This window comes from Erinaceus europaeus, chromosome 19 (assembly GCF_950295315.1).
Source record: "Erinaceus europaeus chromosome 19, mEriEur2.1, whole genome shotgun sequence".
NCBI lineage: Eukaryota > Metazoa > Chordata > Mammalia > Eulipotyphla > Erinaceidae > Erinaceus > Erinaceus europaeus.
This window is the reverse complement of record NC_080180.1, coordinates 40,132,830-40,204,918: the sequence shown is the minus strand read 5'-3', so window position 1 is coordinate 40,204,918 and position 72,089 is coordinate 40,132,830. Positions and strand designations below refer to the sequence as shown.

Genomic DNA, 72,089 nt, shown 5'->3' with positions numbered 1-72,089 from the left:
CCAATTAAACTAAAATTTCCAAGTCATAGATCTAAGCACTAGTAATTTTACAGATAATCTCAATGTTCATTCAGCTTATAAACAACTAATTCAGAGGACCTGGCACTACTCTTAATATCTCTGACATTTTAACTCAAGAAAACTTTTATTTTAATTTTAACATTATATATTGACAGAAACTACAGTGTTAAAACATTAGTAAGATTTTAAGACTCAGAAGCAACTATCTGTGTCACTGTATTAGATAGAGCTATATATAAATAGAATTAAACAACATAAATCATGGTGAAGTCTTGTATGATAAAGAAAATCTAGGGAGCCAGGTGGTGGTGTAGCAGGTTAAGTGCAGGTGGTGCAAGCCCAAGGATCAACATAAGGATCCCAGTTCAAGCCCCCGGCTGGCTCCCCATCAGCAGGGGGCTGTCACTTCACAGGTGGTGAAGCAGGTCTGCACGTGTCTTTCTCTCCCCCTCTCTGTCTTCCCTTCCTCTCTCTTTTTCTCTCTGTCCTATCCAACAACAACAACAGCAATAACAACGACTATGATGATAGGGCAGTAAAAGGGGAGGGGGGAAATCCTAACGATAGAATTTTTAAAGTCAATCAAATTTTCAAATAACTTGGTTATAATAACAACTGTCTATTTTCCTTCTTAAACCCTAAGATATTCTCTATAAAACCCATATTTCTCCCAGTCCTAGAACCTCTAGGGCGTGGCTCATTTTTCAGTAGGCTTCTCTTGACCCATACCAATTGATATTGCGTCTGCTGATCTCAACTTAATCAGTGCAACCAGTACCACCTCTACAGGTTTCACTTCAGACAGCAGGCCTGCGATGCCAACCCTTCAGCTCCAGCACTCTGACACCAAGTTGTGGATGCTATCATGACATCAAACTGACTTCCCCGGGCAGATGACCTCACCAATGTACCTTGGAACCCCAATTCTCCAAAGCTCCATCCCACTAGGGAAAGATAGAAACAGGCTGGAAGTATGGCTTAGCCTGCCAATGCCCATGTTCAGCGGGGAAGCAGTTACAGAAGACAAACCTTCCACCTTCTGCACCCCATAATGATCCTGGGTCCATGCTCCCAGAGAGATAAAGAATAGGAAAGCTTCCAGTGGAACGAATGGGCTATGGAACTCTGATGCTGACAAATGTGTGGAATTTTACCCCTCTTATCCTATGGTTTTGTCAATATTTTCTATTTTTATTTTATAAATAAAATTTAAAAGAAAAGAGTACATCCCCTCCCCCCCCCAAAAAAAAAGATTTTAAGACACACTGAAAAAAATGTCAGAGTTAGAAACTTTTTTCTTTTCCTTCTTTTTTTTGGTCATGGCTGTTGGCAGGTTGATCCATACCTCCAGCTTGTTTCTATCTTTCCCTAGTGGGGCAGGTCTCTGAGGAGGTTGGGTTCCAGGGTACACTGGTGGGATCATCTGCCCAGGGAAGTCAGATTGGCGTGTTGCAACTTGATGGCTGAAAAGCATTAAGATATAAAGCAAAACAAATTGTTTAATAATCAGGAACCTACAGGTAAGAATATAGCAGATGAGATTGGGGTCTTCATGTTGGAAGAAGCTAGAAAGTCTGTTTTAGGAAAAGTTTCTAAAAGGTGCTTTTATATTCATCACTTCCAATGCCCTTTGCAAATTGATGTTTGTTTATCTTCTTTTTCTAGTCAAGTAATGGAAGAGAAAATAAAAAACAGACTAGGACAAAAATTAGAAGATGACAATAAAAAAAAACATCGCATCATAATAGTGAAGTACTACAAGCGGGGAAAAAAAGCAGTTAATGTAAGCATAGATACCTTGCTGCTATTTTGACTGGAGATTTCTAGAAAATCCAAATAATTTCAAGTATGATAGTTTTAAAATGAACTTTGAGACAAAGTTCACATGGAAAGAAAAAGATGACAGTAATAAAAGCTTCTTAGTGTGCTAAGTTTCCAAGATCTAACACTCATTTAAAGGGTTTCATAACTATTTCCCAAAGTATTAAAAAAAATTAACATTAGCAAAGGTCAGCTCTGTTAAGAAAATAATGTGGTCTTTGACATTTAATACCCTAGATAGTAAGCCTCTGTCATTCTGTGAGTCAGTGTGGATTTTTATATGATAGAGAAAGATAAATATTTTTGTCAATTATCTATAAAAATCATTCTAAGAGTTTTTAAAGGACAGATGCATACAAATAATGAAAAGTCTCCTTTAATATATCAATCTTAAAATATGCAGTTGAAAATAATAAGAGCAGTGTAAAGGATGAATACTTTGCTTTTTGTTTTTTGCCTTACTTATTTCTTTTTATTTATTTGTTTGGTTTTTCTTTCTTCTTCTTTCTATTATTCTTGATAAGACAAAGAGAAATTGAGAGACAATGGCAGATAGAGAGGGAGAAAGAAAGATAAACGCCTACAGACCTGCTTCACCACTTGTGAAACAGCCTCCCCCGCCACACACACACACAGGTGAGGAGCGTGGTTAGAACCTGGGTCCTTGCACATGATAATGTGTGTGCTTAGCAGGATACGCAACCACCCTGCCCTGCTTTACTTATTTCTGACAAGAAAGAACGAGAAGACTAGAATTCTGCTCAGCCCTAACATATGATGGTGGTGTTGGAGATTCGATGTGTAACATTGAGAACAGGCATGAAAATCTGGTGTGCTACCTTTGTAATATCTCATGGCCACAGTATACATTTGATGAGGCAAAACTAACCACTGTGAAAGCACCTTAGTCATATACATCAGAAACATAATACTGGTAGTCAGGCTGTAGCACAGCAGGTTAAGCGCAGGTGGTGCAAAGCACAAGGACCGGCATAAGGATCCTGGTTTGAGCCCTGGCTCCCCACTTGCAGGGGAGTCGCTTCACAGGCAGTGAAGCAGGTCTGCAGGTGTCTATTTTTCTCTTCCCCTCTCTGTCTTCCCCCTCTTCTCTCCATTTCTCTCTGTCCTATCCAACAACAACAACAATAATAATAACTACAATATAAAACAAGGGCAACAAAAGGGAATAAATAAATAAAATAAGTATTTAAAAAATTATTTTAAAAAAGAAACATAATATCATATTCTACTTTCTTCATTTAGGAAAAGTTACTACTAACACAACACTGGGGAAAAAAAAAGAAAAATGTAAACAAAAGATGTCAAAAATTCATTTTTCTTGGAGAGAATTCCATTACTCAATTTAGAAGTCATTCTGGAAGACAATAAAAAGTTTTGTGCAAATAAGGAGAAATTAGTTATGTATTAATTTTGGTTTTGTACCTGCCAGGTTAGGGAGGTACCATGTACCATGAGTATATGAATGTCAATTAGAATCTAAAGTGAAGTCAATGATAAGCTGCAGAATATAGCCTTTCTAACCAATTGAAAGTCTAAAATTTGTGAACATTCTGTTGGTGAAAAAAAAAATCAGGCTGTCTATTTTGGCCTTGCTTTAAATCCTATTAAATAAATGTTTTATTTTCCATTTGTTTTAAGTTTTTCACTATAATTTTCCTACCTGGTCTCTATCTATTGTAGTATGTATTTTCAAGTAAAAAATAAATAAATAAATAAATAAATAAATAAATAAATAAATAAATAAATAAAACCTGAGAAGAAAACAAATGAACAATAGTTTAAATGTGAAACTTTATTAGTGGGGCCTCAAAATCTCATGCTGTCTCCCCTCCCAGTAAGTGATATCTCTCTCCTTCCTCCTTTCCTCCCTCCCTTTCCTCTCTCTCTCTCCTTTTCTCCCACCCTCTCCTTTTCTCTCTCTTCCTCTGATGTATCTTATGAGATAAAAATCTTTAAAAATAAATAAATAAGTAGATAAAAGTTCCCTATATCCTGGCCCCTGACACAGATCATGATTTCTATTCTCAAATAAATATTCTTTTGACAATCTTACAACCTTATTATTCCCTGGTCAGTAATACTGTTGCTTATCTCACTTGTTTTTCTTCTTTAGTGATTACAGTCCTCTGCTGAATTTTCCAATCTATGAACAGTGTTGTCCAGTATAATCTGTTTAGTTTTCTAGGTATAGCTAGAGAGTAAATCTAGTTACATAGTCACAGCCTCAGAACAGTATTTTTGAATGTGTTGAATATGGACTCCCTGAGGAGGGGGACATACATTCTCCAGATCCCAACAGCACCAGTCTTTATAATCTACCTTTAAGGAACTCTATTAATAATCAAGGTGACTGAAGCCAAGGTGGGTGGAGGAAGAAAGGAGCCTTTTATTTACTAGTGGGCCAGAAGTTCAGATCATTATGATAACTCTGGCCCCGAACAAAGGGACAGACAGTACATGCTATAGGGGGTACAGGCTTGAGAAAGAAGTGTCATTATAGAAGCAGAGGCTGCAAGGTTAAGGGGTGGGACTTGTACCTGTTGCTCAGGGTCTGGCTTCCTTAGTTACTGTCATCTTTCCTGCACTGCTGTGTCTGGGAAAGTTTAGCCTCAGCATAAGATACACCACTGGAGGTGTGTGTGGGGGGGTGGCTTTTAGGAGGGCAGAAGCTAGCCAAGGTTACAGAAGCTGCCTTCTGAACAGTCAAAGTTCAGTCTGACCTTCATCATCTCAACTTGTTATCACTTGCTCGACTAGTGAAGGCCAGCCTGCACTAACCACCTGTACTATCTCAGACTTTCTACACAGTCATAACCCTTTATTATATCTTCAATCTTTCTGTCCTTTACTGAAGCCTAACTTATAAATGCATCACCATCAGATTTTAAGCACATATTATAAGCATATCCAGAAGCTAAACTTTGGAAATTTCCTGTCACCACCATGTATTTTCTATCTGACCTCAGAAAATCTTGGAGTTTGTGAATCTTAAGTACATCAACTATTGTTAACTTTTTTTTGTATCATTTATAAAATATGTCCCCACAAAGTACAGCCTAATGAAATCTTAATTGAAATGAACTATCAAATAATCCCATTGTTATGGTTAGTTAAGTTTTCCCAGAGAGATTTTGTTCTGCTCTGTTAAACACAAAAACCTTTTGCATTTGAATGATTTCAAATTAAACTCTAAAACATATCAAATAACTTCCATTTCTTTCCTAAAGGGCACAGCAAGCATTAACCTTTTCTTTGATGACTAATGATTATCATTATAAACACTGGCTATTATACTCTATTAAAAGACAATCAAATAAATCAAAAGAACTGGGGAAGGTTATTCTTCTATCACTGTTCAGAATCAATGCTGTGTTTTACCCAGTTTATTACCATACTGGAGTATATTGTTCAGACTGTGTGGCTTTGGTAATAAAATGACCCCAAAATGGAAGCAGATCAAGCAAGATTAAAGTTCATTTCTTTCTCACATGGATGCGGACAGAAGTGGTGGTGGAAGGTTCTGGCTTATTAGGCTGCTCTGCTCCGCAGTGTCCTGCAGGAGACCAGGCTGTGCCTTGGCACCTGTCATTCATTCTCTGGGGTGCTGCCTGAGCTACTTAATTGATGCTGGAAACTATTTGTCTCTTTTCTACCTGTTCAGGTTGGAAGGAAGTATTAACAAAAATAACTGTTATGGAACATCTGAGTTACTCACTCCAGCACAGGAAGAAAGAGTAGTACTTTTCCTAAAGAAATTTTGACTATGACAATGAAAATAACGAAGGTGGGGAGGGGCTCTACCCCTAGGAGTAGCAGAGCTGAATTTCTAAAATTGCCACACCCAGGAAGGCAAGGTATGGTGAGTGTTTAAAGGGAAAAGAAAGAAATATATATTTCCAGACACTAGACAATAAAACAATCTTCACTCTTGCAGAATTGTTCTTTTTTTTTTTCACTGTTTATTAGTTTATTGCTCCGTATTATGCCTGCCTTTTTTTTTCTTTCCCTCCCCCTACACAGACATAAAAAGGGATGAAGAGAGAGAAAAAAAGAGAGAGAGAGGAGAGACACCGTAGCAGTTTCTCCCTGCAGTGCTCCCATATGGTAATGTGTTGTCTGATGGGTGAATCACCTTCTGAATTTCCAGGAAGCAATTGTGTGTGTGATCCAAACATGATTTTTTTTTTCATTTTCTGTAGTAGGTTATAAGATTATTAGATTACAGTGTATAGTCACACATCACGCCCACCACCAGAGTTCTGTATCCCCATCCTCCCACCTCCCTCCCAAAGACAACCACCATAGTTCTCACAAATCTTGCAAGTAGTTTGTCTGCCTTTTTTTTTCTATTTTGTGTGCATCAATTCTCTAGATTCCACATATGAGTGGAAGTATACAGTAGTTGTCACTCATTGTTTATTTCACTTAGCTTAATAACCTCCAGGTCCATCCATTTTGTTCTAAAGGACACAATCATTTTTTTTTTTTTATTGCAGAAAAGTGTTCCATGGAATATCTGTCCCATAACTTCTTTAGCCAGTCATCTGTTGAACATTTAAGTTGCTTCCACTCTGTGGCTACTGTGAATAATGCAGCTATAAACACAGGGGTGCTTTGGAAGCTGACTTTTGCTGGAGAAAATGGGCTCTATATCTGTGGGAGAGTATTAGGAAAAAAAGGGTTTTTTTAAATTCTTTTTTTAAAAATGACCCCAAAATGGAAGCAGATCAAGCAAGATTAAAGTTCATTTCTTTCTCACATGGATGCTGACAGAAGTGGTAGTGGAAGGTTCTGGCTTATTAGGCTGCTTTGCTCCGCAGTGTCCTGCAGGAGACCAGGCTGTGCCTTGGCTCCTGTCATTCATTCTCTGAGGTGCTGCCTGAGCTAATTAATTGATGCTGGAAACTATTTATTTATTCCCTTTTGTTGTGCTTGTTGTTTTATTGTTGTAGTCGTTGTTGGATAGGACAGAGAGAAATGGAGAGAGGAGGGGAAGACAGAGAGAGGGAGAGAAAGATAGACACCTGCAGACCTGTTTCACTGCCTGTGAAGCAACTCCCCTGCCGGTGGAGAGCTGGGGACTTGAACTGGGATCCTTGTATCTGTCCTCAAGCTTTGCATCATGTGCGCTTAACCCACTGTATTACCGCCAGACTCCCCAGGAAAAAAAAGTTTAAGAATTACCAGTGTTACTTATGACTACTCTTCAGGTCTTAGGACATGGTGTTTATTTAAAAACAAGTAATAGCCTTTTTAGATTTGTCCTAATATGCCTCAAGGAGTCTACATAAGGGAGTGGATGGTGATGTTAGAAATGATAGGGAAATAATGGAAGACTATTAAGCTAATAAAAATGGTGAATTCACCTTCTTCACCTCATCATGGATGGAGCTTGAAGGAACCATGTTAAGTGATATGTCAGAAACAGAAAGATGAATATGGGATGATCTTACCCAAAGACAAAAGTTGAAAAACAAGATCAGAAAGGAATACACTAAGCAGAACTTGGATTGGAGTTGGTGTATTGCACCAAAGTAAAAGATTCTGGAGTGGCAGGGGAGGGTTAAGGACTTGGAACATGATGGCAGAGAAGGGCCTAATGAGGGTTATATTTCTGTGGAAAACTGGGAAATGTTATGCGTGTACAAAGTATTGTATTTACTGTTGATTTTTTTATATTTATTTTCCTTTTTGTTGCCCTTTTTTATTGTTGTTGTAGTTATTGTTGTTATTGATGTTGTCCTTGTTAGATAGGACAGAGAGAAATGGAGAGAGGAAGGGAAGACAGAGAGGGGGAGAGAAAGGTAGACACCTGCAGACCTGCTTAACCGCCTGTGAAGCGACCCACCTGAAGGTAGGGAGCCAGGGTCTCCAACAGGTATCTTTCTGCCTGTCCTTGTGCTTTGCGCCACATGCACTTAACCCGCTGCACTACCATTCGACTTCCTACTGTCGACTGTAAACCATTAATACCCCAATAAAGAAATTTAAAAAAAAAGTAATAAAGGGGGAAAATGGAATTTCCTCTTGGCTTAATTTTCCCATCAACAGAATCACAGCTATAGGGAGAAAAGAGCCTTTCTTCCTTCCTTCTTTCCTTCCTGCCTTCCTTCCTCCCTCCCTTCCTTCCCTCCTTCCTTTTTTTTATATTTGATAGGACAAAGAGGTAGAAAAGAAGAAAGGAAGATAGACACCAGCAGACCTGCTTCACCACTCATGAAGGAGTGCCCTGCAGGGACTCAAACCCAGATCCTTGCACTTGGTAATGTGCAAAGTAATGCTTAACTGGGTGTACCAACGCCCAGCCCCAGAACTTTCTTTTTCTTTTCTCTCTTTTTTTTTAAGTTTCTCTTTTGGAGAATTAATGTTTTACATATGTTGACAATAAATACAATAATAGTTTGTACATGCATAACAATTGCCAGTTTTCCACATAACAATACAACCCCCACTAAGTCCTCTGACATTATGTTCCAGGACCTGAACCCTCCCCCCACCCTCCCCAAGAACTTTATTTTGCAACTGAAGCTGAGAGCTTCTGAAAGAAGATGCCAACACAAGTACTTGTGGGGAGCCACATGTGCCCTCAAGGTTGCTATTGGCATGGCCACATAGCTATTGTTCACAGAAGGCCTTGTTTACAAGATAAGTTTCTGTTTCCTAACTAGAGTCTTGACAAAGAAAAGTTTCTGTTTGTCACCACTGTATGGTTTCTCGTAAGTCAGGTAACTTGCCCACCTCCCTATGAATCCCCCAGGACCTTCCAGATAATGGCTGATCACCATGACAACATGCCATGTCAACCAACTGCCCCCAGCTGCTAACCTCCCCCTTACCCTGGCCTTAAAATCAGCACCTTTGGTGCTAATAAACAGACTTGATCAGAATCCTGTCTTGTCTCATTTCTCTCTTGCGTCTCTTGTCCCCATTCCCTCTCCCTTGTCCTCACTCCCTCTCCTAGGTTTAACCATGTTGAAGGTCCCGTGGGACGGGACAGATACTGACTACCCACTTTCTTGTTTTTCCTCCAACCCTCACCCCCATCCCACCTAGGATATGTTCCAATTTACTTGGCTATTCTCAAGAAAGGAAAATTTTAAATTAATTATTTAAGGTAATTAAATATCTGTCTTTGATGGGCATCAAGTAATTTCTAACTCCTGACTGAGCAAGAAAGAGCATTATTTTGAAATCAAATAGATCACTATCTCTGGGACAGAAACTATTTCAGGGATGAAGAAGTGCAAATGAAGAATACAGATTTCTGCTGTTTAGTGTGATCCAGGAGGTGGTACAGTGGATAAGGCACTGGGCTTTCAGACATGAGATTCCCACGTTCAATCCCTGGCATCATATATCCCAGTAATAACCACACCCTCTCATCTCATAAATAAATATGTTGCGAGAGAGAGAGAGACAGATATTTCTCTTCACAGTCTAAGGACCACATGGGAGGAACTATGACAACTGAGGGAACTTCAGTGCTGTTCTCTCTCGCTTTTTCTCTCTCCAGATTATATATATATATATCCCAGAGCAGTGAAATCATGCACGTGCAGGCACTATGCCCCAGTTTTACCAAAGGGGATATATATATATATATATATATATATATATATATTATATAATCATATCCACCAAATTGTGAACTTCCCTCCAAAAAAGTAGTCATAGATTTCTTTTTCAGGAAATAACCCAGAAGTTGTCAACTGGATTTTCATATTCACTACTGAGGACTGGCTTCAGGGAGACTAAAAAATTTACCAATCTAGTGAGCGCTCTCTCATAAATTAGAGCAGGGGTTGTGATACTGGGACAAAGGAAGAACCAAAGCTAAACTAGAAGACAAGTCACAGCCAATCCACTCCATGTTATTTTAATATTAAACTACTGATTATGCCGCATAGGCAAATAAGTATATAACTGTGTCTATTTATAGTGCTTTCCAGTTTAAAAACAATTCATCGCAAAGCAGTGTTTTGCATGCTTAAGAACCGAAGCAGATGTTTGCATCTAGCGTTAGTAATTTATTAGTAATTTATCCATTTATTTATTGCCTACTTGATAGGATACTGTCATACTCTAGATGAATCGTAGATGATTCTTTCATCCTTATACTGGACTTAAATATGTAATGCTGACAGTAGGAAGTGATTACAAGAATGCCCACAGGCACCCGATCTAACACCACAGGGGCAGATTAAATGCTTGGTTTCCCAGGAAAACAACACTGACAAGGTAATCTTTCACCTACATTTTGCAGAAAGGGCAGAATTTTGGTTAGTGTAAATATAAAAGGAAGTCAGTGATGAGAAAGTAGGAAGAATTTGTAATCCAGACTGGAAGGAAATATTCATGCTGAGAAACAGTGAGAGGAAAAAAGCAAGAAGCCAGATTCTGCAAAGTTCTTGAAACAAAGCCAAGTGGAATTTGAGTTTCCTTTTCTTCTCTTGTCTTAGGGTTGGAGATGAAGTACTATGGAAAGATTTCCATCAGGGAATGACTTGGTCATGGGAGTATTTTCTAAAAACGATTTTAGACAAGATGGGCAGAGTTGGGGGAAAAAAAACAAAGTGAAGGAAAATGTAAGGCATTAGCAATAGTGCAGAAGTCAGAATAAAGAACTTAACTGGGCAGGGACCTGGCGATGGTGCGCCTAGCTAAGAGCGTACACTAACTACACTGTGCAAGGACCAGGGTTCAAACTCCTGGTCCCTACCTGCAGGGGTAAAGTTTCACGAGAGTGGTGAAATAGAGCTGTAAGTGTCTCTGTCTCTCTTTCACCCTCTATCTTCCCCTCCCATCTCAATTTCTCTCTGCCTCTATCCAGTAATAAATAAACACAATTTTTTTAAAAGAACTTAATTGGGGAGCTCTTTGTCTCATTAGACTCATAAGAACCCAGACAATGGCACAAATAGTTGAACACACACATTAACATGTTCAAGGATCCAGGTTCAAGTACCCAGTCCCCATCCGTAGGAGAAGCTTCACGAGCTGTGAAACAGTGCTGCAGGTGTCTCTCTTTCTCCCCTTCTATCTTTCCCTCCCTTCTCAGTTTCTCTGTAAACTGTCAAGTAAAACACACACAAACAGAACTGTGGATTTCTCATGCAAGCTCCAAACCCCAATGATAACCCTGTCAGCAATATATATATATATATATATATATATATATATATATATATATATATATATAGTACTGAACAAAGCAAGAAAGAAGAATTACTTAGTCTGACTAAGCAAGAAGTGGGGGAAAAAAACATAATGACTGTTTTGGGGAGTATTTTCTAGAACTATTGTAATAGTCACTAACTAGGTGACTTAAGCAACAGGCATTTATTGTTTCACAGCTCTGGAAACCTTGAAGTCCACAAGCAATTATGTGAACAGAGGGCTGTGAAGATTACTGTCTTCTCCATGTGTTATTTCACGTTCTCTATATATGTATCCCTGTGTCCAATTTTTTTCTTTTCATTAGGACCCCAGCTATATTGGACTAGGGTCCACCTTTATAACCTCATATTAACTTGATTACTTGTGGAAGGATTTCATGTCCAAATAAAGTCATACTATGAATAAATTCTAGGATTCTAAGATATCTTCTTGTATGATTCATTTCAATCCTTAATGTCTAGTTCACAGCAGTAAACCTCAGTATTCACGTGGAATTCTTTCTTCATATGTGTGTATTCACACATACATATAGTTATTTATCACACATAAATATATATTATAAAGTTCAAATCCCATAGAAGAATGAACAGTTGTTTTCAGAGTTCTCATCTAATCTTTTAATTAGTGATTTGATAATGATTAACAAGATTTAAGATAACAGAGGTACACTTCTACATAGTTCCCACTACCAAAATTCCATGTCCCATTCCCTCCATTGGAAACTTCCCTATTTTTTATCCTTTTCTGGGAGTATGGACCAAAATTCTTTATGGTTTGCAGAGGGTGGAAGGCTTGGCTTCTGTAATTGCTTCTTCACTGTATATACTCCCAGCCTATTTCTATCTTTCCCTACTGGGATAGGGATCTGGAGAGGTGAGGTTCCAGGTTATCTGCCCGGAGAAGTCAGGATGGTGTCACAGTAGTGTTTGCAACTTGGTGGATGAAAGGTGATAAGATGCAAAGAAAATTGTTTAATAAACAGGAACCCAAAGGTAGGAATAGACCAAATGAAACTAAGGGTCTTCTTATGGGAAGAAGCTAGGAATTCTGTTTTAGCTATGTTCAATGTGGCCCATGACTACAGTAATTCTTTCCTGAGTCTGATAGCTAATATGCAGGTAGACTAAAAGTATTATCTGAGAAGATAGTGTCAGAGGTAAGAATAGGACTACAAAACTATAAAAGCAGAGAGTATCTCTCAAATATGAGGAAAGTATATAAATACCACAAGCTGTCAACCCTATCGATGTGCTCAAGGGCCCATGTCTAAAAATTCATATTTAGCAAAGGATCTTGTATAACCTTTGAGTCCCTGTCAGTCTAGCTCATAGTCCCTAGCCATAGCTAGGAACATTCTAGGCTGCACTCATTTCGAGACCAGTCTTCCTGGAGTGGCAGAGTAGGCTGACGTAGCCTCCCTTCAGAGAGTGAGGCAACCCCTACCATGGCTGCTCTACATTGAGCACAAGGCCCTGAAGAGGCCCACAAGAGGGTTTGTTCCTGATGGAAGTGACTAGTGATAGTGGAGAGAGGTATCTATTTGAGATCTAGGCCCACCTTATCTTTGTGTGAGTCCAAGGATTCCCTGTCATCTAAATTTTTAAAAATATTTTTTATATTTATTTATTCCCTTTTGTTGCCCTTATTATTTTATTGTTGTACTTATTATTGTTATTGATGTTGTCATTGTTGGATAGGACAGAGAGAAATGGAGAGAGGAAGGGAAGACAGAGAGGGGGAGAGAAAGATACACAACTGCAGACCTGCTTCACCACCTGTGAAGCGACTCCCCTGCAGTTGAGGAGCCAGGGGCTCGAACCAGGATCCTTATGTGGGTCTTTGCGCTTTGTGCCACCTGCACTTAACCTACTGTGCTACCGCCCTACTACCTCACTCCCTCATCTAAATTTTTTAACCAGGCCTCTGCTCAGGTCTGGTTTTTGGCACTGCTTGGAACTGAACTTGTAAGTTCGATCTTAATGTCCCAACTAACAGGTTATTGGGTATTTTCTAGATGTTTTCTCATTTTAATATTTATTTGTTTCATATGAAATAGAGTTGAGAGAGAGAGAGAGCGAGGGAGAGAAAGAGACAGAGAGAGACAGAGAGACAGAGAGAGATGCCAGAGCATCACTCTGGCACAAACACATCAATGATAGAACCTTGGGCATGTGTATCCTATCTTCTGCTTCTGTACCAGCTGGAGTGACTTCCCTAGCTACCTGTTCAACTGTTTCCTGTGTTTCAATGAAGTATCTGTAGAACCAGGGAAGCAGCTTAGTGGTACAGCACATGCCTTGTATGCATGAAGTTCTGGGTTTGATGCCAGGCACCACATAAAGGCAAGGAAGAAAAAGCACAATTATCATAAATGCCTGAGTCATGCCCTATGCTGTCTCTCTCTGACACTTTCTCTCATAATAACAAGAAATAAGAATATGTATATGTCTTACTCCCATGACATGTTATCCCAAGTGGAATTCATAATGCATAGTTTTAGAACTGCCTTTTTCTTTTATTTTAATATTTTTATTTATGAGAGGTATGTACAGATAGCAAGACCAGAGCACTGCTCAGCTGTGGCTTATCGTGGTTACAGGGACTGACCCTGGGAACTTAGAGCATCAACATGAAAGTTTTGTTTTTGTTTTGCATAACCATTATGCTGTGTCCCCAGCCCTAATTGCCTTATACAATTTAACATGTTCCACATAAGCAGATATTGATTTAGATAATTTTTTAACAGCATCAAGTATTTCTTTATTTATAACATATCTGTAGAGAGAACCATAGCACTTTGACACATGGAATACTAGGGACTGGCCTTTCCAAAGCTCTCTGGGACAAAAAAAAAAAAAAATTAACATATTTAACTAGTGTTAGTATAGAAGATGCAAGAAAGCACTAAACAGGAATGAGTTTTATTGAAGAGGGACACTAACAGATTTGCATGACTAAGGTGAAGGGATTCCTTAAGAATACCCCAGAACCCCACCCCACTAAGAAAAGAGAGAGGCAGGCTGGGAGTATGGGTTGACCTGTCAATGCCCATGTACAGCTACAGCTACAGTGGGGAAGCAATTACAGAAGCCGGACCTTCCACCTTCTGCATCCCACAATGACCTTGCGCCCATACTCCCAGAGGGTTAAAGAATAGGAAAGCTGATTGCTCAACAATTTGTTTGGCTCTGTATGTTAACTCTCTTTTCAGTCACCAGGTTCCAGATGTCATCAGGATGCCGGCCAGGCTTCCCTGGACTGAAGACCCCACCAATGTGTCCTGGAGCTCTGCTTCCCCAGAGACCCACCCTACTAGGGAAAGAGAGAGGCAGACTGGGAGTATGGACTAACCAGTCAACGCCCATGTTCAGCGGGGAAGCAATTACAGAAGCCAGACCTTCCACCTTCTGCAACCCACAATGACCCTGGGTCCATGCTCCCAGAGGGATAGAGAATGGGAAAGCTATCAGGGGAGGGGGTGGAATATGGAGATTGGGTGGTGGGAATTGTGTGGAGTTGTACCCCTCCTACCCTATGGTTTTGTTAATTTATCCTTTCTTAAATAAAAAAAAAAGAAAAGAAAAAAAAGAATAGGAAAGCTATCAAGGGAGGGGAGGGGATACAGAGTTCTGGTGGTGGGAACTGTGTGGAGCTGTACCCCCCTTATCCTATGGTTTTGTCAGTGTTTCCTTTTTATAAAAATAAGATAAAATAAAACCTTTCTAAGGCAGAAGGTGAAAGGTCAATACCCAGAGGCAGAGGAGTTTGGAGAAATAGCTGACTCAAGGTCACTCTTTGGAGAGAGAGCTGAGTCAAGGTTACTTAGCAGTAGGTGTGGTGACACCGTGACTCCAGCACTTACAGTCTCTGAATCTTTCTTCCCTATGGGTCTTTTCACAGAGACTGCCAAGCACTCAGGCTCTCAATGGCTGAAAAATCTGCTTTCAGAAGCTATATTGTAAACAACTGCAGGTATGAAAATTTGTATTTGGCCTCTGTGATGTGCTTTACCATGTCCCCCTCTATTATGAAGGAGAAAACAGCATGGATGCATATACAGGGACCTCTCAAAATATTTACACGGCAACTAGCTCGTCAGTGAAAGATTGCTTCATAAAGTCTTCCCAAGAAAAATTGGTCAAGGAGAGGTCAAAAGGGAGACCACCAACTGAGACACCTCATATGTGATAGCTAAATTTATTAATAATAATAATCAGGACTTCTGAAAATTAGATCGGATGAAATGACAAAGCAGCAGTCTCAAAAGAACAAAACAAACAAGCAAGCACAACTGAAACAAGAGGGAGTTGGCTGTGGGAAGTGAAATTACAATGATGAGAACCCTCCCGGGAAGATGAGGACTAGTGAGTGAGGTGGGAGGCTGGCAAGAAGCATAGCAGCAGCCTGAGGGGGAGGATGTCTGAGGCAGCTAGAAGGATCTAGAGAGGTTGTGATTGTAAACACTGGCTTCTCCTACTTCACCTTAGGAAAGGGGAACTTCAGGTCTCCTGTTCTGAGGCAGAGGAGATAAGCCCAGCCAAAGAAAGAGCTGATAAACACAGACTGATGATGATCTCAGCTCTCTTATTGCAGAAGGCTCTCCAGGCTCCGAAGGTACCTCCTCACAGACTTGACCTCCTTTCTTAAATTTTCCCTGGAGGACTCAGCAGAGGATGTGACTTTCAGCACTTCAGCAAACACATCACAAGGCCACATGCCTTAACCTGCTGTGCTACCACCAGGCCCCCTCACCACAGCTTTTCTATTCTTTTGTTTATAAACATTTTTTTTCTCAAGCTTGGGCTGTTATGAACAGTGCTTCTATGAATATTTTTGTGTCTATATCCAAATACGTATGTCCTGAACTCACTAGCCTTGCCTTAAAAAAAATCAATTAATTTTTGTGTGAGGGACTGGACACCGGACTTATTTCACACAAAGTTTGCACTTTGTCACCCAGATAAATCCCCAGCTCCAAAAGCTTGCTCTCTTTGAGGTAAGAAATGGGGCACTGATGCCCACAATTTACTGTTCCTAGTTCTCATCTTCATCATAAGTAAGTACTGCTCTATTCCTATTTATATGGGCTTATAATACCTTAAACTACCTGCACCTGTAATGTAGTTTGTACTGTAGGAGGATAATTGAATACCCATTTTTAAAAAAGATTATGAGACTACTTGGGTTTTCCACCTCCTACGCTTAACCCGTTGTGCTAACTGCCCTACTCCCACTACTTGGGTTTTCCATTCCTTGGTGTGACTTATGATTATATTTTTCTAGGAACTGGTTCATTTTATCTAATTAAAAGAGTCACACATACATTTGGTCACAATATCTGATTATTTTTTACATAGTCTGAAGTGATACCACCTGTTTCTAGACTGCTACTGGTTAATTGGCTCTTCTCTCCTTTCACTGTGTGAGTTGTAGACAAGTGTAATCACTAATTGCCGTTAAGCTTCAGGTCTGTCATCATAACTCTGCCTCTGTGGTTGGATTAAAGCCTGTCTGCACAGCACTTCTTGTTTCACGTCTCCCTGAAAGATGTGATTTTCCAGAATCAGAGCTAACAGTCTCTTAGCAATTATTCCCTCTGATGATGTAAGCCTTGAATCCAGATCATGTGCAAAAGAACCCAAAGTTGACCAATAACTCGATACTTTCTTGCCAGGAAAGAGTTAATATATCATTTTCCAAGTGTATTTTAGCATGTTCTGACCCTCATGAAGGTAGGGAACAAACACAATCATAAGGAAACTACACAACCACTTTTCTTCCCAAGCATTTGAAATCCCTGAACCCTATTAATTCTCCCTAAACAGCTACTGCAGGCAGATAGTACTTTGAAACACTAGTTTCTGGGACCAGGTGGTGATGCACATAGTAGAGGGTACTTGTTACAATGTGCACAGATGCAGGTTCAAGCCCCTGGTCTCCTTCTGCAGAGGGAAAGCTTCACTAGTCGTGAAGCAGTGCTGTAGATATTTCTTCATCTTTCTCCTTCTCTATTTCCCCCTTCTCTCTCAGTTTCTATTTCTATTTAAAAAATTATTAGATAAGATATTTTTGAAAAAGAAAGGAGAGAAGAAAGAAAGGAAGGAAGGAAGGAGGAAGAAAAGAAAGAAAGACTTATTTCCCCATTTCTGTTGCTAGAAAAAGTAATGAAACTCTTTTGTACTTATTCCTGTTTTTGGTTGTGTCTCTATGCTCGGTAAATTTATAATGAAGTGTTCTGAGAGCTGGAGTGATAGCATAATGGTTATGCAAAGAGCTTTCATGCTTTTGACTTGCAGGTACAAGGTTCAATCCCAGGCACCACTGCAGGCCAGAGGTGAGTTGTGCTGTGCTCTGGTTAAAAATAAGTAAGATCCCATAAGTTCTTTAGAAATTCTACAAATATATACATAATTTTTTTAAAGGAAGAAAAATTTGACCTTCTTGATCTGAACAATTATGTACACTTTTTTCTAGTTCAATAATTTCTGCTTTGTATTCTCCTTACTGATTTGAGTTTGTTTTGTTATTTTTTTTCTCTAGCCTTTCAATATACTTAGTCCATCCATTTTCAGTCTTTCTGTTTTTCTAATATATGCTGAGGCTCTAATAGTTATACTAAAGGAATGATTTTTTTGTTTGTTAATTTCAGATGCACCCAATAGATATGAGTATATAATTTTTTTACATTTTTTTCAGTGTAAGTTCTAATTTTCATTATGATTTATTCTGTAATTCATGTCTTATGTAGATATATAATTTTTAGTGTCTAAATGTGTAGGAATTATATAAAACAGTATAGAGTGTGGCCCAGGAGGTGGTGCAGTGTTAAGAGACTGGACTCTGAAGCATGAGGTGCCATGTTTGATCCCTGGCATTGTATGTGCCAGAGGGTAATGTTCTGTTCTTCCCCAAAAGTAAATAAATATCTGTAAAAGAGAGAAAGAGAGAGAGAGAGACAACACATCTATTGTTCTGGTATCAACTTCTGATGTTTTTCCCCCACTTATATATATATTTTTTTCTTAATTGGGGGATTGGTGTTTTACAGTCAATAGTAAAATACATAACACATGTATGACATTTCTCAGTTTTCCATATAAAAATCTACCCCCCCCACCTGCCCTCCTCCACCATCATATTCCAGGACCTGAACACTCCCCTCCACCCAAGTCCTTTACTTTGGTGCAATACACCAAATCCAGTCCACATTCTCCTTCATGTTTTCCCTTCTGGTCTTATTTTTCAACTTCTGTGAATGGTATCATTCCATATTCATCCTTCTGTTTCTTGATTCTCTCACATAGATATTTTTGGATGGGTGTGTTGGGTTCTTTAGGATATATCCCCAGGAGAAAATTGCAGAGTCATAGGGTAGGTCCACTTCCACACTTCTGAGAGTTCTCCAGACTGCTCTCCATAGTTGTTGGACCAATTTACAATTCCCAACAACAGTGCAGGTGGGTTTCTTTATCCCCACCTCTTCAGCATTTGTTGTTGCTACCTTTCTTATGAATGACATTCTCATAGGAGTGAAGTGGTACCTCCCTGTTGTCTTTATTTACCTTTCTCTGACAATCAGTAACTTAGACCATTTTTTTCATATATCTGTTGGCCTTTTGGATCTCTTCTTTGGTGAATATTCTGTTCATATCTTCTCCCCATTTTTGGATAGTGTCATTTGTTTGTTTTTTGTTGGTGTGTTATTTAGTTTGGTGAACTCTTTATATATCGTGGTTATTAGCCTCTTGTCTCATGTATGGCATGTAAAAATCTGCCATTTTGTAAGGGGTCTCTTTGTTTGGGTAGTAATTTCTTTTGCTATTCAGATGCTTTTTAATTTGATGTAGTCCCATTGGTTTATTTTTTGTTTTAGTCTTCCTTGCAATGATCAACTTCTAACATTAATCAATACTTGACTCCCATACATACACACAACACATCTCAGTATATTTGTTTAAGCACTGGAAAAAAATTCTGATGGTGTCCCTAAGCTATTTTCAGTGTTTATGCACAAGAGAGACGGATTGAAGAAGACTTCGTACTACAGTGTTCAAGTGCACATTAAACTATTGTATAAGTAGACAACCCCACAAATGTGTCCTGGAGCCCCACTTCCCCAGAACCCCACCCCACTAGGGAACAAGAGAGACAGGCTGGGAGTATGGATCAACCAGCCAATGCTCATGTTCAGTGGAGAAGTAATTACAGAAGCCAGACCTTCCATCTTCTGCACCCCATAACGACCCTGGGTCCATACTGCCAGAGGGATAAAGAAGAGGAAAGTTATCAGGGGAGGGGATTGGATACAGAGTTCTGGTGAGAATTGTTTGGAGTTGTACCCGTCTTATCCTATGGTTTTTGTCAGTGTTTTTTGTTGTTAAAATTTCGGAGGCTCTGGCCGGGCTGGCTTGTTTCATGGTGGGTAAGAGAGACGCGGAGACAACGGCTGGGCAGGGAAGCTGTATTTCTTTATTCAAGAACAACGATTCATAAACTAAGACAAACTAATCACCAAACAGAACTCTGCTGTCTCTTTGCGGCGGCGCAAGCACTCTCTCTCTTACTCTGGAACTCAGGAACTCTCCAACTCTCGTACTCGGGAACCCTCTGAAACTCTCGCACTGTGGAACTCTCTCTTACTCTGTAACTCTGCAACTCTCGAACTCAGGAACTCTGTCACTCTGGAACTCTCGGACTCAGGAACCCTCTCTCTGGCACTCTCTCTTACTCTGAAACCCTGAAACTCTCGAACTCAGGAACTCAGGAACTCTCCAGCTCTGGAACTCTAGAACTCTCGTACTGGGGAACCCTCTGAAACTCTGACACACTGGAACTATCTCTTACTCTGTAACCCAGGAACCCTCGAACTCAGGAACATCTGCTTGGAGTACTCTAAAAGGTTATTGGCCTTATATAAAAATGCTGGACGCAGCCAAAGTTTCTGGAGACGTCCAGAAACATTCCAAAATTTTTTTTTCTTTCTCCCTCTTTTGAATTTTATATATAGTTTTGGTATATATGTGTTTAGTCTTAAACTGTGTGACTAATGACAGATTTAAAATTGTTTTTAAATAATGTGTTTTTATAACAAAAGTTCTTTTTCCTCCAGTTTGTTATAACTAAATGTTTATGGGTATGTCTCAAGTTTGGTAACACTAACTTAACGGTCAGAAGTGTAACCCTACAGCTACATTTTTACCAGACAAGGTAAAAATTAATTGTTAAGGTAACTTACTATTTAGGTAAAAGTCTAAATGTTCAACGTGACTATTCATTCCCAAAACTAAACTATATAAATTTTATATACAGGACACCTTTGAAGGGCCCCCAAAGGTGCCCTGTAAACTATCTTGTGGAAATTAATCCACAACAGATCTGGCATCAATCTGGCACTGTAAACGTTAAAATCATTGTCACGAATATGCGTTAACTCTCTAAGCAATTTGAGTCTGTTTAAAATACATATTTTAGCTAAAATTGGTCTCAAGATCCTGCGGTAGAGGCTGCTACAGGAGGTAACATTAGATGACCTTTTAATAAATCATAAAGAGATTCTAAACCAATTATAATCATCGAGGTATCAACTATAACAAACCTATAACTTGTTACCAGTTCAAATTAACCACGAGAAGCAGATTGTTTGTGTTTCTTTCACAGGAATCCCGGAAAAACCATCTGAACCCCTGCACACCCTGACGTCACTCACTAGATGGCACGACTACCGTGGCACACCCCCCGAAACCCTAGATGTCACTCAACGTGATCTGAAGAACCTCATACACGAATTCCAAGGACAGAACTTTCTTCATGCCTGGTTACCGTTCCTGCTTCTGACCTGCTTGTTACGTGTTGGCAGTTCCAGCTAGCTATCTACAAAAGAGCAACATTCCAGCGGCTGACCTCCCTCATGCAGCGTTGCATCCCCTGCCAATTCCTCCCCTAGCCATCTACTTCGGACTGAGACTTGTATCGGACTTTCTGACATACCCTATATACATTTTACACAATTTTGAAGCAGCTTATTTCCCTTCACACTGCTGGTTTTTCATAGACTAATCCTGAGTAATTCATAGACTTTACAGACTGTTGCCTTGAGGACTATACAATGCCAAATAGCCCCTCTGTTTGGTGGGTCATGCCTCCCGCCTCCCCCTCATTATGTACCCTTGCCCTTTTCCCCACTCAAGCAGGGAATGTTCCTTTACACACCAATCCTTCCCTTCACACCACACTGACTTTTACTTCTCCCCTTCGTGTCCCTTCCTATTTTGTTATGTCATTTAGGCTTATGTCCAAAAGGTTTCTGCCCCATGATAGTCTTTTATAGACTTTGTACATCTTATGCAATTACTAGATAGAAAGATAGAAAAGATGTAGAGATACTGTGAAGAGATGGTTGAGCAGGCTGCGCTTAAACCTATGAGATGAGTCTCTCCAGGTAAGTCTCTCTCTCTGAAGAGGGGTTGAGCACAGGAGGACGTTTAAATCTCACAAGGTTGGCAGCCATTTAAGCCTTCCCTCCTCCACAGAAAGTCCTACATCTTCCCACCTGAGTATGGCATTCCTCTAAAACATTTAAGCATGCTCCATTTTTCTTTACTGTGTCCATTTAGATATAAAGGGATAGGAGGAGATGTTGCTGAGGACTTATTCTGATGCAGTCTCCGCCCCCAGGTTTTTCTATGCCCCGCTAAATCCTAGAGTGCCCCCTTTCAACCAATCCTGGCTCTGCCACCAGGTTTTTCTATGCCTCGCTAAATCCTAGAGTGCCCCCTTTCAACCAATCCTGGCCCTACACGTCACCCCTGGTTGTCGCCCAATAAAAAGCCCCCTCACCCCTCCCCTCGCTCTCTCTGGGCTCTCGGCTCTCCCTCTCTGAGGTCTCGCTCCCTGCTCTCCCCCCGTGGTCGGCCATTGCTGGCTGGCTCCACGTGGTCTGAATCAAACCTCCCCCCCCCATCCTATAATAAAGATCTGTGTACCCCTTTGCTCTGGACGTCCGCTCTCTTCTCCGCGGTGCAGCCCGACACCAGACCACCTCAACAACAGTTTTTTATTTTTTACTTTTTTTATTTTTTATTTTATTTTTTATTTAAGGAAGGATTAATTAACAAAACCATAGGGTAGGAGGGGTACAACTCCACACAATTCCCACCACCCAATCTCCATTTCCCACCCCCTCCCCTGATAGCTTTCCCATTCTCTATCCCTCTGGGAGCATGGACCCAGGGTCATTGTGGGTTGCAGAAGGTAGAAGGTCTGGCTTCTGTAATTGCTTCCCCGCTGAACATGGGCTTTGACTGGTCGATCCATACTCCCAGTCTGCCTCTCTCTTTCCCTAGTAGGGTGGGTCTCTGGGGAAAGTGTTTTCTTTTTATAAATAAAAATTAAAAAATAAATTATTAAATATTTTTAAATTTTCTTTATTGGGGGATTAATGTTTTACAGTCTACAGTAAATACAATAGTTTGTACATAACATTTCTCAGTTTTCCACATAACAATACAACCTCCACTAGGTCCTCTGTCATCCTTTTCCAGGACCTGTACTCTCCCTCCAATCCACCCCAGAGTCTTTTACTTTGGTGCAACACATCAATTCCGTTCAGGTTCTACTTGTGTTTTCTCTTTTGATCTTGTTTTTCAACTTCTGCCTAAGAGTGAGATAATCCCATATTCATGCTTCTGTTTCTGACTTATTCCACTTAATATGATCTCTTCAAGCTCCATCTAAGATGGGATAAAAAACCGGTGAAGTCACCATTTTTAATAGCTGAGTAGTATTCCATTGTGTATATAGGCCATGACTTGCTCAGCCACTCATCTGTTGTTGGACACCTGGGTTGCTTCCAGGTTTTGGCACTACTAAGAACATAGGTATACACAAATGTTTTTGGGTGTGTTGGGTTCCTTAGGATATATCCCCAGGAGAGGAATTGTAGGATCATAGGCTAGGTCCATTTCTACCATTTCTAGCCTTCTGAGAGTTCTCTAGACTGTTTTCCACAAAGGATGGACCAGTTTACATTGCCACCAACAGTGCAGGAGGGTTCCCTTGACCACACAACTTCTCCAGCATTTATTGCTGCTACCTTTTCTGATGTATGACATTCTCACAGGAGTGAAGTGGTATCTTAGTGTTGCCTTTATTTGCATTTCTCTGACAATCAATGACTTGGACATTTGATAGCTGTTTCAATTTCATTAGCTGTGACTGGCCTGTTCATATTACCTAGTTCCTCTTTATTTAATTTTGGAAGTTCATAGGTATCTAGGAAATCATCCATTTCTTCCAGGTTCTCTAGCTTGGTGGCATACAGTTGTTGATAGAAGCCTTGCATGATATGTTGAATTTCTGCAGTGTCTATTGTGATATTTTCTCTTTAATTTACAGTCTGACTTATTTGGATCTGTTCCCTTTTTTGTTTTGTGAGTATAGCTAAAGGTTTGTCGACTTTGCTTACTCTTTCAAAGAACAAACATTTACTTTCATTGATCTTTTGTATGATTTTCTTATTTTCAATGTTATTGATTTCTGCCCTAACTTTAGTGATTTCTGTCCTTCTGGTTGCTTTAGGGTTCCTTTGTTCTTCTTCTTCTTCTAGATCTTTAAGGTGTGCAAACAAGTTGTTCATTTGTGCTTTTATCTTGTTTTCTAATGTGTGCTTGTATGGCTATGAACTTTCCTCTAAGTACTGCCTTAGGTATGTTCTAAATATTTTGATAGCTTATGTCTTCATTTTCATTGAACTCTGGAAACATTTTGATTTCTTCCTTTATTTCCTCTTTGGCCCAGTAGTTGTTAAGTTGTGTACTGTTGAGCTTCCGCATTTTGGGACTCTTACTAATCTTTTGTTGATTGTTAAGTGTTAGTTTAATTCCACTGTGGTCTGAGAGGATGCTTCGGATGATTTAAATGCTCTTGAATTTGCTGATGCTGACTTTGTGGCCTAACATATGGTCCATCCTTGAGAATGACCATGTGGACCTCAGTAGAATATGTATTCCAGTTTCTTGGGAAGAATGATTCTGGAAATGCCCAATAGTTCTAGTTTATCTATCTCCTCATTTAGCTCCCTCATGTCATTATTGATTTTCTGCCTGGATGATCTGTCAAGTTGAGAGAGTGGGGTGTTGAAGTCCCCTACTATGACTGTGTTGCTGTTAATATATTGCTGTAGCTCTTTTATTAGATGTTTGATGTATTTAGATGGCTTCTCATTGGGTGCATAGATGTTAATAATTGTTAAATCCTCTTGATTGACTGATCCTCTGAGCATTAATTAGCATCTATCCTTATCTTTTTAAATTTTGTTTATTTTAAAGTTTATCATGTCAGATATGAGAATAGCTGTTCCTGCCCTTTTTTGTGGGCGATTGGCTTGTATGAAAGTTTTCCATCCTTTCACTTTGAGTCTGTGTTTGTCTTGTTAAGTTAGATGGGTTTCCTGTAGACAGCATATTGTTGGGTTGTGTTTTCTGATCCATCTTCCTACGCTGTGCCTTTTGATAGGTGAATTCAGGCTATTGATATTTATTGATATCAACAACTGAAGATATTTTAACACCATTCTTGTAGATTTTTAGAGTGCTCTGATATATGGCATATTTATGGTTATCTGACTATTGATAGGAGACCTTTCGGAACTTCTTTCAGGACAGGCTTGGTGATAGTTGATTCTTTCAACTGTTGCTTATCTGAGAAGGTTTTTATGCCTCCATCTAGTCTGAATGACAGTCTAGCAGGATACAGTAGTTTTGGTTGAACGCCTTTCTTATTGAGCACTGGATTGATATCTTTCCATTCTCTTCTGGCCTGTAGTGTTTGTTTGGAGAAATCTGCTGCTAATCTTCTGGGTTTTCTTCTGTAGGTCACTCTTTCAGCCTTCAGGATCCTTTCTTTATCCTTATTCCTTTCCATTCTAAATATGACATGTCTTGGTGGCTTTAAATCTGGGTTATTTCTGTTTAGGACCCTCTGGGCTTCTTGAATCGTTATGTCTTTTATGCTGTCTAGACTAGAGAAGTTCTCAGCTATTATGTCCTGAAGAATGTTTTCTTCCCCTCCCTCTCTTTCTTCCTCTGGTAAGCCAATAATGCATATATTATTTCTTTTGAAATCATACCATAGGTCTCTGGTGTTGTTTATAGTATCTCTTAATCTCTTTCTGAGATCTTTTAGTTGTCTCTAATTCATCCTCAACCTTGCTAATTCTCTCTTTAGCCTAATTTCTCTATTCTCTCTCCCATGTACGTTTTTTTTTTTTTTTTGTAGTTTATCTATTTTGTTACCCTGTTCTGATACTGTTTTAGCTTGTTCAGCTACCTGTGTTTTTAGCTTAGCTATTTCAGCAAATATTTTGCTATGTGAGTTTAGTGGAAAAATTCTTTTGCCCTTGAAGTTTTCTGAGTGGTTTTCCATTTGTTAATCACCACCCCAGACAGTACCTAGTAGATCAGTTCCCACTTGGGCACAATAGATTTGGAACTATGCCCCATCCCTGTCTCCTGAGCAAGATCATATGTGGTTATCCCTATACCCATGGCAGAAGTTTCATATGGTCTTTATTTATTTATTTTTTACTCACTTTATTGGGCAGGGGTAATGGTTACAGTGCAGTTGTTAACACATAGGTGCAATTTCTCATTTTCCTGTGATGTGCATCTGCAAAACATGCTCCCTTCCAACTTAGGTATTTCCCACCATTATGCACCAGGATCTAAAAGCACCCTGCCTCCATATAGTCTTAATAAAGTCTGCCTTAGCATTCATTACCAAGTTTTTTAAAATAACTTTTTATTTTCCTTAAAAGCAGGAGGAGGAGGAGGAGGAGGAGGAGAAGAAAAAGGAAGAAAGAAAGAAAGAAAGAAAGAGTGGAGGAGGATGAGGACGAGAAGTCATTATATGACTCTCTTCACTTATCACGTCCAAAAGAGGGTTTCAGAAAACACTATGTGTAAAAACAACTTTTCTGTCGACCCCGTCAGAGTTCTTACGTAACTTGAAATAATATGTATTTTCTTTTTCAGAGACATTTCACCAAGAATATGAGCTTAGCAAGGGCAAGGTATTGTCAACACATCCTTAGTGCCTGACACACAGCAGACAATCAGTATTTGTGGAATAAACAAGTGGAATTCTGGATGGATTTCTGGCAAACAGAGGTAAAACAGAAACAGGCTTATAGTGAGAACAGAAATTGGATCGGTCTAGGTCTTTACAGATGAACAAATATTAATGATCGCTCAACAATTTGTTTGGCTTCGCATGTTAACTCTCTTTTCAATCACCAGGTTCCAGATGCCACCAGGATGCTGGCCAGGCTTCCCTGGATTGAAGACCCCACCAATGTAATCCTGGAGCTCAGCTTCCCCAGAGACACACCCTACTAGGGAAAGAGAGAGGCAGACTGGGAGTATGGACCAACCAGTCAACACCCATGTTCAGTGGGGAAGCAATTACAGAAGCCAGACCTTCTACCTTCTGCAACCCACAATGACCCTGGGTCCATGCTCCCAGAGGGATAGAGAATGGGAAAGCTATCAGGGGAGGGGGTGGGTTATGGAGATTGGGTGGTGGGAATTGTGTGGAGTTGTACCCCTTTTACCTTATGGTTTTGTTCATTAATCCTTTCTTAAATAAAAAATTAAAAACAAAAACAAAAAACAAAAAAAAACAAATATTAAGTAGAGGGAGAGTCTTGTTGGCATATGGAAGAGAACACAAGAGATTTGTTTCTTTGTTGCATCATGGAGCAGGTCTCCCTAAAGGAGGTTGCCTCTAGCAGGCAGGGGTATCAGAAGGAAAGCCCAGTTTGGTTCAGGAACTCTAGTTCAAGCTGCAAGCCTAGTACCTGACTGACTGGTGGCCAGATTTCCTTTCAGGAAACCAACTTCCCTCTCACAGCGCCCTCTCTTGGAAGGACGATAATCTTACGCGGGCAGAAAAAGACCGGATCTATGTTTCCGGGGACTGTTTAGGGAAACGCACTGGCCCCTCCCCTTCCGGTCTTTGCTCCAGCTTCTGCCTTCCCACGTGTGTTAGTCTGGATCTGCTTTGGGAGTTGCTGCGGCTCCTGTGGGTGAAATCGCCGGACTTGGAAGCGCGTCGGTTCCCCCAGGACCGCGAGGACGTCGCTATGGTGGGCCCTTTCTCGCTCTCGTGTCCTCGCTGGGTCTCCTGGGTGCCCAGGAGAGAGGAAGGACTTGGGGAAGCGGGGAGGAGGGAGGGTGCGGGCTGCGTGCTTTGGCGTCCAGTTCCCCCCTTCAAAGTTTTTACCTTCCTGGGACGCGCCGCCCCCTTGGAAGGGAAAATCCACACTTGGCCACCGGTCAGTGTTTGTGAGGCCCGAGGCGGGGCGGGTCTGGGCGAAACTCACCAGGAGCTGCCAACCCCATCCTGCCCGGGACCAGTCCTGGGACGCAGCCGCTTCTGGTGACACCCCCTCCCCTCCGGCTGTGGCACGAGGACTTTTTATTAAACATCGACCAGAGCCAAAAGTGTTTAAATGATACACTTTAAAGTACAGGTTGGTGGCAAAGTATAAGCCACACTTGCTTGTCCACTGCCCACGTTAAGGAGATGCCTTAGCTGAAGAAATGATCATGACACTAAACACGGCCATCCCTTCACACAGTTTCTTATCCCTTCACACAGTTTCTTCTTTTTTGTTCTGCTTGTGGTCGCTGTGCTTGACCGCTCAAGGCTGACTTTTCCATCTGTCCATTGAAAGGCCACAGCACCAGATCATCCCCCAGTGTGTTAGTGCTCCCTTGTGATGTACTGGGTGCTTGAACTGGGGTCCAGCACCGGGCGAAGCGGGCGCCTTCCAGATGAGCAGTCTGGGGAGCCTAGTTTCCTCCCTACACCCTGCAGCAATTTTATAATGAGCTCTTCTGCAAACTTTAAATTTTGTAATGCAGTTTTGTTAACTGTAGTCTTCAGGCTGGGCTTAGATCTTCAGAACCCACTTTGACTCGAAATTTGTGCTGTTGTTGAGCCCCTTCACTTGTCGCCCCTACTGTCTGCCCCCCCCCCCACCAACCCCCGCCCAGCTGCTCTGTTTTTGTGAGTTTGGCTTTTCAGACTATATATATGAAATCATCCAGCATTTTCCTTTCTCTGTGGTTTCACTTAAATTCTTTTCACAAATGACAGGATTTCCGTCGTATTATTGACTGAATAATATCCCATTGTGTATATATGTGTGTTGTTGTTGTTTTAGTCTATTCATTTGGTTGATGGACTCTTGAGTCGTTTCTTTGTGTTGGCTATTGAAAATAATGCTCCAAGGAAGGTAGTGGTGCAGATATATTTTCCTGACAGTGATTTTGTTTCTTTTGTATATGTATCAGCAGTAGACTTGCTGGGCTATATGATAGTTCTTTAAAAAAAATTTTATAGAGAAACTTCCATACTGTTTGTATACAGTGATCATATTAATACCAAGAGCTCACAAGGGTTCACTTTTCTCCAGAAGTCTCCCCACTACCTATTATTTCTTGCCCCCCCCCCTTTTTAAAATAGCTATTTCTTTATTTCCACTACTTTTTAGCCAGAGCATTGCTTAACTCTGGTTTATAGTTGTATGGGGTATTGAACTTGGGACTTTAGCATGAAAGTCTTGCATAACCATTATGCTATTTCCCTTGCCCTAAATTTTGCTTGCTTGTTACAGTGTTGTTGTTTTTCCCTCCAGGGTTATTGTTGGGGCTCCGTGCACCACCTCCGTGCTCCTGGAGGCCATCTTTTTTCCATTGTTATTGTTGTTGCTGTTATTGTTGTATAGGACAACAATTGAAATAAATTGAAAGAGGTGGGGGAGACAGGCTGGGAGAGGAAGATAAAACCCTGCAAATCTGCTTCTTTGCTTGTGAAGCGACCCTTGCAGGTGGGGAACCGGGATTGGAACCTGGATTCTTAAGCTGGTCCTTGCGCTTTGCCTACCCTGGTGTGGCCCCCTATTTGCAGCTATTCTAACAGGTGATAATGTCATGGTTTTTGTTTTTCCACAGTTTTTGTCCTTTTGAGTGCCTTTTTATGTGCATGTGTGTCGTTTGTATCCCTTTGGGGGAAAAAACTATATTCAGGTGCATTACCCACTTTAAAATTAGGGGCTAGCTTCTTGCAACATGTTATATCAGTGACAAAAACCAACTGTTGATTTCAAGCGGAAAAAAAGGTTGACCACTTTTGAGTGAATAAGGAAATAATTTTTGAGTTTCAAAATTTTCTTAAGTGGGGCAAGAAGTTTGAGATTTTCTTTCTCTCTTTCTTTTTCTTTTTTTTTTTTTTAAGCTATGCGCCCCCATACCTGCAAGGTTCTGCTGCTACTGGTGGGCTATTTATTTATTTATTTATTTATTTTAGAGAGGTGGGGGGTGGGAGGACAGACATTCCTTTGCATGGTGCTCCCATGTGGTTCTGGGAACCTGGGTTCTTTTATGTGATAAAAGTGTACACTTTGGGGGCCTGGAGGTAGCACAGCAGGATAAGCTCACATGGTGCAAAGTACAAGGGCCACCATAAGAATCCCAGTTCGAGCCCCAGCTCCCCACCTGCAGTGGGATTGCTTCACAAGTGGTGAAGTAGGTCTGCAGGTGTCTATCTTTCTTCCCCCCATCTTCCCCTCTCTGGATTTCTCTAACAACAATAGCAATAACAACAATGATAAACAAGGGCAACAAAAAGGAAAAAATAGCCTCCAGGAGCAGTGGATTCTAGTGCAGGCACTGAACCCCAGCAATAACCCTGGACGCAAAAAAAGTGTACACTTTACCAGCTGAGCTATTTACTTGCCCTGGGATGTTAGGTTAAAAGAAGATTTGTGTGTGTGTGTGATGGTGGTGTGCATGGCCAGTGCGCCGCTATGTTCCATCGCTGGGGAGCCAGAGACGACCCGAACTGCCCCTGCGGCTACAGACAGACTATGATCCACATAGTCAACGACTGCCACCTCTCCAGATTCAAAGGAGGTCTCGAAACTTTACATCAGGCTCAACCTGACGCTGTTGACTGGCTACGGAAGAAGGGCAAACGCTAGAAGAAGAAGGTGGTGTGCCCTGCTGTGCAACTTCACTGGCTTCCTGCTACCCACGCCCCTTTCCCCTCCAGGACACACTCTGCAGGCCTGTTGCTTTGCACACCTATCCAGTCACTTCCTGCCTCTGTAATTTTGTACCTGCTTTGTACCCCCCCCCCCCCTCTTGAAACATTAATCCTTTCCAAGGCCTTTTTCTGAAAGTACAGATGGTGATGCTGTGAACAGGGTGGCCTGGTTCAATCCTCTAAACCACCATAAGCCAGAGCTGAACAGTACTCTGGATATATATAAAACAAGGTGGCCTGTAAAGGCTTTTCTTCTCAAAAATACCTAGACAAGCTGGATCAGTGATGGCAAACTTTCTTTTTTTTTTTTTTTCCCTTTATTGGGGGATTAATGTTTTATAGTCTACAGTAAATATGATAGTTTGTACAATTGTAACATTTCTCAGTTTTCCACATAACAATACAACCCCCACTAGGTCCTCTGTCATCCTTTTCCAGGACCTGTACTCTCCCTCCGACCCACCCCAGACTCTTTTACTTTGGTGCAATACACCAACTCCAGTCCAGGTTCTACTTGTGTTTTCTCTTCTGATCTTGTTTTTCAACTTCTGCCTGAGAGTGAGATCTCAGAGAAAAAAAAAAAAAAAAGAATTGTATTGTGTAATCTTACTGCTGAAATTGATTGGGAGAATGAATCACTTCTACATTGCCTTTAACTAGCTTTGGAAGATTCCACTTACTCTCTGAAGAGAAGTGTTCCTATTAAAGTATATCTTTGTTTTAATATCTCCACAAATAACACAACTCACTATAATCCTAAATATGATGTCCCCTTCAAGTCACTTTCCTTAGAGGCCAAGTTAAGTTCACCTGTATATGTGCTGTCTAGCTATGTTTTTTTAGCGTGCATTAATTACATTGATGTTTATTGTGACGTGATTTAGATTATACTCGCTTTAAAGGCAAGCCCATGCATATGTTTGATTACAGAGCTTCGATGCTAATGATGATGGTAGTGAGTACTAAGTATTTTCTTTTTGAAATTAGTGAGCACCAGTGTGAGGCAGAGGTATAAAGAGTCATAGCATCAAACTTTAGCAAGTTAAGTAAGTCCAGAATAACACAAAATATTAAGCCAGCTATTAAAAAATTATTGTATAAAAGATGTGAATAAAATCTCCACTAAATTTTACCAATATAATTGCCTTAATGTTAAAGAGATCATTGTTTATGTACTTTGTTAAATTTTTATTCTTAATAAATTTCAGACTTTTAAACATTTTTAATATTTTTTCTTTGATACTAGCTTAATGTTAAGTAAAGGCTTCACTCTGAGAAGTACCCTGTTTTCTTTTTATTTCTCTCAAATTATCATTTCCAGCCTCTTGGACATGTTTGCAGACTTTAGAGAGTCACTGTTGAGACAAAATACCAGTGTGTAATTAAACGATCAGTGTTGTATATTATCAAATGGTAAATGTCCCCAAGAGAGAAAGGATTATCAAGGTCAAATGGTTTTTCTTTGATAGCTTTAAGGAGGAAGTGAATTTTGAACTAGAGGTAAGTTCTTGAAAATTGGGTGAGGTGTAGAAAGCCTTGTGTACAGACTGAGGGGGGTGGCACAGTGGATAAAGTGTTGAACTCATTCTCAAGTATGAGGTCCTGAGTGCAGTCCCTGGAATCAGATGTGCCAGAGTGATGCTTTGGTTCTCACGGTCTCCATTTTCTCATATAAATAAATGAATATTAGAAAGGCTTATATGTGAAATCCTTTGTTATTTGTCATTGGTTTATATTTATATATTATATCAAGGGAAATACACTGGAGCTCTTATAATGTGCCGATTCTCTGTAAATTAGTTCATTCCATTTCCATCCTGTTATTGGTATTAAGTGACTCAGAATCTTATTTTCTTAATTTTTTTTGTTGTTTAATATGGTACTGTAAGCTTTCTTTTCTAGGCATGGTTTTAGTCATACACACATGTGCACACGCACATACACATACATTTGATGAAGTGACAATCCTCCTGGGTTTCTGGTTGCATTGCTTTAATGATGGTCTTTTAGGAAAAGTTCCTTAGTAACTCTAATTATTATTATTTTTAACAAGGATATACGAATTGTATTCCCTGTGAAATAATCTTTCTGTTGCCATTAAATTTGAATAGCCTTTTTTTTTTCTTGTTACTGAAGTTTGTATGGAAGGCATACTTTTTTTTTTTTTTTTTAAAGATTGTATTTATTTATTAATGAGAAAGATAGCAGGAGAGAAAGAACCAGACATTACTCTGGTACATGTGATGCCAGGGATTGAACTCAGGACCTCATGCTTAAGGATCCAGCACTTTATCCACCACCTCCCGGACCATGGAAGGCATACTTTTAATGGTAGTTTCCTGACTAGAATATTTCTGTAGAGGAAGAAGTTTTTCAAACCAAGTACAGTTGAATAAAACAGTCTGTTCCTCACACTTGTGGAAATGAATACTTTTCCCCTCTGTATCTTTGAAAGTTAAATTGAGGAGCTGTTAATAACATGAATATTAATTGTGACTTATTAATTCTATCTAGAAGTCACACCTTAAATCATCGCTTACAGTTTTATTATGTGTTAGTATTTTCTGTACTGTTCTATGAATCATCAGGCGGTACAGAATAAATTTGGAAAACCTCTGATGGGCATTAGTTAAAGATATTTAGCTTGAATAGACTGCTTAGTAGATTAACATTTTATTGATAGGATTTTGCATCAATTTTTTTTCATATCAAAGCATTTTAGAAAAGCTTTAATTTATTGAGAATGTTTTGAAATGTTGTAGGTTTTATTGTATATATTTCTGTACCTTATTTTATATTAATATCTTCCCCTGAGGCAAGTCTTTCATGAATAAATTATTATAAGGAATCATAAGCTATAGTTGAGTTCGGGTGTGAGTTCAGTTTTTGTGTACTGGGTCTTAGAGGCTTATTTTTTCTGCGATCTTCTAAAGTCCTGAGGACATTGTCATACTTCGAGGGTATCAAACTACTTTTTCTGAAAAAAAAAAATTCAAAAGAGAAGTTTTTGTAGACTTGAACATAACCGCTCAGACAGTGGTAGGTACACAGTTCTATAACTTTAGTTGCTAAATTCTGCCAGTTTCAGAGCTTTTATTTTTTTTCTTTAGAAGTTTGTAACTTCTCTCTCGTTAATGCATTTTACTTCTTACAAATGTAGTCAAATATACTCTTTTTAATCAGCACATTTTTAAATTTATTTTTGGTTTTCAAGTTTGTTTAAATTTATGCCACTCCAAAATTTACTGGTTTAAACCAAAACAAAACTGGATTATCTCTGTAGTGCAGTAAATAGACTTGACCTACCTACCTGGATTGTCTGTGTCAGTGTTTCTCAGGTTGCTGTGAAGGTGTAATCTTAGACTTTGGTTTCACCTCATGGCACAGCTGAAGAGGGGCCACTTCCTAGCTCTTCCACACCACTCCGGGTGGGCTTCTGGCTCCTCATTCATTGATTAATCCTATGGAAGGAAGGTCTCAGTTCTCCACGGACTCTTGCCTGGAGGCATTCTTCGATTGATTTGACCTTGGGCTTGTCTGCAGGGCTGTTGATGGCACAGGCAACTGGTTTCCATTAGTGAGCCAGCTGAAAGAACAAAAAAGCCAGAGTCCTCCACGACCTATTAGAATTGACATCTCTTCAGTCACTTTTGTCAAATGCTATTCATCAAAAGTGAGACACAAACTGCACTAAAGTGGAGGGTACATAGCACATGAATATGAGTGTCTGTAGGGGCGTGGGGTGACAGGTAAGTCTCATAAAATTAGGCAACAGAAAAGGTCAGTAAGAATGTGATGAAGGATCTTATGTTAAAGGCCTGTGACTATGAGCTAATAGAGCTATTAGAGCAGGGGAGAAGGATTTCATTAGATTCATGTTTTAGAAGATAATTTCTGGGCTGGGTAGATAACATAGTGGTTAAGAAAAAGACTTCCGCCTGAGGCTTGGAGATTCCAGCTAGAGCTGAGCAGTGAGTGCTCAGGTTAAACTAATAAAATGTAGAAAGACCAACTGTGATTTCCTTGGTAAAGGACTTAAACAGAAGATTCTAAAAGCACCTGACAGTTCTGAGGATTAAATATGTCAAAGACTTCCACCTAATAGACTCTTCTATATAAGTAATGCATATTTTTACACGATAAAGATTATCTTCTATTCTGCCTTAAATATCCCTGTGGTTAAATTTTACCAAAGACTGCAGTTCTTGAGGCATTGTTCTTAAAGGAATGTTTTCTTTTCATTTCATTTTAATTAATTAATTAAAAAATCTGTTTTTGTTTGCTACCAGAGTTTTCGCTAGAGCTTAGCACCTGCATTATTCCACTGTTGGCAGAGTCCTTTTGGTTATTTATTTGCTTGTAGTTTTATATAAAATATTTACTCCCTTCTGTTGCCCTTGTTGTTTTGTTGTAGTTATTGTTGTTATTGATGTCATCGTTGTTGAATAGGACAGAGAGAAATGGAGAGAGGAGGGGAAGACAGAGAGAAGGAGAGAAAGACACCTGCACTGCGCTTCACCGCTTGTGAAGCGACTCCCCTGCAGATGGGAAGTCCGGGAGCTGGAAGCGGGATCCTTGCGCTTTGCGCCACCTGCCTTAACCCGCTGAACTACGACTCCGGATTGATTTGTTTTTCTAGGTAGAAGGGAAGAAGTAGAGGCAGAGACAAGGAGAGGCACTGTAGCACTGTCCACCTCTTGTGAAACTTCTTGTGAGCAAAGCATTCCTTGTGCATGATAAAGTGTACACTGTATCCAGGAGCTATCTACTGCCTGGCCTTGTCTATTTCTTAGCAGCTGGAGTTCTGGCATAGTTTTAAGTCATCTTAGGCTATTTAGAAAGATCAAAGGTCATGGCCGTTAGAACACGATGGAAAGAACCTACATCTTTGAGAATTTTGTGGAGCAGACCCTCCAGTGCCTATTTTTTTGTATGAGAACTAAATTTTGTGTGTTGAGCCATTACTTGGGCTTCTGTCCAACCTAATTCCCAAGTAATGTAGGTGGGATGAGATACATGATTGTGTAGGAGTGGAAAAAAAAAAAACAACTGAAATGTCTGGAGAACTGAATAAATAAACTGTGACCTAATTTTCTGGCATAGGGCTTGAACAGGGAAAATGATTTGTTCCCATTCAGAGGTAGTGATTTTGAGGTGACTTCTATTATTCCTTCTTACTAATTCCTTTGAATCCAACTTCGATTGTGGTTGCTTCACTGTCCATTCACTGTTTTATGTGCAATTCCTACAAATCAGTTGCCCATTAATATCTTAGGCTCTTTTCTTCTTTTTTTCTTGCTACCAGGACTTACTGCCTGCCCAATAAATTCACTATTCCCAGTTGTGTTTTTTTTTTTTTTTAATAGAGACAGAAATTGAGGGGGTTGGAGAGAGAGACCTGCAGCACCGCTTCACTGCTGGTGAAACTTCCTTCCCTGTTGGTGGGAACTTGGGACTTGAAGCCCAGGTCCTTGCACTTGGTGTCATGTGTGCTCAACTGGGTTTGCCACCACCCAGTCCCTTTTATTTCTTCCATATCTCCTTAGCAGTATATATATACTATGGCCTCAAGTTTGCACAATTCCTTTTTAAAAAATTTTATAACGATTAATTTTTTTATTGGTTAATTAATGAGAGAGAACCAGTTTCACTCACGTACACGGTGATGCCAAGGCTTGAACTTGGACCTCATGCTTGAGAGTTCAACACTATAGTCCACAACACCACCTGTGAGGATCCTTTTTAAAATTTGAAATTGAATTTTAGACAGTAAGAAAGAGAGGCATCAAGTACTACTCTGCAACCCATAGAGCTTCTCCTGATTCTTTGGTGCTTCCATGTGGTGTCAGGACTCAAACCCAGAACCTCATGTTTGTTAATAACCTGTGTTCCCCTGGGTGAACCTGTCACCCAACTTCAACTCCATAGCTTTCTTATCTCTTTTCATTCTCTGTTCCCACCATGAAGAGTTGAATAGCTAAGATTCTGGACCCCTTCCTTGCCTTTTCAGTATAGAGGAAATCTGAATATATTGCTTTGATTATGGTCATTGGAAACAAATCCTGTCAGAATTATTTAACATGTCTGACTTAACTCCTAACTCCTGTTGTAATGCTGTGTGAGTCACAATGTTTCATTAGATCACTGCTTTAAAGTTTTTATTTCTAAAGAAAAAATTTTGACAGAAATTACTTTTGTACCTGACAATATTTTCTGTGTTTTCCTACATTCTAGCCTAAAGCACTAAGAGGAAAAAGTGGACAGGAGAAAAAGGTCATCCACCCTTATAGTAGAAAAGCAGCTCAGATTACAAGAGAGGCCCACAAGCAAGATAAAAAGGAAAAGTAAGTATTATCATGTGTATTGATGTGTTGGTTAGAAACCCATATATATATTACCGTTCAGTGTTCCTTCCTCTCTTCCTTCAGTGTTCAAGTGTGTTCTATGCACTCACTGATGGTTGAGACAGTAAATACAGATTGAACTCTTACAGAACTCAAAAACACTTTACATAAATTTAAATAGGTTGTGGTGAGAATAGTGAAGAAGATTTTTAGATCATTGAATGGAGGGGGTTCTATTTTACTTAATTTAAGGTAAATTTCTTTGTAGAAGTTCTATTTGAACAAGAGAGCTGAATGATGTCAGTGTATGAATTATGCAGATACGGATTGGCATATAGGTTGCAGAACCTATTCTGTTTGTAAAAGGAGAAGTAGAACAAACATATTTTGGTCCTGCTGTCCAGAAGGAAGGTTAGAAATACAGTTGGGAGGGATATTATGTAGGAAGGATTGTTAGCCTTGAGGCTGGAATAGGTCACCTAGTTGATAAATGTGGCCAAGGTTGGAAACCAAGAGCTAAGTCCAGAGTTACAGCACTACTTAGAGAGTAATCCCAATAAATGACATTGAAGAGGAAGAAAGCAAAACCGTGGTATTTCACAGTTCTCTAGTGATCAAAACATGCCATTTTTTTTTTAATTAATACCAACTTAGGTAATTGATTAATTTGATTTAGTAATGCGACAATCATAGGGATATTTTTTTTTCCCTTTTTGGGGGGATTAATATTTTACAGTCAACAGTAAATTCAATAGTTTGTACATACGTGACATTTCACAGTTTTTTATAGGGAGATTCCACTAGAGTATATAAAGATTATGTAGCCTCAAGTCTGCATACTTAAACTTTTTTCTGGTTGCTGTCTCTGAAGCATCACTGTTCTGGGCTTACTTTTTCAGATAGATAGATAGGTAGAAACATCACTGTTCTTGGCTTACTTTTTCAGATAGACAGACAGACAAAATCAGATGAATGGCTAGATAAGGAATGGACATTGGGGTCCAGGCTTGAACTTGGGTCAGGTGTATGACAGTAGCAGGAACTATTTTGCTTGCTCTTAACTTTTTTTTTTTTTATTCTTTTAATTGGAAGGACACAGAAGAGCATGCAGGTGCTATAAAAGCAGCACTCTACCTTTATATAGCGATTCACATGTGCAAGGCTTGTAAGGCATGTGCTCTATTGCTGTGCCATCTTCCCAGCACATAGACCACATACTTGTCTCTCGTTTATTTACATGCACACACACACACACACACACACACACACACACACACACACACACACTTGAGTAAATGTCTTAGTTCTCACAGTTAAAGCTCGCATTTTAATTTAAAGTTCTGTGGCCCAGGAGATGGCACAATGGGTAGAGCCCACAAAACAACCCCCTTCCCCCCCACTCAAAGGAAAAAAAAATCGTTTGATGATTTCAAGTAACTTGACTATTTTTAGTTTTGAAAGAATTTTATTTATGTCACGGATTTGAGAGTGGCCGGAGCAGCACTCTGGCATGTGCAAGTGTTGGGGTGTAAACTTAGGTGTTCATGCTTGCAGGCTCTGCTGCTGTGCCACCTCCTGGTTTCTTAACTTTACTGCTTTGATGAGAACCAGCTCCATTTGCGTCTCTGGGTTCGACTGACAGACTTCTGATATGGGTTGAATGAGAATCACTTAAATCTGTTAGTGTGGGACATTCAAGAAACCATTCCATTCAGAGCCTTGCCCAGATGCCAGCTGTGGATATATTGTAAGCATATAGATTGATCATTTGGATCAGAGTCTGTTTTCGACTACTATGGTATTTCCACACTGCTTGTCTTTATGAAAAAGATTCTCTTGGGGAGCAGATATACCTATTCTTATGAATTATCCATGGTTGCTTTCACCTTACGGAAGCAGAGGGAAGTAGTTGTGACACAGGCTAACGAAGTTACATCTGACTGTTTAAAAACAAATTTGCCAACCCATGCTATTATTCAAGGCTGCCGTGAACGTTCATGTATGTTGTGTAAGCAGGTTCTCAAGCACAGAGCTATCTCCTGGCCCCTCATACAATATATAAATAATGAGTCTGTCGGTGCGTTTGTGTTTTAGAAAATTTGCCAAACCATTAGGTGTACTTAGAACTGTCTCAATACTACTATGATTTTGTTTTGCATGTTTGATGATTACACTGTGAAGTTCATCTGTGTGCTATTGATCATTTTTATGTCTGATTTGATGAAGCATCTATTAGAATCTTTTTCTTGGTATTCAGTTAGTTGTGTTTTCTCCCCACTTTTTTTTATTGAGCTAGTTGTCTTTTTTTATTAAGTTGTAAGACCAGTTTTAATATTCATAACGTGAGTCCGTTGTTAGCTATTATATTGCAAAACTTTTTCATATTATATGACTAAAGAAAGGTTTGGTTTTAATTTTTCAGTTTTCTACTTGTTTAAAGTTGGGGGTTGGGAGGACCAGATGGTGGTGCACCGGTTAAACACACATAGTAAAGTTGGACAGGAAGGGAGATTTTATTCATTTTTGTAGCCTTAATGTCTAGGAAGAAGTGTGGCAGAAATTAGCTAGTCAAATGCTCTCTTCTGAATTAATGCATAAAATAGTAACAGCTGGAGTTACATATTTCCTGAACCATTTTCTGAGGACTAATGAGTTTTTTTCTTTTTCTGTCAATAATTCTTATTGAGAGGGAGAAAGAACCGGAACATGACTCTGGCACATGTAATGCTGGAGTTTGAACTCAGGACCTCATGCTTGCAAGTCTTAACACTTTACTCACTGCATCGCATCACCTCCCTGATTGGATGAGTTCTTTTTCTTTGTGGTTATTCTTTTAAGTTTTATGAAAAGTAGACAGTTTATTTTGCTCTTGTTGAAAAGATAACTGTAATGCATTCTGGTCTTTATTAGGACTGTTAAACAGGTATGGGGAATTTTTTTTTCCCTGTCAAGGGCTATTTGGATATTTATAGTATCATTCACTGGCTGTATAAAATCAACTTAAAAATGAGCACTTACTGGCATAAGGATCCTGGTTCGAGCTCCCGGCTCCCCACCTGCAGGGGGGGTGGGGTTGCTTCACAAGCGTTGGGGCAGGTCTGCAGGTGTCTATCTTTTTCTCCCCCCTCTGTCTTCCCCTCCTTTCTCAGTTTCTCTCTGTCCTGTCCAACAACAACGATAGCAGTAACAATAAACAACAAGGGCAACAAAAGGGAAGAAGTGACCTCAAGGAGCAGTGGATTTGTAGTGCAGGCACCGAGCTCCTGTGATAACCCTCAAGACAAAAAAAAAAAAAAAGGTTAAGATGAAATACTGAATATTAAGTAATAATATATCTAAAAACAGTATCTAAGACGTTTTGTGAGAGTCATAATGTTTATTGGTTCTGTACTCACAAAATTTCCTATTTATATAAGAATAATTTTAAGGCAGTTCTTGTTATAACAGATTTTTTAAAATTTGGCTTTGGAAATTTTCTAATATGTATGGACTTTTTTTTCTAAGGTTGAAAAATGAAAAGGCATTGCGTCTCAACCTTATTGGTAAGTAGATTTACTTATTTAAGGTTCCAACCAAAACATAGTGAAGTTCTGTCAGATACAACTTTTTCTTTTGGCTTTTTTAAGCTTTTTTTTTTTTTAATTAGATAAGAGACAGCCAAAAATCAAGAGGAAAGGGGGGTGGGGAGTAGAGAGAAAGTCAGACAGAGACAGAAACACCTGTAACACTGTTTCACCACTTGCAAAGTTTTCCCCCTTCAGGTAGGGACCAGGAGCTCAAACCTGGGTGCTTGTACATTGTAACATGTGCATTCAACTGGGTGTGCCACCACCCAGCCCCTCCTTTGGCTTATCGCTAGTGAAATATTTTTTATCTATGTGACTTTTTTTTACTGGACAACTAAAAATAAAATCAATTACTAAACTACCAAAAACTCCTCAGTATCACAATATTTTTGTCATATATTCTAGTAACGATTTGCTGACACAGATTTCAGAGTGACTATTAGACTTTTATTAAAATGAAAGGGTTTTGAGCTCTTCTACTTAATGTTTCATGGTGTGAATAGAACCATTGTGGGACCTGTAATATTGAGAAAGCTAACTGAAAGTGACTCTTGGGGTCAAATTTATTCTTGAGTATGACGTCTGGTAGCTCTTTGGTAATAATCCTCATCACTCTGCACAGTATCTTGTATGTTTAAATGTAGACCCTGATTACATAACCTATTTTATCTGTAAATGAGAAATAATTATAATACTTATCCTCATAGGATTCTAAAGTTCCTGACATACTGCCTAGTACCTTTTAGCTATTCAGAAAATAACATTTTTATCATCAGTTTAATAAAATTTTGCTTTAGTACTTTAAGATAACTCTTGCCCTTTTAAAAGATTTTGAATGCCATGTTCTACTAAAACATTCTTTTTTTTTTTTGCCTCCAGGGTTATCACTGGGGTTCAGTGCCTGCACCATGAATCCACTGCTCCTGGAGGCCATCCCTTTCTCCTTTTGTTGCCCTTGTTGTTTTAGCCTTGCTGTGGTTCTTATTGTTGCTGATGTCATTCCTTGTTGGATAGGACAGAGAGAAATGGAGAGAGGAGGGTAAGACAGAGAGGGGGAAAGAAAGATAGACACCTGCAGACCTGCTTCACCACCTGTGAAGTGACTCCCCTGCAGGTGAGGAGCCGGGGGCTCGAACGGGGTCCTTATGCCGGTCCCTGCGCTTTGCGCTACGTGCGCCCAACCCTCTGTGCTACCGCCCGACCCCTTACTAAAACATTCTTAAAATTTTTTTTTTTGTCCTTATTAGTTAAGATATATACCTGTGTTTCTTCTCCAGATTAAAAATGTGACAGTCTCTGACAGACCTCTGAGCCCACACAGGCTTTATGTTTATCAGTGAAATAAATTGTGATGCTGTCTTAAAACGCCTTGATGTTGAAAATGGTTACTTCTTAAATGATGTCTTTTTTTATCTTGTTGTTTCTTGTTGTAGGTGAAAAACTACAGTGGTTTCATAATCACCTTGATCCCCAAAAAGCAAGCTATTCAAAGAAAAATGCTTGTGAACTAATTGAAAGGTAAATTTGGATGTATTATAAGGAAAGGGTCAGGAAAAACCCTTCAGCTTGGTCTTTTGAAAGAGTCCTGTTTTTGCCTTATATAAAAACAAATGAATTTTCTTATGTAAGAGGTTTTAGATTTTTATCTTAGCTACTCTAGTAGGTTTTTAACCTTTCTGGAACTCTAGATGGTAATTAATCTAGTTTCTTGGTACCAAAAAAAGAATTCCTGGAGAAATCTCATTGAAACTGACACCCAGGGGGGTAGGAGTAGCAGATTGAAGAGTCTTTAAACACATGGCAGTGCGTGAAAGGCTCTGAGGTGAAAGCAACACATTATTGTGATATGACCAAGACAGCAAGGTGAAGAAGGGGATTGTGATGGTGTAAGTTACAACCAACTCTTGAAAGAACTTACCTTTCAAACCCAGAGTGGGTTTTATCCAAGGTACATTAGGGACCATAAGAGACTAACAGCAAGCAGCCCAAAACGATTGTTTACTGCTGGGCTAGCCTGAGGGTGTTTCTTCCCGGGCACATGCTCTCCGGGTTGGAGAGAATTCCACTGGAGCCAACCTAGGCTGCTTGCTTACTCAGCGAAGCTGGAGAGGAACCAGGAACTCTCGTGCCGAGCAGAACGCAACAATGCTTTATTGATTAGAAAAACCTGCCCTTTATATCTTCTGAGATGGAAGTGGCAGTTGGGGGGGGCGGGGGTGGAAGGAAATGGGTAGGAGAGTGGGTGGAGAGAAGGAAAAGAGCTCAAAGATAGCAAGCTTCCATCTAACCAGTGGGGATTAAACCAATGCCCTGCAGGCAGGGGCAGGTCTCAGACAAAACAGTGATTATGTAAATAGACCACAGCATTAAGCAGTGGAGCAGGGGGCCTGGCATGATGACCAACAGTTTACACTTTGGAAAGGTTGCAATAGTGAGAATGAGTGAAATGATCTCTTGGCATGATTTTAACCGGGAAGACTTTTGAAAGACTGACTGAGGGGACAGTTCAGGCAAGAGATGGTGATGGGTGATGCATCTGCTTGTTTAGTTACCAGTATGGTGAAAGGGGGGAGTGCAAAAAGTTCAGAGATATTAAGAATGCAGAGGTGTCTGTCTTTCATGAAAATGTGCATGTGGTATAAAGAGAGGAATCAAGGAAGCTGTTGTGTTCCTTGTTTGAACAACTATATGAATGGTCAAACTATTTCCTGAAATGGTGGCCCCAAAAGTGATGGGGTAGGCTTGGTAGGAGACGGATAGGTGGGGGTAGAGGTGAGGGCAAGTGCTTTTATAACTGTGATTGTCATTGGCTGTTGAAATTTTGGAGTTATTCAGGAAAGATTTGAGGTCTGGGGACTCAAAGAGCTGGGAGAAATACACACATTTAACAGGCAGGCAAAGACTTGGGAGGATTGCGTTTTCAATGAAGTAGTAAAAGCTCCGTTTACAAACTTTGTGACGCAGATTATTTCTCTATCTTTCAGGTATTTAAATCGGTTCAGCAGTGAGCTGGAGCAGATTGACTTGCACAACAGCATCAAAGATAGGCAGGGAAGGCGGCATTTTTCTCGGGAGATAGTCATCAAGCAGACGATGGAGCGTGAGCGCCAGCAGTATGAAGGATATGGCCTTGGTTTGTTCACTGTGATTTCCTTTTTTCAGTCACCTTGCAGTTGCAGATTGCAATTCATTGAGAAGGTTTATTTTTATTTATTTATTTATTTATTTAGCTTAGTTTGGTTATCTCCTACTGATTTTCTTTTTCTCATGAGTATATGGAATAATGTTTTGAGTTTTATTCTTTATTTCCCTCACTCCATTCCCAAAACTCGGTTGTAATAGTGTCATCCTATCTCTCTATTCAGGACAGTAAAGTGTTTGGTTGTCTTGGCACAGGCCTAATTTGCTTTGTTAGGGAGTTACTGCTTGCCCACCTCCAACTGCATTTGTGTTTCTTTGAGAGTAAGTACCACACCCCCCCCTCTTGCTAATTCTTGCAGAGACTAGAAATAACAAATTGTTTTCGAACATTTTTGACAACTCTAAAGAAGAGTTAGCAACTCTTAAGAAAAACACTTAGAAGGAGAGAGTGCTTAAGGTGTGAAAAGCTAGTGTAAAACAAATCTGGTGGTTTCACATGTAAAAACAAAAACAAAAACGCAGCTGTCTTCTCATAAAAATTAGTTGGTCTTGCAACAGTGGGGATGGGTTCTGAGTTCAAGCCCCAGCATTGCATGTGCCAGAGTGATATATCTTTTTTCTTTCACTTTCCTTCCCCTCTCATAAATGAATTAATTAATATTTAAAGTAATTGAGAGGGTCTGGCAACATTATCTATAAGAGTGAAATAGTAGAAAAGTCCAACTTCTAAAACTTGCTTATTTTAGCAAGTGGCGTCACCACTCATCCAGTTGCCCAGTGACCCTGAAGTAACTTTTTCTTGATAACTTGTCAATGAAAGGGGGCCAAGTAGTGGCACACCTGGTTGAGCGCACGTTACAGGCGGCAGAGGACACGGATTCAAGCCCCCAGTCCCCACCTACCTGCAGGAGAAAGCTTCATGCGTAGCAAAGCAGTGCTGCAAGTGTCTCTGTCTCTCTCCTCTATCACTCTTCCTCTCGATCTCTGTCAAATAAATGAAGATTAAAATAGTAATAATAACTTGTCAGTGAAGTACATTTAAAATATGATGGCATCTATTGCTATTATTAGTTCTTATCATCTCATCTCAGTGGTATAGTTCTAAGAACCTCCTTGTTAGTCTCTGCTTTTGTTCTCAGCATGTATTAAATAGCTACCACACTAATTGGCAGTAGAAGATTATCCAAGGTTAGAATTTAATTGATAATACAGCCAGTACCCAGACCTAATTTTTTTTTTCCAACTATGCCACAGTATTTCTTCCAGGTATAGTGAGTATATCTGGTAGAAGGAAGTTTATAAACTCTAACTTCATGAATGTTCAGAGTCATGTTGTCATCGACTTGTTTTGATAAGGTTCAGAGAAGACTAGATAGTAACATCTCCCTCTTCTCCCCAGATTGTATCAGTGCTCTGGACTCCTTAAATTTTGTGCTTAATTTACATGCTTTTGGACACCTGGTTCCCCATAATGCTATTTTCTGACACTTTTATAAAAGCACACAGTTCTGTTAAACATTTTAATATTTTTCAATAATTCATACTGATATTAATATTATATTACATTAGAATTTTTACAAATGTCCCAGACTTTGTTATAAATGCGTACAATAAGTGTTTATATATGTTGGTTCATAATTAAGGAACTGTCATAAACTAATTTTTATTAAAAATGGGTTTAATAACTTTATTGAATTTTTGGGTACCTGTTCATTATAATTGGTTTAAAACTTTCTGAATTTTGACCAATATGATTATTCATTTATTTTATTTATTTATTTATTTATTTTTTTGCCTCCAGGATTATCGCTGGGGCTGGGTGCCTGCACTACCAATCCGCTACCATTTTTCCTATTTTGTTGCCCTTGTTGTTGCTGTTTGTTGCCATTGCTGTTATTGTTGTTAGATAGGCCAGAATCAAGAGAGGAGGTGAAGACAGAGAAGGGGAGAGAAAGACACGTGCAGACCTGCTTCATCGCCTGTGAAGCGACCTTTCTGTAGGTGGGGGGCCAGACATTCAAACCTGGATCCTTAAGATGACGATCCCTGCACTTCGTGCCATGTGCGCTTAACCTGCTGCACTACTATCCGACCGCCTAATATTATTTAATGTCAAGCATTCCTCAGATAAGCTCTAACTCATCAAGGTCAAGTATATGTTTGAGAAAATTTGCATTTTTCACCAGGGAATATATAATGTAATCTAGCCTGTTGTTTCAAGAGATTGTTGGAATTTGCAGATACCTTTTATGGTTTGGAAAAAAGACAGGGCTGGGGAGGGTGCTTAACAACAGGGTGCAGAACTTGTATGCATGAGGCCCAGGCTTCCATCACTGCAGGTATGGGATCAGAGCAGTGCTCTGTGTCTCATAAAATAAATGGTGTGTTTGTGTGCGCGCATGTGTGCGTGCCTGCATCCCCAGAGCAGTCCTCTGGTCTCTCATAAAATAAATGTATGTGTGTATGTGTGTTTCTAGTAATTAGCCTTAACTTCTTAATGGCTTTTACTTTATAGACTCTATGCTAGATTTGATCCAATAACTTTGTAGAATCACCTTCATGAAGTGAGCCTTTGATATTTGAAAAGGATACTTCTCATATAGCATTGTAGCAGTGCTTGAATTTTGTTTTGCTTTATATATTCTTGGTGTGTGCACTTACTATTTGTTGTATCTGAAAGAAAGCTATAAAGTGTAGCTTAATTTTTTTTTTGTCTGATCAAATTATTTTGTTTCTTAGAGATTCCAGACATTATAAATGCAGTTAATCTGAAAACTTTCAGGTGAGTCTGGACTTTTTTTTTGTTCCATTAAAGTGCTTATAGATGTATGAGACATAAACTTTTTCTTTTTAGATTCTTGATATTAGAGCATAATGGAAATGTTTTTTAAGCTTAGTAAAGTAAGAATTTTCCTAAATTATGCTGTTTGAAACAACTGGTAGTGTCCTGAAGTGATAATGACATTGTGCTTTTGTTTTCAAAATACTTTAAATTTTTATTTACTTAAATAGAATATTTAAGAGTTTAATCTGGAAGTCGGGCAGTGGGTTAAGTGCAGGTGACACAAAGTGCAAGGACTCAGCGTAAGGATCCCAGTTCAAGCCCCAGCTCCCTACCTGCAGGCTGTGAATGAAGCAGGTCTGTAGGTGTCTGTCTTTCTCTCTCCCTCTCTGTCTTCCCCTCCTCTCTCCATTTCTCTCTGTCCTATGCAACAACGACAACAGTAATAACTACAACAATTAAAAAAAGATTAACAAAAGGGAATAAATAAATATTTTTTTAAAAGGAGTTTAATCTAGGACTGGAGGATGGATAGTTTAGTGGTTATAGAAACAGACTCTCATGCCCGAGGTTCTAAAGTCCCAGCTTCAGTTTCCCACATCATCAGAGCTGAGCAGTGCTGTGGTTTAAAAATAAAACAAAACTGGCGGCGGGGGGGGTGGGGGTGGTGGTGGTACAGGTCCAAAAAGGATGACAGGGTACCTAGTGGGGTTGTATTGCTATGTGGAAAATTGAGAAATTTTATGCATGTACAAACTACTGTATGTACTGTTGAATGTAAAACATTAATCCCCCAATAAAGACATTTAAAAAAAAAAAAGACCCAGAAAAAAAAGTAATAAAACAGCAACAACAACAAAATGGAGTTCAATCTCACTACCTCTCCAGTTCTTATTTATTTTTTAAAATGACTTCATGGTTAAGAGTGTACACAGCTTCTTTTAAAAAATAAGGTTAATGCCTGGGGAGATAGCATAAAGGTTATGCAAAAAAAGACTTTCATGCTTGAGGTACCAAAACTCCCAGGTTCAATCTCCATCACTACAATAAGCCAGGGTTGCAGTGCTCTGGTGGAAAAAATAAAAGAAGCAATCAAAGAAAATAAGGTTAATATACATAATACCAGGGGAAGGGCTAAATAATCAACTGCTGGCCTATTGGTCTCTAATAGTGCTTTTGTGAGTGCAGAGGACATTGTTTTCCCTACTTTGTTTCTAGAAAATGATGGTTTTTATTAGTCATTTAAAGTCATAACTAGATTGTCGATAGATCTGATGTTTTATTTTAATTAAAATTCAGTAGATTTAAATTACTAATTTTCTAAAACTTTTATGCATTATATTTATATCTGCATAGATTTCCAGAAATTTTAATATACATGAGAAGTTAGTTTAAAGGTGGGGTTAGGTAGCATAATGATTATGCAAAGAGACTCTCCTGCCTGAGGCTCCAAAATCCCAGGTACAGTCCTTCACACCATCATAAACCAGAGCTGAGCTTCACCACTCTGACAAAAAAAAAAAAAAGTTTAGTAGAATTCATTGTGATTATATTTAAGAATTAATTCAGAAATTATTAATAAGAGAGAGCCAGCTCGTCACTGGCACCTGTGATGCCAAAGATCAAACTTGAAACTTTACGCTTTTTGCCCAGCACTTGAGTCACACCTCCTGGGCTGTAGAGTCTAGGATCTTTTATACCTTAATTATTTTTTTGCCTATAATATAAATCAGTCAGATAAATGTGCTTTTTACTTCTTGAAACATAGGTTCTATCCCAAAGAAAGTCAGAGTGAGAGAGTAAGTTAGTATAATCTGTTGGTATTACAGGTCCGGGTTCCAGTCTCAAAGTAGTTTTCTAGATTATTTCAATTTTTTCTATTATTTCTATTATTTCTTTAATCTATTTCTAGATTAATTGAACATAGGATTGCCACAGAAAATGCTGCAGTTGGAAAAGTATGAATTTCTTATTTTAACCATAAAAATTGCTTGATTTCTTGTGACTTAATCTCTGAATGAAAAGCAGGACCTTCCCTGACTATGCTTTTGAGGATTTGTGAGATCTAATATAGTGGTTTTTATTTTTGAAGTTATTGTACCAAACATATGAAGGCGGGAGATGCTTAGGTTAGTGGCACTAAGAATGCAGTAGAGCTTCTTTTGATTTTCTGCCTAATATTTTGTGTATTTGAGAAATTTTGTATATGTGGGAATCTGTGTTACTACTATTGGGGCTTACTGAGAAATTCAGCAGTTAAGGGTAGAAAAAGTTTTAATTCTTGGAACATTATTGTTTTTCCCTAGTATCTTTTATTTTATTTATTTATTATTGGATAGAGACAGAGAAATTGAGAGGGTACAGGTAGAGAGGGAGAGAGACACCTGCAGCCCTGCTTCACCGCCCATGAAGCTTTCCCTCCTGCAGGTGGGGACCAGGGACTTAAACCTGGGTCCTTGCATACTGTAATGTGTGCGCTCACCCAAGTCTACCAACACCTGACCCCGTGTCTTTATATTGTGTCCAGTGCATTTGGATTGACTATTAATAAAGGTTTTGCATTTTTCATAGTTTTGAATATTGACTTTTCTCCAACCCCTTCATTTCACTCTTCCTTCACCAACCTGCTGTTTTCTTTTGTCTAGAGAATGGGACTTTGACCTGAAGAAATTGCCAAACATTAAGATGAGGAAAATGTGTGCTAGTGATGCATTTCCCAAGAAGTGCAAGAAGAAAGCTGTTACTACAGCTGTAGACACAGACATAGGAGGACTGGACCTAAAAGATGAATCAAGTGACACAGATGAAGAGATGACTCCTGTGGACCAGTAGACTTTACTTGAGGTGACAAATAATTGGAGAGCTACAAGTTAGACTTGGATTATAGTAAATAATTGTCTACATACAAGACTTTTACATTTAACTTATTTTCATATGTGATAAGAATCCCGTTTGCATTTTCAAAAACAATGTCATGGTTTTTTATTTAAAATGAATGTTTCTTGTATCATTTATATTAAATTACTGAAAGAGTGATGACCCACAAACTCATTTTAATCTGAATTTCTGGGGTTGGGAAAGCAGTATGTCTGAAGACAAACATATTGAAATTTTTCCCACCATGTTTACCTCCTCTCATGTCTTAAGCTGTAGACAGCAGCCAGTTTGGATGCTCTTTAAAATGTCACCAATAGGGAGTCAGACAGTAGCACAGCGGGTTAAGCACACGTGGTGCAAAGCGCAAGGATCAGTGTAAGGATCCCAGTTCGAGCCCCCGGCTCCCCACCTGCAGGGGAGTCGCTTTCCTTCTCTCTGTTCTCCCGTCCTCTGTCCATTTCTCTCTGTCCCATCCAACAACAGTGACATCAGTAACAACAACAATAACTACAACAAGGGCAACAAAAGGAAATAAATAAATATATTATTTTTATTTTTTTTTTAATTTTTTATTTAAGAAAGGATAAATTAACAAAACCATGGGATAGGAGGGGTACAACTCCACACAATTCCCACCACCCAATCTCCATATCCCATCCCCTCCCCTGATAGCTTTCCCATTCTCTATCCCTCTGGGAGCATGGACACAGGGTTTTTTGTGGGTTGCAGAAGATGGAAGGTCTGGCGGCTTCTGTAATTGCTTCCCCGCTGAACATGGGCGTTGACTGGTCAGTCCATACTCCCAGTCTGCCTCTCTCTTTCCCTAGTAGGGTGGGTCTCTGGGGAAGCAGAGCTCCAGGACACATTGGTGGGGTCTTCAGTCCAGGGAAGCCTGGCTGGCATCCTGGTGGCATCTGGAACCTGGTGATTGAAAAGAGAGTTAACATTCAAAGCCAAACAAATTGTTGAGCAATCATGGACCCAAAGCTTGGAATAGTGGAGAGGAAGTGTTAGGGAGGTACTCACTGCAAACTCTAGTGTACTTCTGCTTTCAGGTATATATTTTGCAGTAGTTTATGGATACATGTGAACATATGCTCTCTCTCACAGAACCTGGTATATATCTAGGTTTGGGGACTTTGTTAGAAAGTGAACCATCTGGGATAGAATTAGAGAATACTATGAAAGGAAAGGTCTCACCCGAGTAATGAAGCTGAAGGGTTGTCATTCCACACATGAAGTCTCTGGACACAGTCTGAGCTGAAGCATGTTGAGGTGGCAATCGTTGTGTTGATTAGGTTGCGATCGGCAGATGCAGTATTTTTTGATATGGATTGGGAGAGGCATGCAGAAAAGTGGGCCCTATCCAAGGGTTCCAGGACTGGGGAAAATATAGGCTTTATAGTGGAAATGTGAGGTTCCTGCTGTCTTAGGGTTCAAAAAGACAATGGATAGCTATTGTTATCATCACATTATTTGGTAATTGGGTTAACTTTGAAGAGGCCTTTTGTTAGGGTTTGCTGTATTGTACCCAGTATCTTGTATATAGCTGTGCCACCGGTTGCTTCTGATCTGCTTGGTCTAGGCTTTTGAGAGAGTCCGCATGTCAAATACACAGCCTATATATGAAAAAGACTCAGTCTGTGTTTTAAAAACTTCGAGACATACAATCAATTTTTTAAATCTTTAAAAAAATGTCACCAATAATGTGTTGGTAAACTTTTTAAACATTAAGCCATTTTCTTTATAAAATTAAGCCATTTTCTTTATGAAGTAGAGAAACTGTGATATGAAAATCATATACATTGACAAAATGTGTATCCCTTTTATTTATTACCTTAAAAATCAGTTAAGGGATCTGAAAGGTCAGTGATTTTGCTGTTTACTACCCACATTTAGTCTTATCTTTGGATAAAGGTGATAAGTTATTTGGTTTTTCTCTTTGTGTGCATTTTTCTACTTTTTCATTGTAAAAAGTGACAGAGAACCAGTCACTACAGCTTTGTTATTTTATTACTCTCAGAAAGTGGTTAAATTGTCATTTTGCTAGTTTTTAAGCACCATGGAAAATCACAGGTGTGGCAGGATGTTGCTCTCCACAACACTTGTTAAGTGCAAAAATCTGTTAAGTCTATTTTCAAAAGGAGTACAGTGCAGGTATATCTGAATATTTTAAAGAATAATAATAATAATAATAATAATTTTTAAAAAGCATTAGTACTGTGACCGAGGTATTTTGTGCTTTTACTGTCTGGGAGAGAGGTGACCTGGTAGAGCACACAGTTTACCATGTGTCAGGACCCAGATTCTATACCGAGCAAATGGAGGCACCAAGCCAATGAAGAAGCATCATGAGCGATGGTATGTCGTACGGTGCCTCCTCTCTCTGACTCGTTGTACTCCTCTGTCTCTACAAAAAAATTAAGGAAGAGGAGAAAAGAGCCCACTGCCAACAAAAAAGCAAAGTGTTACAGCTTTTGTACTTCTGAAAGTTACAAATAAATTATATATTCACAATATCATTTCTTAAGATTCTAATTATTTAATTTTTAGTAATATAACTGATGTTGATTTGCTTTTGCTTTGCTTAACTCTTGTAGTAGAAGTATTATATATATTATGTAAGTTTCCACACCATTAATGGCTGGAAAATAGACATTTTGAGGGGTGGGGGACAGTTGGGTCATTTAATCTTAAAATGATTATAAAAACTGACTTACAAATACAGTAAAGAGAGTAAAAACTTTCATCTGGTCTTGGTATTTAAAAAGTCATACAGTTGGTTGAAAGTGGCAGACCTGTGGTGTTCAAAGTAAATGAAGTTCCCAAATAACTTGGTCATAATAATAATTATCTATTGTGGTCCAGGAGGTGGCACAGTGGATAAAGCATTGGAGTCTCAAGCATGAGGTCTTGAGTTCGATCCCCAGCAGCACATGTACCAGAGTGAGGTCTGGTTCTCTCGCTCCCTCTCTCTCTCTCTATCCCTCTCTCTCCCTACCCCTCCCATTGATAAATAAATAAAATATATTTTAAAAATAACTATTGCCTTCTTAAACTCTAAAGGCAGCAGGAAACTTCCTCATTCTCTAGAAAACCCATATTTCTCCCAGTCCTGGAACCTCTGGGGCTTTGGTAATTTTTTTTCATACTTCTCTTGATCCATAACCATTTGAGACTGCATCTGCTGGTCTCAACCAAACCATTTGAGACTGCATCTGCTGATCTCAACCAAACATTTGAGACTACATCTGCTGATCTCAACCAAAGCAATACAACCAATACCACCTCAACATATTTCATTTGGACTGTGTCCAGAAACGCTAGGCATGGGATGTCAACCCTTCTGCTCCATTCATTACTCTGGTGACACCTTCAACTAGCTCACAGGATTCCTTACTTCCGTTTCGGGTGGCCCACATTCTAACAAAGTTAGGGAACCTAGATAGATAGAACCAGGGCTCGTGAGATAAGATAGTACACATATGCGCATGCATCCATAAGTTAAGGGAAAATACATACCTTAAGGTAAAAGTGCAGTTCTTCTTCTAGCGTTTGCCCTTCTTCCGTAGCCAGTCAACAGTGTCAGGTTGAGCCTGATGTAAAGTTTCAAGACCTCCTTTGCATCTGGAGAGGTGGCAGTCGTTGACTATGTGGGTCATAGTCTGTCTGTAGCCGCAGGGGCAGTTCGGGTCGTCTCTGGCTCCCCAGCGATGGAACATAGCGGCGCACCGGCCATGGCCTGTTCGATAGCGATTGAGGAGGGCCCAATCATAACGTGCTAGGTCAAAGCCGGGTTGACGCTTGCAGGGGTCTGTGATGAGGTGTTTGTTCTTTACCTCAGCTGACTGCCAACTCTGTTTCCAAGAGTCTGGAACAGAGAAGTTCAGTGTAGGCGTAGGGGACCAGATTGGGTGACGAGACGTCAAGCATTGGACAGGGTGGGCGAAGATATCCGCGTATATTGGCAGGTCCGGTCGAGCGTAGACGTGGGAAATGAACTTAGATGATGCCGCATCCCGACGAATATCTGGCGGGGCGATGTTGCTAAGAACTGGCAGCCGTGGAACGGATGGTTCCAGAAATTATCCTCATTGATCTCACAGCAGCCTATGACACGGTTTGGCACCATGGTCTCCTAGTCAAGATCTCAAGATGCCTGCCTCCATGGGTGGCCAACACTATATCGTTTCTTCTCCAAAACAGAAGATTCCGGGTGCATCTGGGTGACAAGTCTAGCAGATGGAGACTTGTCTCAAGTGGCCTCCCCCAAGGCTCTGTTCTGGCCTCTACGCTATTTAATATTTACATCAATGACCTCCCAGAAACTTCTTCAAGGAAGTTCATCTACGCCGATGACATCTGCTGTGCAACTCAGGCATCCAAGTTCGACATCCTCGAGGAAACACTCACGAAAGACATGTCTCTGATATCTGATTACTGTAAAAAATGGCGACTCATCCCTAGCACTGCGAAAAACGGTATCATCTGTTTTCCATCTACACCATGCCTTGGCCTCGAGTGAGCTTAATGTGCAGCTTGGCGATACGAGAATCCGGCGTGAAGCCCAGCCAGTCTATCTTGGCGTTACTCTCGATCGCACCCTGTCATTTCACAAACATCTCATAAAAACTGCAGCAAAGGTGGGCGCGAGGAATAACATCATTGCAAGACTGGCCAGCTCCTCATGGGGCGCGAGCACTTCCACACTACGATCATCATCTCTGGCATTATGCTATAAAAGTGCAGTGATCTGTAGTGACTCAGTACAGCAAGCAAGTAGAAAGACCTAAAAAAGACACCATAAAGTATTTAATGGAAAATTTTCTATTTACTGTCCTTACCTACTTCCTATTTCACTTTTCTCAATCATTCTAAGTCTAAAGCTGTTAGATAAACTAAGGACTACAAAAGATGGATAAAGGCAAGAGACTGGCATACTTTAATGATAGCCTTTTTGGTCACTAGCAGGCCACCCCATCATCTGGGGTCTTTGTCAGGGAATTCTTGGATTCCCACACAGATATGATGGGCCTAGATCTCTAACAGATCCCTCTCTCCACCATCACTGGTCATCTCCATCAGAAACATCATAAACCTTCTTGTGGGCCTCTACAGGACCTTGCCTTCAATGTAGAACAACAATGGTAGAAACCTCCCCACTTTCTGAAGGGAGACTGGGTCAACATACCCACCACTCTAGGAAGACTGGTCCTGAAATGAGTACTGCCTAGAATTTTTCTATCTGTGGCCATGGAATGCAAGCTCAGAGCAATAGGGATACAATGTTACACAGGCTTCTGTGCTGTGAATAGACAGGGGCAGGGGCCCTTAGATCTATGGGGTATACAGTTAATGAGATTTATATACTTTTCCCATATTTGCAAGCTGTTCTTTGCCCTGTTCCAGCTTTCTAGTTCTATTCTGAACTCTGACACCGTCTTCCCAGACAATACTTTCAGCCCACTTTCAAGTTAGCTGTCAGGCTCAGCTCAGGCAAAAATGAGTAAAAGGGGTTGGGGGGAGCATGAGACACAGACATTTGGTGGTGGGAATGGTGTTAATATACACTCCTATTAACTTACAGTCTCACAAACCACTATTCAATTTATATGAGGGGGAAAATGGATTGAATGTTTCAAGCTTTTTGATGTGTCAACCATAGCTCTGACTATATGTACCTTCAATCTAAACACTTAAGGCAATCAGATTGAATTTTAACAGTGGGTTCAATTTGTTAATATATTTCTAATAATTACTGGTTCTTCGAAATAATTAAATTTCCTAAAAGCTTAGACCAGGAAGAACAGAAGCAATTGGTGTTCCTTTATAAGATACAAATATATGTAATAAAAGGACATAAATTCTGGTGAGGTCTTGTATGCCACAGCAAATCCTAACAATGGGATTTGCAAAATGAACCCAATTGCCAAATAATTTTGCGTATAGCTATAACTAACCATTGCCTTCTTAAACACAAAGACAGCAGGAACCTTCCCCTTTTTCTATAAAGCCCATATTTCTCCTAGTTCTGAAACCTCTAGGGTGGGTCTCACTTTCCTGAATGCTTCTCCGAATACATACCAACTGATACGGCCCCTGGTGATCCCAACCCAATCAACGCAACCAGTACCGCCTTGGCATGTTTCACTTCGGACTGCGTCCGGAGACATCACACATGGAATGTCAATTCTTCAGTTTCATTACTCTGGTGAGACACTTCTTAACAAATCTCAAAACCTAGATATAGACCAGGGCCCATCAGATGGAACATGTACATGTATCTATCCATAAGTTAGGGGGAAATATAGACCTTACAGCAAAAGTGCACAGTAGTTTGCAGTGAGTCAGTGAATGTAGCAAGCAAGCAGAAAGACCTAAAAAGACACCATAGAGCACCTAATGAAATAGTTTCTACTTAGACCTAGATATCCTCCTCACCTACCTCTTCTTGCACGTCCCTCAATCACTCCAAAGCTAACCTTGTCATACAAAATAAGGACTACAAAGGCTGAATAAGGGCAAGAGACTGGTATACTTTAATGACTCTAGTCACTATCAGGCCATCTTATCACCTGGGGCCCTGGTCAGGAAGTCCTGGGATTCCCACACAGACATGGTGGGCCTAGACCTCTAGTGGATCTGTCTCACCATTGTCACTGGCCATCTCCATCAGGAACAACATAATAGACCCCTTTGTGGGCCCCTAAAGGACCTTGCCCTCAATGTGGATCAACAAGGATAGGGACTGTTCCTCTGTCTGAAGGGAGGCTGGATAACATACTCTACCTATCACCCAAGGATGATGGGTTCTGAAATTAGCCTGGAATGTTCCTAGCCATGACCACAGAATGTGAGCTCAGACCTACAGGGATGCAGAGCTCACATAGGCTCCTGTGCTGGATATGGACCCCAGATCAAATTGATGGGATTTACAGTTAACAGTATTCATATACATTCCCCATATTTGGGAGCTACTCTTTTCCCTGGTCCAGCTTTCTAGTCCTTTATTCCAACTATGACAACATCTCCCCAGACAGTAACTTAGGTTACCTGCATGGTAGATGTCAAGCTCAGACAAAAACTAGTAAGGTCATGGGCCCTTTGGAATATACCTAAAATAGACCTATCTTTTCCCAAAATGGAGACCCTAAATCTTCATCTGCAATATTCTTGTCTTTAGGTTCATGATTATTCAACAATTTGTTCTGCCTTATGTCTTCTTTTTCAGCTATCAAGTTCCAGATGTTATCATGATGCCAATATGACTTTCCTGGATAGACAGCCACCAGTGAGTCCTGATGCCCCACTTCCCCAGAGCCCTACCACACTAGGGACAGAGATAGTCTAGGAGTATGGATTGACCTGTGAACGCCCATGTTCAGCAGGGAAGAAATTACAGAAGCCAGACCTCCTTTCCACCTTCTGCACCCCATAAATATCTTTGGTCCATATTCCCAGAGGGATAAAGAATTGGGAAACTTCCAATAGAGAGGATAGGATACAGAACTCTGGTGGTGGGAATTTGTATGGAATTGTACCCATCTTATCTCACAATCTTGTAGATCATTATTTAAAAAAAAAAAAGTGGCAGACTATTTTCCCCCCTCAAGCATTTGTTTTTGGTTTGCTTTACTGCCAAAGTGAAAAAAAAAAAGTATAACAAGCTACCTTGCTTGAAACTAGAACGGGTGTGTGGGAGTAGATGGCATAATGGTTATGCAAAGAGACTCTTGCTTGGGGCTCTAAAGTCCCAGATTCAATCACCCAACCACTACCATAAACCAGAGCTTAGTAGTGCTCTGGTTAAAAAAGAAGAAGAAAGAAAGAAAAACTAGAACATTTGTTGAATGAATGAGTATACTTTATACCATTTAGACCCATAATTGCCATGCCATCCCTAGCTGAAGCAGACTAGCCCGAGGGAGTTTCTGTTTAGAGCAGTGCTTTTAAATCTTTTTGATCATTGTCTCTAGTACAGGTTTTTTTTTTGTTTTTTTTTTCTGCACTGTCTATAGAAACAAATTCATTTCTCCTTTACCTAAGTTCCTTTTTGACCAGTAGTATGTCTTTGCAACATGGCCTTTACAGGCATTGGCTGTGAAACAAGAGTAAATGAAACTCTTTTGTTGGCATTTCTGTGTAAATGAGGGACAAGCAACCATTTAAAAGATATTTTGAGCTCATTATTTGCTTTTCACCACAGTTAATATTGGGGCTAGTGCCTACATGTCTCCACAGGGCCCGGGACCTTTTTGAAAGAGGGAGAAACAGATGAGCAGAGACGCCTGCAGCTGCTTATGAAGCATGTAGCCTCCCCCTTGCAGGTGGGGACTGAGCACTTAAACTTGGTGTTCATACAGACTAACTGCAATCTACTGGGTGAGCCACAACCTGACCCCAGAAACCATTATTATTTTATTGCCACCAGGGTTATTGCTGGGGCATGGTGCTGGCAGTACAAAATACTTGTCCTTTTTTTTCCCCCCTCCCCTATTTTATTTGATAGGACAGAGAGAAATTGTGAGGGGAGGGGAAATAGACGACACCTACAGACCTGCTTCACCATTCCTGGGGGCTCTAACCTGGATCCTCCTGCTTAGTACTAGGTATGATTAATCGGGTGCACCCCGTTGTCCCCTTCCCTCTGCTTTTAGAGCCACTAACAACTATTGTGTTGTCAGAAAAGCCATGACATAGTTTTCTATGCAAAAATGTTCGGGCGGTAGCGCAGTCCACGTGGCGCAAAGTGTAAGGACTGGTAGAAGGATCCCGGTTCGAGCCTCTGGCTCCCCACCTGCAGGGGAGTTGCTTCACAAGCAGTGAAGCAGGTCTGCAGGTGTCTATCTCTCCCCTTCTCTCTCTTCCCCCTCTCTCCATTTCTTTCTGTCCTATCCAACAATGACAACAATAATAACTACAACAATAAAACAACAAGGGCAACAAAAGAAAATAAATATTAAAAATAAAGAAAGAAAAATACTTAAAAAAATGTGTTATGACTTGTGACAACCCAATATATCAGGAATTACAAGTCAAATGCAATTTCTGTTGTATATGCTGGTATATATGTGTTTGTGTGTCCAGCTACCTTTTAGAAGTGTGAAAACCATTTTTAGTTCATGACTTTTCCACAGATACGGGCTAATTAATGATATGTATATTTTTCATTATGTCTTTTTGGTCAGGACGTTTTCTCAAAATTAACTCTCCAAAATGAGTTGCACTTTGTAGCACGAACCCACTTATGTAGCAGATTCCTTCTGTGGTGGGTTTTTTTCTCTGCCGGCTTCTTATCAGCTGCTTGCTTTTCTACCAAGATCCCTCTTTCCTCCTTTCTTCCTTGGAACACCCATATCATTTGATTTGCCTTCTAGACCTACCACCATTTTAGTCATCCAGATTTTGAGTGATTCCTGGCCTAGGGAAGAAAGATATTCCTACACTTGGTCTTTGCGTACACATTCAGTTTCAGCGGGACTAATGATGTATTTCTAAGCTCAGAGCAAACTTACTCATACCCTTCCCCTACTATCTTCATTACTTTGACCTTCCTGACTCAGTTGCCCCTAATGACTTATTTTTTTTTTATTTTTTTAATTAAAGACAGCTATTTAGTGGACAAGGAAATAGCTTAGTGGAATTTCAGACTTTGCATGTATGTGGTACCTAGTCCCCAGCACTGTAGCGCCTGAGTGATTGATGCTTTAGTTCTTTCTGACTATCTCTATCGTTCCCTCTCATTAAAATATGTAAATAAGCCGTTTAAAAATGAAGGAGATGTTCCCCTTTCAAAGGCAAATGCTTCTACGTGTGTTCTAGATTCTTTTTATTCTTTTATTTTCCCTTTTGTTGCACTTGTTTTATTGTTGTTATTATTGTTATTATATATGTTGTTATTGTTAAATAGGACAGAGAGAAGTAGAGAGAGGAGGGGAGGACGGGGAGAGAAAAGAAAGATAAGACACCTGCAGACCTGCTTCACTGCTTGTGACGCGACTCCCCTGCAGGTGGGGAACTGGGGGGTGGAACCAGGATCCTTACCCGGGTCCTTGTGCTTCATGCCGCATGCACTTAACCCATGTGCACTTAACCCGCTGTCCTACCGTCCAACTCCCTGTGTTCTAGATTCTTTATCTCTTCGGCAGCCTTGATTCTCCCTAGGTTTTTCTATCTGATTTCTTTTGGGCATATCTTTTACTTCTCACAGCCTTTTAAAAAAATTATCTTTGAGGAATAACTAGGTTGACATCAAACTTGAAGGTAAAGAAATTTCTCTGCCCCACACATGCATAACCTCCTTAATATACTTCCCTTCACCACAAGGCTACAACAAGGGCAACAAAAAAGGGGGAAAATGGCCTCCGGGAGCAGTGGATTCATGGTGCAGAGCCCCAGCGATAACCCTGGAGGCAAAATAAATAAATAAATAAAAATAAATTTAAAAAATACACTTCCCTTCCTAGAGAGGAACATTTGTTAGAATTGGTGAGTCTTTGTTGACTTTGATCTTTTCCTTTGCGGAAGAAGCCTGCAATGATACTGACTCCAGATTGCTTTTCTAATGTCAGCTTGCTTATATTTGCCCTTGGCTCACTATATTTTGACACTTCCTAGAGCTGCCGTTCTTTCTCCTAGAGGGACAGCTCTGTGCTGACTGCTCGATGGCCTTGTGTAGCCACTGAGACCCTTGAGACCAGGCTTTGTCATAGTGGACCTGAATCTAAGAAGAACCCTGTAATGTTTCTGGAACACAAGGAGTTCTGAGGCTTTTGACTCAAAAGCAGCTACCATAGGCCACTTGGTGTCTGTTTCCTTATCTCCCCAGGATGTGTGATATTGTTACTACTTTCTGGGTTTTGTTCAAGTATGGGACTTCCCAACTTTCTCCCTAGGGTCTAATTACAAACTGTTGAATTGCTAAACTACAACATGGAGTTAGCCTCCTAGCATTTGGTCCTTTTGTAGGAACAAGATTCATAAGGGTGTGGAACCTCTCATGATACACACACACACACACACACACACACACACACACACACACGTAGTGAACTAGTTAACAACTCTTGACATTTCTCATTCAGGATTTTGCCACTACTCACTGCCCTTTTCCTGCAAAGCCAGCTTTCCAAGTTAAAGTATCTTTTTTTTAAAAGAGGATTAATAATTTATAATAAATACAGTTCGTTGTTGATACATGGGTAAAATTTCTCAGTTTTCTGCAGAACATTTACCTCAAGCCCAGCTCCTCCTCCACTATCTTACATCAGGACCTGAAAGCCTTTCCTTAACATCACCCGCCCTGCAACAACAACCCCTGTCCCTTTGCCATACACTGAACCCAGTCCAGATTCTACTTTGTATTTCTCCTTTCTGGTCTTATTTCTCAACTTCCATTGCTACTTCCAAGTGTCCTTCATTTTTTCTCTTCTCTCTCCAAGACCTGATGGAATGGATTCAGAGCCCTCTATTTATCCTTCCCCAACATTTCTCTCCCTCTAGGAGCATGGTCCAAAATTCTTTAGGGAGGTCCCAGAACCTCACCTCTAGAGCCATATAGGCTGGGGGTATAGATCAACCTGCTAACGTCCATGCCCGATGGAGAAGCAATTATAGAAGCCAGAACTCCCACCTTCTGTACCCCATAAAGAATTTTATTATTTATTTATTTATTTTTACCAAAGCACTGCTCAACTCTGGCTTAAGGTGATGGTGAGGATTAAAGCTGAGGTCTTAAATGTAGCCTCAGGCATGAAAATCTTTTTGCCTATTAAGTTGTCTCTCTTACCTTTCCAGTTTTGGGATCATTAGCGTGAACACACATAGTGACAGTAATTTGTGATCTCACACTTGTTAGTTTTGATTCGTTAGGTTAAGGAAGCTATAGTTCCAATATCCAATTAGGGTAGAAGAATGAACTGATCCAACTAGTAGTCTTAATTTCAAGAACCAGTCCATTTACCCAAATTTACTCTCAGAGAAGTTAGGGATTTGGAGAGGCACATTTTTTCTTTACTAATCATCAAACCTCTTTGATTAGAAATAGATTCCAAAGTCCTTTGGTTTATTTTTTTTTTAATGAAGTTATCTGAATCCTCTTGTCTCAGTGTAAAAATGCTATTCCATTTTTTTGTTGTTGTTGTTTGTTTCATTCACAAGAAAATTCTCTTGCAAACAATGGTTTTTCTTGAAGTTTTCCTTTTTGTTGTTGTTGCTCTTGTTGTGGTTATTATTGTTGTTGATGATGTCTTTCGTTGGTGGACAGGACAGAGAGAAACCGAGAGAGGAGGGGAAGACAGGAGGAGAGAAAGACAGACACCTGTAGGACTGGAGCTGGGGGCTACAACAGGGATCCTTATGCTGGTCCTTGGGCTTTGCATCACGTCACCTGCGCTTAACCCGCTGCGCTACCGCCCGACACCTCTTTCTTTCTTCCTTTTTTTTTTTTTTAAACCAGAACACTGGTCAGCTCTGGCTTATCCGGTGGTCCACAGGGATTGAACCTGAGACTTCAGAGTCTCAGACATGACAGTTTGTTTGCATAACCATTATGTATCTACCCCCGCTAGAAGTTTTCCTTTTTAAACAGGACATGAAAGTCTATGGCAGGATAGCCCACCAGGTTAAGCGCAGGTGGCGCAAAGCACAAGGACCAGCATAAGGATCCCAGTTTGAGTCCCCAGCACCCCATTCACCGTGGTGAAGTGACTCCCCTGCAGGTGGGGAGCCAGGGGCTCGAACCAGGATCCTTATTCTGGTCCTTGGTGCAACCTGCGCTTAACCTGCTGCGCTACCACCCGACTCCCTAAACAAATATTTTTTAAAAAGGATTTATTAGGAAAAAAAAAGTCTATGGTGTTGCCTTTAGTTTCCCCTTGTAAGCAAATCTATAAATGTTCTGCTTTAGTTAGCCTGCATTGGTGATTAAATAGTTTTAAACATGTACTATCGTAAAACCAGACTATCATAAAATCTTTTGAATTCAAGTGTTTTTGAGTGTAACAGATAGGGATCTGCAGAAATTCTTGGGAGTTTGAATCAAAAAAGTATAGAAATGACAGTAAAGTTGTACCTCTGGAGCAAACAGTCAAACACACTTGCATGTGTCTGGTCCCAAGTATTGCAGATATCAGACCTGCGTTAGCTTTGGCCTTTTTTTCTCATAAAACAAGTACTTTTTTGGGGGAAAAAATCACAGTGAAGGTTTGAATCACTTGTTTAATATACAAAGTATTTCACAGATATTTTTTTTTCTTAATTTGTCATAGTACACATTATTCACAAAACACAAAACAGTAACTTGTTAATGCAAGAAAATTAGGTAAAACCAAAAAAGTACAAATGTTCTATCTCAGAAATCGCACACCATTAAAATGATATTTTTTGTCCTTGTTTCTTTTAATGCCATCTCCAATTTCAAAATGGGCTTTCTTCAGAAGTGGAAGAAAGACTGCAGCCCAAAATAACAGTACTTTCTTTCTACTGTGTTGATATGTAAAATAGCACCTTTGGGCTGACTTAAGAAAAAAGGTTTTCATCTTTCTTAAAGTGTAAGTCTTACACAATTATTATATAACAACTACAGTCATAATCTCCACTTTGTCTCAAAATACTAATGGTAAGGTAAAAGAAGACTATATCAGGCAGATGGGATAATCTTCCCAATATTATTCCATGACAGTTAAAATATCTCAGTGGTATCTTTGCTCTAATGAGTTAATTTTCCAGCCAAAAGAACAGATGTTTTAGGCTTACCCAATGATCTTTCTAAATCAAGATGAATATAACTTGAGGACATGTTTCTGTGACTGTAATAATGTGTAACATCAGAATGAGATTTAATCATAGGTACTTTTTTTGAACAATCCCTTTAAACATATACCTATCTTCAATATCTCATTTACTTTAGTTTTTTTTTTTATCTTCTTTAATTTACTTCCTAGGCTAATTGGATCATTTTCATTTGTTTACACTTAAGCTTAATTGCCTTTGGGTATCATTTTATTAAACACTGAATTTCTTTCCATTACAATTTAATCTTTAACCCATTACAACAAAAGCTCAAAAGCTACAACTCTTTAGTTAAAAAATCACCAGCATAAGTGCTTGTGGTTGAGAATACTCACATCAGAGCTTGACTATAAGAAAGCCAAGATTTTTTTTAATAGAAAGGTAAGTTCATTTGTTGAATTTGGTCTTTTTTTTTTTTTCCAATTCCATTTTAAGTTCTTCTATGAGCAGGTAAATATGCTTCAAAAACCCATTCTTGAGAGTAATTTTTCTTTTTTTAAGGTTACATTTAGTCCATAAAGCATCCTTACTAAAATCAAATTCTTTGCCACACAAAATGTAAAAAAAAAAAAAAAGTAATCAAAATTAGGTTTTCGATGTACATAGTTAAATTTGAGGATGTTTGAACCATAAACAACCTATTCTAGGAAAGCTTTGTAAAGGGTTTGAATTTAGGAATTCAATGTTTTCAAAGGTCAGGTGGCAGCAGAATAAAATGTTGACATTTAAACTACTAGGGAATATTGTTTTCTCATGTCAGCAAAGTCAAAGCCTATAAAGGTAATTTTGCAAATTTAGGTAGGACTCTAAAACATCATGTCATCTTTTGTGGTTACTATAGTAATGCTGATCTTTTTATTCTAGAAATGTTTTCTTAGTGTTAGTTCTGAATTCTGCCCTTTAGTAAAAAAAAAAAAAAGGCCATTATTTTAGCCAGTCATCTCAGTGTAAAGTGAATCTACACACCAAAGCTTGCTTAATTTTATTTAGAATTTAGACAGTATTGTGATGATAATTGAGATATATGATCTTTCTCTTTCCAGAGCAAAGAAAATCAATACTCTTGTTGGCTCGTGACTAGACTTTTTTTTTTTCCAGGAATATTTGGGAACATGTTGCCATTTCTAAATAACAGGACAAATGGATTAGTACAAAGTTTAGGAAAACAGACAGACAAATGAAGGCTTGAGTTGCCATAGTTAAGTCACTCAAAACTTTGTCACTTGAAACTTTTAAAATGGAAATTTTAGAGGAAGTTAGTATGCGTTCAGTTTGTTGAAGTCTTCTTACATTGTTTTAAATGTCACCTTTGCCCTTAGTTGCAAAGGAATTTTAGTCCAGTTTAATTACCTCCACTTTCTTTTATTTGTTCCTTTATTTTGCCGCCCTACAAGCTTTAAGAAAGATGAGTTTTGAACCTTTTACTTCCTAACTGAAAAACCTTAACATTTCTTTGTGTATATACATTGAATGCACACCCACGCCACACACATACACATACAAGTTGACATTGTATTTCTTTATTTCTAAGAATTGGGACTATTTGGATTCACTGTCTGCCACTACTTAATACTCATCACCTTTCTCATGAACAGGTGATTTCTGTTTCCTTTTTACTATGGTAATTCGTGAAGAACAAGCACACTGAAAATTACAAAGTGCATCTCAATTGACACTCAAGATTTGTGCAATGCGATACCCATGCTTTGGTTCTTATGGCCATCATGTTGCCTTTTCACAATAATAAATATGACAGCTAGCAAAAATAAATCACCCCTTTTTATGTAAGACATCTTCCTTTGACAGGCAACTATACCTATAATGATTAATCTAACTCACTGCAACATCTTTCACACTTCAGTTTTACATGAATATGCAAAGAACACAATAATCAACTGAACTGCCAAACCTAAACAACTCAATTTATTACTTATCACAGAATCTGTTGAGTGTGTTTTGCTTCCCAGCTGAACAAGGAAATCCTGTCAGCTTCTTAAAATACATTTTAAATGCTTGGTCATAACTACTCATTTGTCAAGTTGATAGCTCTTTACAGATTAAAGAAAGCCTTACACATTTGACTTAACAAACATTTTTCTTTTCCTTTTCCTTCTCACAAATGGTCTGCAGTAGCAAACAATTTCAGCACTTTGTCTTTTTGTACTTTACTATTTGGTAACTTTGAAAAATGGTAACTTTGGACTCTTTAATAAGGATATGATTAGCGCGCTTTGTAAAATAACATTTGTGTACTTTTTAATAATACAATTCTGTGTGGAAACATTTCAGAGCTACACAAAGCAGAGGTTTGGTGTGATTTTAGGGCTATACTCCTCAGAGTGATTAGTTCAAACTGAGAAATGGTATAAGGATGAAATACTGAAATTTGAAAAATTGGTTTATGTATAAAGATGTAAGATCTCAATTTTGATGCATTGAAATGATAGTGTTAGATTATCAAAAGGAATCTTACTTATGCATGTCTATCTATTTCAATGGATCTACTAGAAAATTTTAAATTTACATATGTGGCCTGAATTCATGGATCATGTTAGTTTTCTACTGGAGAGCTCTGTTTTAGAAACTGGTAAATGTAAGACCTGATAGTTGATTTCAACTTATGTAGGCATATCACAAAGTCAGTTAAACCCAAACTACCACTGGAAATCTCTTGTTCATGATTTAAACTTAATTCCAAGTTGTAATAGTTTCAAATGTGTATTGCATCTTTTACAAAACATGCATCTATCAAAACAGCTGGACTCCACTGTAGCCATAAAAATGTGTTTGCTGTCAACATAGGAATATGAAAATATGCATCCGCCAAGTTCACTTCTGCTGTGCCACAGGGATAATGCAGACAATTTCAAGCTCAGTATCAAGTATGTGTGTTAATTCCAGATGAGCTAGTTAACACTGAGGCCCTAGAAGAAATCCACATTGCATTCAAGTCTGCGTTCTTGAATTTTCCCCTACTAGACTGAAGAATATCATCTGTTCACTTAGTCTTTCATCACTGCTTAACAGCATCCCTGGCTGCAGTTATTCTTAATTGTCTTAAGAACTCATCCTTTAGCAAACCAGTTTCACCTTTAGATGCAATCCCACTTTAGACTCTGCTTCAGGAGATCCTGGTCATGTATGTTCTTTTTCCTCTTTCTGAGTCAAGTAATGGAACACAAGCCAGTAGGAGAAAGGGAAGATAAAGAGTGAATTCATTCAGGATCACTTCTGTCATTGTAGTGGCTGTGGGCTAGAAAGATATTTTTCTGTGAAGAAACTCCCAGTCGATTGCATCACACTGGTATAACATCAGGGGGGCCTCCCTCTCCAGATGGAAGTGAATTTGTACCTGTTTGTAATACAGGCACTATAACGGCATCTTTGATGTCTGTGCTCACATTACATGAGAAGTTCTTCTCGAGTTTTTTGGCAGTGTCTGGGCAATTCTGTACAAAGATCACCCTGTTGTAGGCCTTCAGCCTGCGCCACAACTGAACGTAGACTTTACACTGTACATACATGAAGACAAGACCGCCTGTGAAGCCGATGGCGACCACAACCAGTTTTGTCCAAAACGGCCATTCGAGGACACCTTGAGATAAAAAGAGAGAATGTTATCAAGTTTTCCAGTAGATTTAAAAATTATATGTAGGGAAAGAGAACAGAGCACTGCTCAGCTCTGGTTTATGGGCCTTTGCTATTGCTGGGAATTGAACCTGAAGCCTTGAGAATCTCGGGCATGAAAGTCTCAGCTATTTCAGCATTACCCAGTAGATTTGGTAATTATTTTCCTTGGAAAGACTGTGTCTGCTAAATTTCATGTGTAAAGAATATGTCATTAGCAGCTGGTGAAGAGTTAATAACCTAGAAGCCCAGGAGATGATGGAGTAGATGAGGCATTTAGACTCTCAAGTATGGGGTCTTGAGTTCAGACCCCGGCATTGCATGTAATGTTCTGGCTCTCTTTCACTTCCTCACATGGATTAATAAATCTTAAAACAACTAACCGCCTAAATTGCTTGATTAAAGCACTTGTAAAGCTGTTGTTAAAATTGTATGTGAAATTCTCTGATCACTGTAGATGATTTTTATTTTAGTAAGAAATATATACTATGATTTCACTTTTCATACTTTGACACAGCAGAGTCTTGAACATACTGAGTGAAGAAATCAGAATTTAAAATTTTTGTAAGGTGAAGTAGTAGATGATGTATCTAGTATTGTATATCCAGGTCTCTCCCTCATTCCTTTTAAAGTAAAAAAAAAAAAATCCTGAGTATAGATACATTATTATTTAGGATTTTGTGTTTAATAATTTTTAACAGTTCTTATATTTTGTCACTGAAAACCGTTATTTTCTTAGGGCATCAATATTGTCTCTTTGTTACCATAAACAGAAACTGACTATCTTTCATAGCTCTTAAAGTGATTTCACAGATTGTGTAGCTACAAAAATATTTAGACCCTCGGTAATTAAGCTCCTAAATATGTGGTCAAGAACTCACCTCCTGTTAACACCTGAATCATGGAGGACATATTAGTTGCCTTCACTCATGTGAAAGGCTGTCAAGAGTATGCCTCAATATGAGAGACCAGGATGGGTTAGAAACCAATTTAGGTGACAACCTGGGATTCTCTGGATAGGCCACCAGGTTCCAGATGCATGATGCCAACCAGACTTCCCTGGACAGACAACCCCACCAATGTGTCCTGGAGCTCCGATTCCCCAGGACCCTGCCCCACTAAGGAAAGTGAGAGGCAGGCTGGGAGTATGGATTGACCTGTCAATGCCCATGTTCAGCGGGGAAGCAATTACAGAAGCCAGACTGTCCACCTGCATCTCACAATGACCTTGGGTCCATACTCCCAGAGGGTTAAAGAATAGAAAACTATCAAGGGAGGACATGGGATACGGAGTTCTTGTGGTGGGAATTGTGTGGAGTTGTACCCCTCTTATCCTACGGTTTTGTCAGTATTTCCTTTTTATAAATAAAATAAAAAGAAACCAATCTAGGGGTTTACCTTGGGTATTATTTACAACAGTGAACAATTCTGATATATTCTACTTAATATTCTGTAATAGTTGACATCCACTTTAAACTTTTGGAAGCAAAACAGATTGTCCCATTTCCATCAGTTCTGGAGAAGAATTTACCTCCTAGCTTAAGCCTATGTATGACTTAAACCTATGAACTGACTCAAAATAGACTACTTAATACTTTTCCGAGGACTCAACGTTGGCTACTCCTCTCATCTGAGGGAGTAGTTCTGTTCCTTACAAGGATCTGGAGATAGTGTTGATTTTCTTACCTGGTGCTGGAGTGGATGCTACTGACTTGACTAAGTAGAGACCAGTGGTGTTTGGTCGGCATTCCACAGCACAGAGGAGAGCACTCCTCTCTACTGAATAATTGGAAATGCCCCAAATGTTGACGCTGAGAATCCCTGCCTTGGAAGTCACAATAGGAAATATGTCCAGAGGAGTCAGTATACAAATCAAAGCACTTTGGATGCTCCAAACTGAGAAGGATGTTTGCTATTGGCTAATATATTGAGCAGAAGCTTCTCTATTTAGAAAGTTTTTTAGCTACAGACAAACTGGTGATGGAGTTGTGCTTTATTTCCCATTTTTAGGGAAATCCCCATGGATTGCTTCTAACATTCCCATTTGCTAAATTAAACTACCAGCTGTTCCTCCTAAGTGCTTGCTTGGAGGGTTTCCACTTCTGAGACTTAACATTTCTCTTTTCTGAATTTTGCTTCCTATTTCTGTCCACCTACCTGCACCACAAAACCTAACCCTGGTCGTTTTAAGCTGGAAGTAAACTTTCCCACTCTCACCGGTCCATTTCTCCTGCTTGTGGTGTAAGCTTATGGCACGTGAACATAAGTCATTTTTACTTTCTGTCTGACTTCTTAAGCATGAGGTCCTGGGTTTGATCCATGGCATTGTGTTTGATGCTCTAATTCATCATCTTTTTTTTGTATTAAATAAATACATCTTTTAAACTAGATTTATTTATTTAATGAGAGACACAGAGTGATAATGGTGCAGGGAATAAATTTGAGGCCTCAGATTTGCAGAGCATACACTGCCCACCAGACCACTCACTGTCTAAATTGTTCTTTTATATAAATAATGTCTCCACTGGCGTTGAGTTGGGAGATGTGGGCTGGTGTCCTTGAATGCATTAAGGCATTCAGCCTCAGGAGAGATCTTATCTACATACAGGACAGCCAACTGTCTCCTTTATCTTCATAATTAAAGATTCCCTCATCTTCCCAGAAATCACTATTTCATAGCAAAGAAATATCCAAATTCCTAATGATTCAGACTCCAATTTTGTTGCAGTCCAAACATAATAATTTCCCTTATTAATGGTTCAGGACTCCTCATAGGCTGTTTCTCTGTGCAAAATTCCCACTAGTTGTTGAGGCTTACAGATTTTTTTCCTAAGTAGCTATTTAAACCTATGCCTCCTCATCCATCCTAATTCATCTTGAGTGTTTGGCCTGTAATCTGGTGTTCTCTTTGCTCTGGTTCCTTTATGCTTGTTTTGCAATAGGAGCCCCAGCCTGCCCATGCCTTTGTGAGTTACCCCGAATATCCCCTCCCATGTTGAGCCTGGTTATGTGTTGTGACTTGTTTTGGCCAACAGCCCTTGTAGTTTGCTTTTCTTTTGCAGGTACTTATTTATTTATTTATTTATTTATTTATTTATTTTGCCTCCAGGGTTAGCGCTGAGGCTCTGTGCCTGCACTATGAATCCACTGCTCCTGGTGGCCATCTTTTTCTATTTTTGTTGTTGCTGCTGCCGCTGAATAGGACAGAGAAATCGAGAGAAGAGGGGAAGACGGAGGAGAAAAAGACAGACACCTACAGACTTGCTTCACCTCTTGTAAAGTGACCCATCCCCCCGCAGGTGGGGAACGGGGGGGGGGGGGGGGGGGCGGGCAAACCAGAATTCTTACTCGGGTCCTTGTACTTCGCACCATGTGTGCTTAACCCACAGCGCTACTGCCTGGACCTCTTTTTGTTGCTTTTTTAAAAATGGTGTCTTCTGTGAAGAAGGCGGGGCAAGAAGAAAAACAAAGCACCCTTGTCGTCTGCCCCACTGCCAGATAAGTGAACATGCCAGCACTTGAATGATACAACAGCCAGTTGTTTGCATACACACCGGTGATCCCTGGACAGATCAACTAAACTGGCCCAGAACAAGATCCAATTGACCTGCAGAAGGGGAAGTGGCTTTTAGAATGCATGTTGCCTAACAAAAGCTAACTGAAGCAAAACAGAGGAAGTGGTTTTCTTTCTCTCCTTGAGTTGTTAGTGTGAGTTAAATCAATAGCTCCTGACACAGATAAAATGTTATATAAGTTCATGTCTGAGTTCTCTGGATGCTGTGCACATTTGGCAAAGTATTTGGCGCTGCTGGTAACTAGACCCTTCTAACTTGACCCGTCTGTGGTCTTTGCAAGTCATACTTAGGCTTTATGTAACAAAAACAGCTAGAATATAGGGGAAGAGAAAATTCAGTTGACTTCCAGCTAGCTCACTAACAGCTTGCTGACAGGACATGCTTTTACTCTGTGCCTCAAGTGTCCCTCAGAATCACAGTTCACTTAGTGAGGAAGAGCTCCGAAATTTCACAAGCTAAGTAGATGATTTTGAAATCTTTCAAGTGGCAACTGTATGCATTGTGTTAGGAAACATTTATGGCAGGCTTGGAGACCATGAAGATAGTGATTTGGAAGCTGGAATGTATCCCTGGCCTTTTTCACACACATGTACTTTCCAGCCAGTCAGTCTCCCTGACCATAATATTTTGTTGGTCCAAGGTCCCATTTTTCTCCTGCAGAGGCACACAGGCTAGCACCTTTTTCTGTTTTCTTTGTAATCAGAACTGGATAGACTAAAGAGTCCCAGGTGGGTGTTTATATCTTGGTTATCCACAAGTTACTCAATTCCTTATGTTTAAAATACTGATTTGTGCAGTTTCTTCCAGCTTTTAAATCTGAGTTCTCAGGGCATTCTGGATATTTTATGTTGCAGCTTCTGTGACTGGGGACACCCAGAGTGTGTCTAAGAAGTCTTTAAATCCTCACACAGCAGAAGAGAACCTGTCTCATTTAACAGCTACAGGAAAAATGTATATTTAGAAAAAGCATCTCAGTGGTAAATTGGGATATTTTTGGTGGGGTGCTTAGGTACTTAAGTGGCAGTGTTACAAAATGTGCTGGTTGGAGAGATGGTTTCTGTTTTTTTTTTTTTTTTTTTTTAATCTTATATATTACTGTACAGAAACAGAAGTTAAACCCAGGTCCTCAAAGACCATAATGTCGGGGCCGGGTGGTGGCACACCTGGTTGAGCGTACATGTTACAGTGCTCAAGGACACGGGTTCAAGCCCCCGGTCCCCACCTGAAAGGGGGAAAGCTTTGCAAGTGGTGAAGCAGGTCTGCAGGTGTCTCTCTCTGTCTTTCTCCCTTCTTATCATCCCTTTCCCTCTCAATTTCTGGCTGTCTCTATCCAATAAATAAATAAATAAAGATTAAAAAAAAACAAAGACAATAATGTGTGTGTTTACCCATTTGTGGCACCGCCTGGATCCCAGGAGATGGTTTCCTCGATTACTTTTCTCTTAGTTGCCTCTTTCTAGTTGGATCCACTATTGATAAATAAGCTGTTCTGCCCCTGGAAGGCAGCTCAGGCAGTGGACATCGCAACTTCATTTTATTTGATAGAACAGAGAGACATTGAAATGGAAGGGGATGAAGAGGGAGAGAGAAAGAGAAAGAGAGGGAGAGAGAACAGCAGCACTGTTTCACAACTTGTGAAGCTTTCCCCATATAGGTGTGGACTGGGGGTTTGAACACTGGTACTTGTGCATGATAATACACACACTTACCAGGTGTGCCACTGCCCAGCCTCAAAGAATTATTTTATTTATTGAGAGAGAGAGAGATAATGCCAAAGCATCATTTTAGCACATGAAGTAACAGGGATAGAACTCAGGGCCTCATGCTTGTATGTTCACAATTCTACCACCTTTTGGATTGCAATAAATGACATATATATATATATATATATATGTCATTATCCAATTATCATTATCATATATATATGATTGGATAGTGACAGAGAGAAACTGAGAGGGGAAGGGTAGATAGGGAGAGACAGACACCTGTGGTCCTGCTTCAACACTTGCAAAGCTTTCCCCTGCAGGTGGGGATCAGGGTCTTGAATTTGGGTCCTTGTGCATTTGTAACATGTGCACTTAATCAGGTGCGCCACTGCCTGGCCCCATAAATGAGAAATCGTAAACAAAATTTAATGATTTCAGGGCTGGGGAGACAATATTATGGTTATGCAAATGACCTTCATGAGTTCTGAACCCCTGGTTCAGTCCCTAGCACCACCATAAGCCAGAGCTGAGTA

The 72,089-nt window shown here is 39.7% G+C and overlaps 2 protein-coding genes across 3 annotated transcripts in view; one reads left to right on the top strand and one right to left on the bottom strand.

Annotated features, from left to right (window-relative positions):
• The first annotated feature begins 26,894 nt into the window (after positions 1-26,894).
• On the top strand, positions 26,895-49,027 carry TMA16 (translation machinery associated 16 homolog). Its single transcript, XM_016191406.2, has 7 exons — positions 26,895-27,181; positions 36,382-36,491; positions 39,996-40,033; positions 41,491-41,575; positions 43,042-43,190; positions 45,938-45,980; positions 48,626-49,027. Exons 1-7 carry the CDS (start codon positions 27,179-27,181, stop codon positions 48,810-48,812), a joined length of 615 nt encoding a protein of 204 aa, XP_016046892.1. The 5' UTR covers positions 26,895-27,178; the 3' UTR covers positions 48,813-49,027.
• Positions 49,028-64,152: 15,125 nt separating this feature from the next.
• MARCHF1 (membrane associated ring-CH-type finger 1) overlaps positions 64,153-72,089 on the bottom strand; it is an 853,606-nt gene continuing 845,669 nt past the window's right edge. For both annotated transcript variants that reach the window (XM_060178875.1, XM_060178874.1), the window contains one exon: positions 64,153-66,243. In XM_060178875.1, the coding sequence (XP_060034858.1) occupies positions 65,945-66,243 (299 nt within the window). In that variant the 3' untranslated portion in view covers positions 64,153-65,944. The remainder of the gene's footprint in view (positions 66,244-72,089) is intronic.

Bases quoted from the DNA above. Each gene is read 5' to 3' on its own strand.
- TMA16 (XM_016191406.2), top strand. The intron at 36,492-39,995 runs GTAAGTATTATC...TTTTTTTCTAAG, and splicing joins AAGCAAGATAAAAAGGAAAA to GTTGAAAAATGAAAAGGCAT. The intron at 45,981-48,625 runs GTGAGTCTGGAC...TCTTTTGTCTAG, and splicing joins GTTAATCTGAAAACTTTCAG to AGAATGGGACTTTGACCTGA.